We start from the raw sequence: 72,089 nt of genomic DNA on the forward strand, positions 1-72,089 counted from the left end.
AGAGCCACTTCCAGGCTAGGTCTTCTGCTAACCAGCTATATGACTGTGGAAAAGTGAAGGCTCATTATCATCTCAGCAAAGCTATTTAATCCTATAAGGTCACAAGAGTCCAATTAGTGGGCTTGTCCATAGCTTTACATCAAGCCCAACTTCAGGAGTTACCTGTACAGAGAAGAGTTTCTGGACCTAAAGTTCCACTGTGGCCCCTCATTAAATACTGTCATAGTGCTCACTTGGGTTGTGTGAGGTTTGATGCTACACCAATCCTGAGCCTCTCCTTTTGATCACTTTCTCTTGAGGACATCAGGCAAAACTTTCCTTTCATAAGAAAATTCCATTTCACTATTGCCCCAAATGCCTTTGACCTGTCTGTGTTCCCCATCAACTTGGTCACCTGATTATCTGGTAATGGACCACCAAGTCAGCATCACATATGCTCCATTTTTGCAGCCAGTTTTTCTCTATCTTTGACATCATTCATGTGTGATGGGCCTGAATTCCCCTGAATTCAGCACAGCTCCCCTCAGAGGGATGCATAGAAATAACAGTGATAACAGAGCACTTCTCATGTTTGTCCTTGCACAGGAAATTGCCCTCAGTCTGTGAATCAAAAAGAACATTTTAATGTTCCTTCTTCTCCTGCCCACCTTCTCACCTCCAGCCCACCCCTTTTGAAGCATTGACAGTCTTTCCATCTGGTCTTGTTAACCCATGGCTTAAAAAGCAAATTTTTCTACATGATTGATATTTTCAGTGTAAATCTAGAGCTTTGCCTTCAAAGCCTGACAGAAATAAATAAAAAGACAAATTATAGGTGCTCTGGTTTTCACTGCAGGGGCTCCTATCATGCCATCAGCTTTCTTGTCCACAAATGTGTGAACCGCTTGAAAGACTAAGGTAATTGAAAGGCAGGCATAAACTCCCTGGTTTCTCAGATATTAACGGAAATTGCCTCCTACCGAGGTTGCTTTCTGGTTTAGTATTCTGAAAGAGAAGCAGGCCATTCTGTTTCTAACACAAGTATTGAACACATTTTAGTCCATCAAGGAAGAAAAATCTCAGTGGACCAATGTGGCTGCTCAGTTCTGCTGATCCGGTACTATGATTAGTACAATTTCTCTCTCTCCCTCTCCCACCACTTCCTCTCCCTCTTCCCGTCTCTCTCTGGTTCTCTCCAACTTTCTTCTATTCTGTCCTTTGTCTACTCCCCCTCCGACTTCAGAGAGAGAAAGTAAAGTAGCACACATGCCTGAGCACTCACTTCATCTTATGCCCAAAATATGTGGTACATATGATCAGAGTGTGTGTGTGTGTGTGTGTGTTTATAAGAAATCTGGATAAGAAATGAAAAAAAATATAGGAAAAATGATAAACCATGGCACTATGGCTTAAATGTGTCTCCCAAAGCTCATGTGTTAGAAACTTAATCCTTAACACAACAGTGTTGGGAGGTGGGGCCTAATAAGAGGTGATTAGGCCATAAGGGCTCTGCCCTCAAGAATAGAGTATGCCGTTATTAAAGGAATGGGTTAGTTATAAGAGGGTGGGTTTGTTTATAAAAATTAGTTTGGTTCACGCTTGCTCTCTCACTCTTCTTTCTTACCCTCTCATCTTCCAGCTTCCATTACGGCCTGATGTAGCTCTAGGGCCCTTGCCAAATGCCAGTACCATGTTGTTGAACTTCCCAGTCTCCACAACCATGAGTCAAGTAAATTAGCAGCATGAAATGGACTAGAACGTGTTAGCTTCAAAAATATTGATTAATACACATAGTTATCTAAACCTAGAAAAAGTGATGAATTATGATTTATGTGTAGATAGATAATAAGCTATTTTAAATAATGGGTAAATAAGCTGCTCAGCAGCTCTGAGTGGCTATGCAACAACTGGATGGGTTCACAAGTCTCGTGTGAAGCTAAGATTAACCATGGTCTTCTCAGCTAAGCAAGAAGCCCTCATTCAAATCAGACAGCTACTTGGCTAGCTCGTAGGCAACCCAAAGTTTCAGGGGTTTTGTTAGATTTTCTGCTTACCACTCCACACCCTCACCATAGCCCACCTGACTGTCTAGAACTCTCCCTCCGTTTCAAGGCAATTACAAGTGTCCTAGACTGGTAAAGTGGGTGGCTACACATAGAACAATTTGGATGGGGCTCATTAAATGATAAGGCATTGATAAGTAGCACTTCTGTTAATAGATTATTAGGAAATGCGTGAGACATCATAGGAAGGCACTTCTCAATGCAATAGTAAGTTTTAAGGCAGCTTGTCTGCCAATGTCACTTGCAGTATTCATGTAAGTGGTCAGTGGTGGTCTGTAGGATATACCTCAGCTCCCATGTAGCTCCCTGAAGTTAGTGATGGTTAATGCACCTGCTGATTGCCTCCTCCCCCTCTATTCCCTCCAAGCTCCAGAGGACTTTAATTTTAGCACTTTCTGCCCTCTTCAAGGCTATATCCCACTCTAGCCCAGGTGACCTTCCCCTGATCTAAGGCAGAGGGAAGGGTAAGCAGGGGGCAATTCTTACACTCCACATTCCCTCTATCCTCTTTCAATTTATTTTCATAGTAGAAGTAGTTCCCTAGCTTTCTTCAAAGCCTCTCTATAGGTGTTCAAGAACTAGTTTCAAAATATTTTTAAAGATTCAATATTGAAAGTGACTTTCTCCTTGCAGACCTGCTGTAACGATACTAATCCTCTCTAGGCAACTGTGAATGCCTTTGTCTGACTAGAAGAAAGGTCAGCACATAACTGTTCAGAAAAGAAAGAGAGGCCAGTAATTTAGTATTTGAAGACAGCATCTCTCTAAAGCCACATTCCCTGCCCCCCTCCCTCTCCAACAATTCATTAATCCTTTGCTTCTCCTTCAATAACTCTGATGAAACTTCTTTCTCAAACCTTTGTTATATCTACTAGTTTATTTTGTTGAGACCACAATCTCTGATAGTATTTGATAATGCTGATCACACCTCTGTGTTAGGAAGGAGGAGTGGTGATACATAGGGAGTGTGTATCACCACTTTTGTGCTAGCTTAAGTTAAGAGGAGAAATTATTGGAAGGATACTGAGGTATTTCTTCCCAGATGAATTACCTGTTCAACCCTTTGTCTCAGGGTCTGTATTCAGGCCTGGCATTTTCAAATCTATCCCCCTACCCTGGACAGTCATTAACTGTAATAACCTCTAACAAGTGAGGTTGAAATGTCTAAATGTTACTGTTTTCAATAATTTGAAACCTACCTCCTTGTAATTTCCACATATTATTTCTGCCTCTTCCTTACAGTCAGACTTTGGCATAAAAAGCTAGATTTGGATGATAAAACTTCAGGCAAGAACTCATTAACCATTCCTCATGTAAATCTTCTCTAAATTTATACATAATACAGAAGAAGCAATTCTGAAAAATATCATCTTTAATGAGTATTCTAATCCTTGTCATCTTAACTAAAGTTTTGTTAAAATATATTTATCAGTATCAGAACAATACAGAGATAGTGTTTGTATATAAAGCACACTTTCGATTTCATTTAAGCCCACTCATTTTGCCTCCCACAACCATGTTTTTGTTTTGATGAAAGATGAATAAGGAATAAAGAGAAGCCCAGTGCTTCAAACCGATCCAGCATGTACTCCCTGAAGAATCTGGGAGTGGATCCACGTTAGCAGGAACTGTTCTCAAATATGCAATCACTCAATTCCTCAGACGTGAACTGATGCTTCTTTTGCAGAAAAAGAAAAGAGGGGAAAATTTCAGATCTCGTGTTTGTCACTTATCAGAGAAAAACACCAAAGAGAAGATTAAGTTATATTTGTTCTCAAACAAAAAAGCAGAAAGTACCCCTGTGACCACAGCATAAGCAATTCTGCTCTGACATTTTAGTGGTTCAATCTCCTTACAAGAATGGGGATGCCCACGTGTAGTGACCCAAGAGGGTGAAGCAGGAGTTTACTACTCAGGATGGAAATAATTTTATCTGTCTTTCATCATTCATTGAATTTAGTTTCATTGAGGGGAGCCAACCTCTTTGATCAGGAAATTGTGTTCTTTCTGTTCTTCTAATCAATTTTTAGAGTGTGTTCTGGCCCAAAGGATAGGTCAATCATACTTAATAGAATCACATTGCTAAAAAAAATCCATGTATCTCTAATTTTACGAATAAAAAAGTCAAGGTCTAGAAAATATAGCAATTTTTCCAAGAACACACAGCCAGCTTGTGCAAAGGCTCATGAACTGTCTTCATCCTGACTGACATTAAAAAAAGATAAAAGAGAGGTCTCAGGTTGGGAAAACAAAGGACCATGTTTATACAGATTTCTGGGAGTTGAGGGAGAAGTGAACACTGGAGAAGGAGGAAGAAAGTGTCTCCACACTGCAAGAGCTGTCCAAGTGCCCAGTTGTGCCTTGTTCTGACTCAGCCTCAGCTGCTTACTGGATTCTGAGTGAGCAGACCAGGGCCTCCAAGAAGCCTACTGGGTGTCCACAGAGCAGGGCCTTGTGCTGGTGATGGAGAAGCTCTGCCCTCTGCATCTCAGGACGCCCGCCTCACACTCGGACATCGTCTGCTCCTTGCCGTTCACTTCCACGCACACGCTGAACCCTTCTTCCTCACACTCTGATGCTTCCCGACAGACACACTTGCTGCTCTGGGCTGGAAAAATAATTGAGAAAGGCTTAATGGCACATGGCGGAGGTGGGGGAATCAAAGCACATTACCTCTAAAGTAATGATGTGTTGATTCAAGAGCTATCATAGCTGCTGCCTTGAATTCAGGGTGACCAGAAAATTGAGGCATTTTGCTCCACTCAGAATAAATAGGCTCTGAGCCTGCTTAGTTCTGGGAGGCGGCCACTTCGCTGTCAAGCCAAGTCTGAGTCTTTTGACATCCTCAGGCTTGCTATTTCTCGGGCCCACGTGGGGTGGTTCATCTAAGTCAAGAGCTGTCTGCCTCTCTCCTCCCCCGTGCTGCTGTCCATGTGAGACAGCAATGCTGTGCAATCCTTAATCCCCACCAGACAAAAAAATCCCCACCAGCAAAGAGCTAAGAGTCAACACTCAAACAGGGAGAGAGAAAGAAAAGAGCAATTCAACTGTTTGGGGGCAGGGCATGGCATATAAAAGGCTACATATTCCGAGAAACAAAGTAGAAATAAATTACAGAGGCAAGGAATCTGTGCAGGAAAGTATGTGGCTGGAATACACCAGCCAGGTGTCTCCAGAACAAGAGTAGCAAGGTTAGCCAGCACACAGTGATGACCACCAAAATAAAAATGACCCAGACATGGCTGCAACAGTGCATGTCACTGTCTGGGATGGGAACCGTGATGGAGTGAGGAGAAAGGTGCCAGTAGGTGTAGGGCAGGCCTGGCAGGGAGTGAAGAGCTCGCAGACACTTGGATCACTAAGTGTGGATTAGATGGATCACTAAGCCCAGCTTCCAAGTTTTCAGATAGAGAAACCCAGGGACTGACTCAGCTCTAGAGATTCAGACCTGTCCCTTTCATAAGCCATCCCAAACCACGGGAGATGTGCCCCATGCCCTTGGTGGTGTTCAAGATCATTACCTGCCCTGCTTGGACATAGCATTAGAAAATACTGAACCGCAACTCAAGATACAACTGTTTTTCCCATTCTCTTCCATCTGATTGTTTCTAAAAGAAAACGTCAGCTTGATGCTAGTATATTTTTAACACCCTCTAACACTTGCTTAACAAACAAAGAGCATTGTCAGTCTCAGAAGAGTATCTGGCTAGAATACACAAGTTTATTTTGTTTCTTTACATGTATTTCTATAGTTACCTAATAGTTATGACAAGTAATACTTTCTTTTAATGACATGATATAAAGCCTCTATTTTTAAAAAGTTATTTTTATGTCAGTCTTTTAAAAAATGAATACATAATATGGATATAGGCAATACCCAACTTACAAACAACTTGTACTTACAAATGGAGGCTATAACAGTTCCCAAGTTACAAACATCTGACTGATGTACCACTTACACTTACAAATGAAGTTATTGCAGGTAATAGGTAAATGTACCTGTTCCAACTTACATACAAATTCAACTGTCTCATTCACAACCTGGGGACTGCGTATAATGCCAATATTTGAGAGAACATTCCCACTATCAGGAATTAGTTCTCATCCTCTGAGTTCCCTTGTCTGTCCATCCTGGCAGGGAAAGGAGGAGGGAGGCGGCCAGTTCACTGTCAAGCCAGCCTGAGTCTTTGGACATCCTCAGGTATCTGCTTAGACCCACTGCTAAACTTCTAACCACATTTTTAAAACCTCACTATGATTACTTTAGTATTCTTATTTAAGTTATGAATATGAAAGGCCCCTTACCATCACATTTTCCCCATAGTGGACACGCATCACAAGCTTTCTCAGCTGAGGCGGGCAGAGTACAGCTGTCCCTACCAGTAAGGGTGTAATTTCTACCCTGACAGTGGAGAACATGCATCTTGCAAACTGTCAGAGGCAGAATCCTTTTGCTTCTCTCATCTCGAGCACATACAGCCAAGGAAGATCTGAAAAGTATTTTTTAATGACAATATTTATAAGATTTTTATTCTTAAAACTTGAGAAGAATCAAAAAGTGAGACTCTGAGCTTAGTGCCCCCAGATATTATCACCCAAGCAACAAAATGGGACAGAAACTCAAATCCTCTTCATTCCTAGGACCAACCCTTTAGATATTCAAAATGAGCATCTTTATATGTACCCTTTATTTGCTCACAATTTTTACAAGTATAGATATCTAGTATTTATCTAGTTTCATTTAGAAGAGATCAGATATAGGGCAGTGCCTGTGGCTCAGTGGGTAGGGTGCCGGCCCCATATACCAAGGGTGGTGCAACCCAGCCCTGGCCAAACTGCAACAAAAAAAAGAAGAAGAAGAGATCAGATATAGAAAGTCAAATAAGAGGGCAAAGTCTATCAGCAACATCTAGTAGATTAACAAAGGAGGAGACAGAAAAATCAACAAAGCATTCAAAGAGATCATCATCAAATGGGACTGTTGACTGCAAGAGAAATGGGTTCCTTCCAGCCTAGCAACCAAGGGTTTGTGTCCACAAAACAGCGTTGTCCAATAACTGATGAGTCTGACTCATTAAGGGAAGATGGCACTGTATTTTTCATGGTATTTTAAAAATATGTGTGTTTATAAAATAGTTTAGAAATATTTCCATAAGAATTGATGTGGTAGCTATGCCTACAATCTCAGCTACTTGGAAGGCTAAGGCAAGAGGATAGCTTGAGGGTGGGAGAATCCCTTGAGCCCAGAAATCTGACACTAGCCTGGAAAACACAGCAAAACTACATCTCTAAAAAAATGAAAAGTAATTGGCCAGGTAGGGTGTACAGTGCCTGTAGTTCCAACAACTTGAGAGGCTAAGTCATGAAGAGGACTTAAGTCCAGGAGTTTGAGGCTACGATAAGCTATGATTGTATGACAAAGTGAGAGCCTTATTTCAAAAAAAAAATAAGTATTTCCATAAAGCATGTTTCTTTTTTCACAAGCATTGATACTAAAACAATTAAGAAAAAAAGCCACTAGTAAAAAAAAAAACCCACAATTCTGAGTGCTGATGGATAAGGGCACCAATTGCTACATGTAAAATGTTAGAAAACGAAGCATTTTTGTATACCAGATAGAGTCAGAAAGAATCTATATTCACATATTTTATTTAGTTCTGATATTTTCCTCTTTGACCAAGAGCTAAACTTACTTAGAGTTATTTATATAATAGAAACAAATCTATCTGTTGATTTGTTTATTTAAACTTTAAACAGAATACTCAGAACAGCTGAAAGGGCAGAGACCTTACAATACTACCTTGTAATCAGTACCTGAAACCGTGAAATGACATGAAAGCTTATATCATGTCTACAAAAAAGAGACTGAAGATAAATAAACTGGGGAAGTTAGAAAGAGGATGAAAATGAATCACAGTAAATTGTGGTTATTTGAGAATAGCAGCAGAGTCAGGACATCAAAATCAGAAAGTGTCTGGGCTGACCATAATTTCCATACATACCATTTAGTTATGCTCTTCAGCATGTCAGAAGTTATTATATAAGATCCCTACCTCCTGTAGGTTCAAGAAGTTGAATAAGGATTTTGATGACCATAATAACTAAAAGCCAAGAAATTTATCAGTAAATTCATATTTGTGTTGGTTCTTGACCTTAAAATTAATCAGTAAATTTGGGGGCCAGTGATCGCCTGTTCCCTCTCCAGATCCACCCCCTAGCTCTCCTGCACCTGCCTGGGAGGCTGGTGTGTATAAACCACATCCTGGGCTTCCCCATCCTTCAGCTTTGGGAGACAGACAAATAACCAGCGACAGATGGACCAGATTAAAATGCACCCCTCAACCCTTGGTAAGCAAGATGTTCAATCTAACAGAGATATCTAATCTATCATCCCATTTATCTTGAATAAAATAAAACAGAGACGTGAGTGAAAGCAGTTCTTACCCACATTCATAGGGCATCTTACAAACACATCTTGAATTCTGAAGTTTCTCCCAGAGCTGACATTCAGGCACTGCTTGTGTTAAAGGAGCATCTAAAAGAAAAGGATAAGAGCGATGCGATTGTTAGAAGAGATTCTTCATAGTAAACAAGGTATTATCTAAATTACTGAAGCAGGGAAGCAAGGTCTGTATGTTCTCAAGTGCAATTAATTTACATAGTAACAAAATGATAGTAATAGTAAATCTGCAAAGCCTTTTCTAAGACAAGGTATTCCTAGGAACACTCTACCAACAATTGCATTGGTAATAATAGCTACTATTTTCTTGAGCATTTACAACTGGTCATGCATTTTTCATACATTTGAATATTTAAGCATCCCTAAAAAATGCCCATGTAAGAGATGAGAAAACTAAATATCAGAAAACTTAGAAAACTGGTGTTAATTCACACATTCAACACATTGGTGATGCCAGGGCTTAAGTCCACATTTATCTGAATCCAAAACCAGTAAAGGGACTCCCTTTCAAAACACCAGTGTCTATAAACAGTTTGGAGTTTGGACTCAAATTTACCCATTGTCCCTATAAGGGGACAGAAAGCAGCAACATAACTTGATCGATACACAAAAAAAGAGAATCCCCTGGTCCCGAGGAGATTTGCAACAACCTGTTATGTGCAAATGGTCTCCTTCAACAGTGAGCAAATGTCTGGAGGCACATACATTAATAAAATTCTTTCTCTATAGAAACTAATAAGAAGTCAACCATCATTCTAGTTTTGACAGGAAAGCACCCTGGCCTGGAAAGGCATAATTTGACTGCCATTGCCTCAGCTATCCCTGACTATAATGGGAATAATTTAAAACACTGTGGTTTTTTTCACCTCCTACCAGCTTCATTACAATGGAATTCATTGGGATATACTTTTGCATCATAAAAGTAGACACTCATTTTATATATGTCTCTGTATCTCTAAAGAGCCTGTTTTTGATATACAAGCTATGGAACCCTTCCTTACTTTAGAAAATTTAAGAGCTTTAGACATAACAATATAACCTCAAGAACAATCCATAAACTTGTAAAAGTGGCAGCAGTGTGAAGTAGGCCTGCTTGGGCCGGCAATTTCAATGGCAAGTCCTCATTCTTTACTTTCAACCCTTCATCTTAAAATGGCGTTATCCTGAACATCAGTGCTGTTACCCTGAATTGGATCTTAGAACAGAAAAAAGACATTAGTGGAAAAACTAGTCAATAGCATTGTACTAATATTAATTTCTTAGTTTTAACCAACCAACTTACGAGAAGTTATGTAAGATGTTAATATTATGGGAAGAATGAGTGAAAGGTAGGTAGAAACTATACCTGCGACTGTTCTGAAATCTAAAATTATCCCAGAATAAAATGCTTTTTAAAAGTGGTATTGTCTACATCAGTGATTTTCCAACCAGTGTGCGCACTGGTGTGTTGTGAGAGGAACTTAGGTGTGTCATGAGAATTGTTAAAGATCATTAATTAAATTATTTCAAAAGAAGTTCAAAGCAGAAGTTCAAAAAGTAAGAATATTCTTTTTACTCTTTTTTTGATCAACATAATTTTAGTGTCCCATGGAAGTTTAACCATAAGCTCAAGTGTACCATGAGACAAAAAAGGTTGAAAAACTCTGGTCTACTTCAATGCTTCTCAACCAGAAGCCACTTTGCCTCCCTGGGGACATTTTTGGTTTTCGCAACTGCTGGATGATACTGGCATCTGGTGGATAGATGCCATGGGTGCTCCTGAACATGCTATCATGCACAGAATAGGCTCTCATGCTCCAAGTTCTAATAACATTGAGGTTTAGAAGACTTAATCTATACGTACTTAAACTTAAATTTAATAATCAATTAACATAAATTAGTTCTGCACTATAACTGGAAATTTATTTTCAGATAAATTTTGAAATTTTAAAGTTCAAATGTTTGCTGAAAGTTGCTGTAATTTCCTTGTGAAAAATCACTGATAGCATGACCTAGATTAATCTTAAATGCAAATATTTTTTAATTTAAGAAGAATATAGCTTTGTTATCTCTATAGCTTGTTTAACCAAATAAACACATTCTTAAAGTCCACTGAGACTATATACCTTTGCTATTTTAAAACCAAATAGCTTTGTATCAAGATGAATATACAGGTTGGGCACAGTGGCTCATGCCTATAACCCTAGAACCCTGGAAGGCCAAGATGGGATAATTACTCTTTACTAAAAATTAAAAAAAAAATTAGTCTGGCACTATGGCAGGTGCCTATAGTCCTAGCTACTCAGGAGGCTGAGGCAGGAGGATCATTTGAGCCCAGGAGTTTGAGGCTGCTGAGAGTTAGGCTGAGGCCATGGTGCTCTCGCCTGGAGCAATAGAGTGAGCCTCTGTCTCTAAATAAATAAATAAATAAATAAATAAATAAATAAATAAAAGGGCTTGGCACCCGTAGCACAGTGGTTACAGCACCAGCCACATACACTGAAGTTAGCAGGTTCGAACCCGGCCCGGGCCAGCTAACCAACAACGACAACTGCAACAAAACATAGCAGGGCATTGTGGCGGGCACCTGTAGTCCCAGCCACTTGGGAGGCTGAGGCAAGAGAATCGCTCAAGCCCAGAAGTATTTTTTTTGTTCGTTTTTGTTTTGAGACGGAGTCTCACTTTGTCACCCTCAGTAGAGTGCGGTAGCATTATAGCTCACAGCAACCTCAAACTCTTGGGCTTAAGAGATTCTCTTGCCTCAGCCCCGCAAGTAGCTGGGACTACCAGCACCAGTCACAATGCCCGGCTATTTTCTTTTTGGTTGTAGTTGTCGTTGTTTGGCAGGGTGGGCAGGATTTGAACTCACTAGCTCTAGTGTATATGGCTGGCACCCTAGCCACTGAGCTACAGGCATTGAGCCTAAGCCCAAGAGTTTGAGGTTGCTGTGAGCTCTGATGCCTACCCAGGGCGACATAGTGAGACTCTGTCTCCAAAAAAAAAAAGGAAGAGAAGAGAAGAGAAGACTAAAATATAATGAACGTATGGGAGAATGAGGGGTTAGCATTTAATGAGTACTGGATCTCAGTTTGGAAAAATGAAAAAATTCTGGAGGTGGATGATGATGACGGTTGAACAACAATGGAAATGTAACTAATGCCACTGAACTTTGCATTTAAAAAATGATTAAAATGGTAAGTTTTATGTTATGTACATTTTACCATAATAAAAAAAAGGCTAAATACTGAAATAGCCAGTATTTTAAAGTATCAGTTTTAGAGTCTGATAAACCTCAGATGTTTTTGTTTATTATAGGTTTATTTTAAGGGTAGTTATTATTGTCATACACATCTTCAGAAAAACACACAGATCTGAAAAATATCCTTGATTAAAACCAACTTTGATAGAATTTTTTACTAAGTGGGAGAAAATTCTTATGAAATTATGTAAAATAACTGAAGCATTTTAGAAAGACTAGCCTACCATCTCATGTGGAACAGAAGTGTCATCTCATCAACTGTATATTATTCTCTTTCATTTTGGAATTAGAAGTACAGATCTGTTACTTTAAATATCACAAGTAACTCCTATTTATGTTCCAGTGTATGTAGAAAGCAAAGCAGTGGTCTTCTGATATGGGTTCTTGACAGCAAAAGGACATATCAGTACTGGCCCAGTACTGGACAATCCACTGGACATGCTGGGTGCCCATCCACCATGCTTTGTCACATGGAGTGTTTCATTGTAAACACGTAATTCACCTAACAGTATCGTTCATAGAATCTAGTACTCCATCCACACTATAAAAGACAATTCTAACATTGGATCAAAAGTCATAGATTAGAGAAATAGTACCATATAAAATAACACACAGGTGAGTTTTTCTTCATTCTTGTTTTTGTTGTAAATATATTCCCATTTATTAAACAAATGTAAACAAAGAAGAAATAGGAAATTATTTTAAAATAAATCCACCTCATCTCAAATCATCTCCAAAAGAAGTAGTTTCACTTTCTGAATCCCTTCCTACTTTAGGTCCTTAAAAGCCATTTTGATTTCTTGGGTATTCAAAATACTGGATTTTTGGATTTCAACTATTAAGAACTACTTCACAAACCACCACACTTCTCTTTCAGTAATGTCTGCTTTGCAATATTAAGTGAAAATGGCTTTTAAATTTTCAATTTAAAAAAATACCAATAAATTCTCTAAGAGTCCAAAAATGAAAAATGCAGAATTTCAAATAAATCATGACCTCAATTCTATACTTAGTGAAAGTACAGGAAAAAAAAAATCAGGACAAAACCAAAAATTTATTTTTAAATTCTTTATTACAGTCTGCTTTCCCTTCAGATCATATAAGCTATTTGACTTTTACTAAAAATCCTTTATTTTCTCAGTACCATAACATATATAAAGCGAATCTTTCACATGGAGGATTTAAGTTAAATGTTTCAGGCTCACTAGAGCTATCCCTGCCTTTCCTGGCATTCCATGAGTCTTTTTGTACTGTTTGATAAAAAGAAAAAATGTTACCCAATCTATAAACTGACTTCCTCACAGGGGGCAGGGATGAAGGGAATGACTCACAGTTATGATAATGCAGTACCATGAAGGTCACCACAAGTGTCCTCAGATAGGCGCAGAAGCAGCTCACCTTTCTGCACACAGCGGGCATTTTTCATCTCAGGATTCCACTTAAGGCTGGAGCCACAGAGAAAAGCTGAAGGACCTTCTAAAGACATGCCACCTGAACAGGAAAAGGTCACCTTCTCGCCAACGCTGTAGAAAGGTTTGTGTGGGTGACTCTGAATGCCATCCATCAATACAGGCAGAACACAGGCAATTTCTAAAGGTAAAAGGGAGCAGAAGATAAGGGCCATTGCTTTCTTAAACCACCTTTTTATTAAATGAGTGTTGATACACTTGTTCTGCTTTTTCACATCAGAGGACGAGGAAAAAGTGACTTCACTGTGATGGTGGCCTGAAAGATATGTCCCACAGATCAAGAAGTAGTTTTAGGGTGGTACAACAGGCAAATGCTCTCATTCAGATGCCTCTATCTGAACAAAATAAGATGCAAAGCCTTGGGCGGCGCCTGTGGCTCAGTGAGTAGGGCGCCTGTGGCTCAGTGAGTAGGGCGCCGGACCCATATGCCGGAGGTGGCGGGTTCAAACCCAGCCCCGGCCAAAAAAAAAAAAAAAAAAGATGCAAAGCCTTTATGGAAATAAATTGATTGTGGTGCACCCCTAGAGTTTAACTGCCACAGAATATCCTAATGAGTTTACCTAACAGAGTCCCCTAGCCTATTTTAATTTGCACCAGAAACTTTACAATCGTAATAAAATTGATTTGACTGAATGGGAACATTACCAACTAGAGAAGGCTGAAAGCTTATTCCAGTCACTCCTGGGACGTGGACGGCATCATATCAGCCTTTCAGAAAAAGGAAGGCAAGACATGGAGCATTTGGTGAGTGGCTACTTCTTGACACATTCCCTTCCATGTAATTTTCTCATCTTAAACTACACTCTACGACTGAGACCACTTACTTTGACAGTGCATTTCCCCAGCAAGCCACTGTAAGTCTTCTCCACATCTGGCCACAGGGTCTCCAATAAGAGAGTATCCTTCATTGCATGTGTACATTATATTTTTCCCAACAGGAAACATGGTACCTTCATCCTAAACAAAACAGATAATGTAAGGAGGAAGAATTTATTTATTTTTGCATACATTTGGACTATAAATCATACCTTCTTTTAATCATCAAGCAATGTACATGTAAATAACTGATTCAATAAAGTGTCTATAAAACATTTTTCCCTGTATAGTAAATAACACTGGTACCATCACCAATCAAAATAAAGTCATTAATGCCACTGTACCATAACATATTGATTGTTCCTGAAATACCAAGCAGTGTACTGATCATTTTACTAAAATTACTTTCATGAACACTGTCCAAATAAGTTCTTCCTTTTTTACTTATATGAAAAAGCAGGGTTTTATCAGATTTGGGGAATAGCTTTGTCAATCAACTTTGCATATTAAGGTAACATGGGCTGTTTTTTGGGAATACTGCCATAAAAACACCAGCAGGATTATTCAGATCCTGTCAGCATGTTAACTAAAGGTTCTCACTGATGATTTTTAAGGGAAACGTATATTGATCTCCCATTCTACCTTCCAGCCCCACTCTATCAGTATGGAAAGTTGCTGGGGCCAGGTCAGATTAAAAGACATTTCATTAACCTAATATGACAGGAGGTGAGTGTTCATAGTGAAGCAAGAAGCAGTTTAAAGTCTGAACCCATGAGGAGGTAGCCATGCTCATTTGGGGTATTTCTTGGTTCTTTTCCTCACCCTTCTGATACACAAGGGAATGGTGAAGAAACTAAGAGCGGGGAGAGGGGTTGGAGCTGGTACCTAGACCAGACCTGCTTGAGGAATCAGAACAAAATTCCCCACTACTTCCTTCTTCTCATCGTCAATCTTGCTCCTCCTGGCCCAGGCTGGCTCCACCATGGAAGATGGTAGAACATAGAGACACAGGTTGATGCTGAGGTTTGAGGAGAACAGGGAAGGGCACATGTTCTGCTTTGAGTCAAGCCCTATGCCTTTCCCTACCTTGCAAAATGTACTTGTATATATGGAAGTCTAATCGAATAGCGTCCAAACTTGGCTCTATATCAGAACCTCTCATAGTAATATAAAAAAATACTCTCAGGCTTTACCCCAAACCTATAGAATCAGAAAGTGTGGAGGACAAGTGGCAACCAGAAATCTCTTGTTTGAAATTCCCTGGGTGACTCTGATGTAGCCAGTCCATAGAGCAGTGCTTGGGACCCCTGGCTTCCAAAAGGACACCACGTGCAATGGAATTTAGGGCAATAGCTTCATGGTTTGCTAAAGTATATGGGTTTGGTCGGCCTTATTTATGTTTCATCCAGGACCTCCATGGATTGTGGTGACCATGGGGACACAGTATGGGTATAGACATGTTAGGTTCACACACACACACATTCTCTCTCTCTCTCTGTCACCCCCTCCCAACACACACACACACACACACACACATATACACACTATTTTTGTCTCTCAACAGTGCCTACATTTGGGCAAAATCTCAGTGAATGTGTGCTCAAGAGCCTGGAATTTGAGAGGCAAATTTCCTTGTGAGGAAAGCAAGGGTGGGGCAACAGTAAGAGAATCCCCATGAACAGTATCTCCAAGTGTGAGCCATGAGGAGCCTTCACTGGGGGTTGGGGCAAAGACCTCACCGTAACAAGGACTGAGAACAGCACTAAATAAAATGTCCCCAAAGTCAAGAAAAGTCCCTAGAAGGGCAGTATTCTTCCTAAGCAAGAAATTGCTCAAAGTTCAATGACACCTCCACCCCCTATCTCACCAGACACTTGCTAAATATCTTACTGACTCCTGGAATAAACTTACTAATTCAGGGATGTTCAACGTTTTGTGTTTTTTTTTTTTCTCTTACACAAATTGGAAAGATAAGAGTTATCTCTGGCCACATGTTAAATACATAAACATTAAGGAAAGCTGATTAGCAGCAAAAAAAAAAAAAAAAAGGCCCTGCATACTTTTCATGATATCCAATAACACAAATAAGCAAAAAAAGTCTTCACAAAATCAGCATGCGACCTGCAGGCTGCTGGTTGAACACCCATGTATACTTTATCTTAAGTCAAGAATGATGAGGGCAAGAAAAGTCTTCTTTCAGTGGCAAAAATAAGAAAAGTTCTCTAAGCTGCAGAACTTGCTTATAGATTGGTATTTGGTGTTCAGAGTGGCAATGTGTAGAAGCCCTCTGGCATGGCCATATTTCTGATTCACTGGATGGCTGTATCGGTTTCCCATGCCACACAAGATATACTGCCTCCTGCAGAATATTAACCACCTTAGGTCACAGAAGAAAAATTACAAACTAAAACCCTCACCACTGAAACTAAAACGCACATATGAAATATTTTAGTGCTATTTCACACAAAAGAAGAAAATACATTACGGTCTCAGTAGACAGATAGAATTTAGAGTATTATAAAGAAAAAAATATCTTTCATAACAAACCTGTACAAATCCATCTTTCAAGACTGGAGGTGATGGACAAAATTCTTTTGGAACCAAAGACAAAGGAAAACAATGGGGTTCAAGCAATCTGAAAGAAAAAAGAAATGAAAATAATGAATGTGATTGATTTCCACAGTTTAATAAACATTTGTATCACATTTTATTTTTCGTTTGCATCTAAAGGGACTCTGTTCATTTAAGTACATTAGTGTGATAATTTCATCATTTTCAGAATCCCACATCTGGTCATATTCTATGGTGCAAATGCAAACATAAGCTCACGTTTCCAAAAATAGTGAGTCAAATAGCTCCTAACTTAGTAGTGTGAAAACAAACAAAAAGGACAAAAAGAAAAAATAAATAAATTCTTTGGGCAACATAACTAATTTATGATTCCTAGAGGTTACCTGTCTCAGTACCCACTTTTGCCTGCTCTTTGGTTCTGAAATTCATTTAGCATAGAATTAATTCTATATTGAAAATAAGATAATTAGTTAGGTAATCTCAAGAAGGAAGTAACACAAAATTATAACTACCTTTTATTGAGCATTTACTATCCACCAGGCACCCTGGCAGTTGTTCTGCATTACCTCAATTCATACTCCCAACAAACTTATGAGACAATTGGAGAATAACAAAGGCACAGACACTTTGGATAACTCATCCAAGTTATAAGTAAATAAATACCAGAGCTGGATGTACACCCAGTCAGTTAGGTTCCTATAATCACGCTTTTTCTACCTTAGTGTCTACCTGTTTTCTGAAATATATACAACTGATAGCATATTCTTTGGTGAAAGCAAGTTTTGACGAGGTTTGGGGCAGGAATCCTAGCCTAAAAGAAAAACGGGGAAACAGAAGCTCTAATACTATCTCACTAATTCCAGTCAAAGAAACACAGAAACGTGAAGTATTTATCATAATTGTCCTATTTGTACTGAAGAGGAAGATAATTCTCCTCCTCTGAGCACCAAAAAGAGTGGAAATTCCTTCAATGCCTCCTGGATTCTGATTCTCCCAGAGACAAGGACACTGAAACCAGCTTTGTCTCCCCACCAGGATCCATTCATTTGTCAGCCTCTTCGTTCAAGAACTGATGGATGTTGTCAAGCACCAAAGACTTAGGAATGAGGCACCCCACCTCCCTACACTTCCACCATGTACACATGTGCCTTGTTTCCTTCTTCAATTCACATGACCTTCAAATTACCTTACCAGATCTTTCTCATCAAGTCTGATTAGAAAAGTTTAATGAGGACAGTGTAGAACAGCCAGGTGAGGCATAAAGAATTATGACCCAGGAAAATGATTCATGATCTATGCAGTTTTGAGATAGCCTTTGTAAGGTCCTGGCAAACAGGAACTTTGCCAGGAAGTTGTACCAAGATAAAAAATAAAGAGGCAGTGACTTATCTGCAAAGTAACACAACACTTACAGAATGCTCAGTATGTGTCAGGCATTGTACTGATAACTTTACCTGCTTAACCTCAGTTAATTCTGACAACATTCTTTTATCAGTTTACCTACCATTATTATTCTAATTTTAGAGGGGTGTCAAGCAACTTGCCTGCAATCACATAGCATCTGCTTGATGCCAAAGTGGCCACTTGTGTCCACTCCACAGGACTGCTCCCAGTTACCCTGCCTGTCCTAACACCAGCATCAGGAAAACCGAGGGCTCACAGGGCAAGTTGGCCACAATGTGCCTTCCTCCTTCAACTGGTCCCAGTGCTAAAGGGCAAAGCAGTCATGATAACAATTGCCATTTAACTTCTAAAACTTTCAAAGCGGTCATGCCTTCCACGCTACAGAGGGTGCTGTGTTCTACTGGGCTCCCAGGAGGTTGGGTCTCCATTACCGCAAGTGCTCCAGCTCTTGGTCTGTGCACGGCCCATATTCTGTTGTCTCTCCAGGGCAGGATTTCCCACCCCCACTGGGAGGTGGGTTGTTGCATTCTCGGCTCCTTGTTTTCTTTCCTTGAACACAGGGGCCCCAAGAAGACCAGCAGCTCCAACCTCCATCAACCCCTCCTGTAAAATGGAAAGGTTGTTCAGCAAGTCCTGGGAGAGGAGGACTTTGGGGCTTAGCACTGTGCTTCCCACTGATCCGTTTGTTTAGGGAGGATTCTGGGGATTGATTACTTTCCCTCTGTTCACTGAGGTTTTCTACAATGGCCAGAATGGCTCCCCACACCAGCTAGCCATGTCCATATGAAGGCTGCACTAGCAAACCTCTAACAATAATATCTTAAATGTGTTGATTATTTTACAGCTGTTACAAAGCACTTCATGTACTTTGGTATCATTTATTTACTTCCCACAGCAATGAATGGAAGTGGCAGGAGGTTTGTTACCATTTTCTTTAATAGAAAGAAATGGAATCTAAGGCAAGGTGGTTAAATACTATGCCCAATGTTGTAATGGCTGTCAAAACCACAACAAAACAGTAGCCTCATCTTCTGGCTGAGGCTAGGTTCTTTCTATCACCCCATAGTCTCTCAATATGACAAGGAGGCTCCTTTATTCAAAGCACTGACTTGGCATAAAGAAAATGTAACCTAGTGGGTACCCCCAGTCTACACTCCAGGGCTGATGCTACAAAATGAGGACATGCTTAAGTAGGAGAAATGTTCTGAAATCACCAGTTTTACCTCTTCTCATCTTCTCTCTCCAATCTACAGGCAGGTCCTCAACCCACCCTGACCAGCTTCTACCTCACAACCTATTTAAGAGTCACAGTTCTTCTAGTGTTTCCCCCGATCATATCCCTGGGGGAGTCAAGAGAGAACTTGTCCCACAGTCTAAGAGCTTTTCTTTCCTGTTAGACAATAGGTGTGTGCACCTGCTGTTCCCTGGCTCCTTCTACCCTAGATGACTTGTCTTCTCCCTCACACACCCCCAAACTAAACCAATTTGCATTATTTCTCACGATCTCCTTATACTGTTATAATTAGAAATTTGTTTCATAAAATATTTTAATTTATTTAATAAATTATATCAACAGTGAGTGATAATAGCTAAAAACATTGTGATCCAAGTCATAACAGAACAAATCACAGTGGTAAAATTTTAATTTACCAAGACAGGTTACTTGGAGAGACCTTTAGGGACAAGGATGCCTTCCTGCTCTATAAGCAACCATACTTTAGTCATGTATTTATTCATTTATCAAACATTTATGTAGTGATTTCCATGGATCAAGCCCCATGTCAGGCACTGGGAATAAATAAAGAAATCAAATAGCCTTGACCTTAAGGAATGAGCTTTCCAGGAGAGAGAGACATATAAATAAAGATAAAAATAAATGTCTGGGCCAGGTGTGACGGCTCATGCCTGTAATTCAAATACTCTGGGAGGCTGAGGCAGGTGGATCTTATAAGTTCAAGATCAGACTGAGCAAGAATGAGAACCTATTTCTACTAAAAATTGAAAATCTGGCCAGGCATTGTAGTGGGTACCTATAGTCCCTGCTGCTCAGGAGGATCGCTTGAGCCCTGGAGTTTGAGATTCCTCTGAGCTATGGTGCCACGGCACTCTACCCAGGGCTACAGAGTGAGACTCTATCACAAAAAATAAAAATAATGTATATAAATGGTACTTGTACTTTACTCATAAAGTCGACTTCACATAGCCTTATACTAAGCACCTGAAGCACCATGCACACTAATGAGCACATAGCAGATGTTCAACAAATATTTGTAAATGACTGATTGGCAGCCCGTGATATCGAATAGAAACAGCGACATGTCAAAGAGCTCAGCATCCAAAAGGTTAGGACATGCAAACACAAGCTCTATAGACTTTTGTTATAGCAAAACCTTACTGAGGTAACTGTGGAAGGAAGGAAGTGTTCTCACCACAATTCTACTATACCAGAGAATGGGGAGGGAGGGCACAGAGGTCTTGACCATGGTAGCTTTCATCTGGAGGGGATGAAGGGAGGAGAGTCTAAATTCATATCAGACTTCTTCAATCACTCCACACACAAAGAAGCACATCAGAGGGGTCAGAGAGGGTAACTTCCTTTTGATGTGTACAGCAGAACTGGAGAAAAGTCAGTCCACTGACCTGCTTGATCCCCTATGAGGACTCCTTTCTCACACGCCATACCAAAGGTGTATGGTTTGCAATGGCATTGACACTGGGTCCCCACGACAATGGCCATGCCACCATTTTGACAAGGCCGGCAATGACAGGGGTCAAATTCATCCAGATACTCTTCCAGAGCCCGTTTCAGGTACAGTCTTTTCACGGAGGCACAAGGTACTTCCTTTACCAGCTCATATAAAGGTGTCAGCTAGGCAGATACAAACATAAGAGTCAATAATCAAGACTTTAGGCAAAAATCGTTTTCTTTTCACATTAAGGCACAATCCCCATTATAAACAAAACCAAAAGTCACTCTTACGTTCTTTACAATTTTTTTTTGTCCAAATAAAAAGAAAGCAATTCACTCTGTAACAAAAATCAAGACAAACTTAGAAAAACTTAGGATCATATAAGAGAGGAGTATTTTTTATATCTTATGTGCATTCATAAAATTAAAAATTAAAAAGGACATTCATTTTCTAGTTAATGGAAGATTATTTTGAAGATAACACATTACCATCCCTGTAATGGACAGAAGAAAAGGAAATGCACTTAAATTACAGCAAAGAGGCAAGTGCAATTAAATATAGAATTGAATTTTCTGACTCTGGGAGATTTAAGTCTCTTTAGTAGAGACTATAGACCCTCTCCTGCTGGAGAAACTTAAAACGGGTAGACAGTATTACTCCATGTTGAATGTTTCAGAAGAAAAGGAACTTTGAAATCAAAGACATACTGGCTAAACGTTAACAGTCTGCTCTCCCAGGAACAAAAAGTTCTGCTCTGTAATATTTGTTGGTTTCTGCAGTGCAACTCCTCTCAACATGGCCAATTTCAGGCTACCACGATGTCACTAAGAGAGAACTGGGAAGATATGTATGCCACCAGCTCCTGAGAGCCCGAACTCTTCTGAATAGGACGGCTTTGCATGGGCATAGACCTGTCTAGACTCCTTTCTTTCTCTGTTCCTTTCCTGCCCAGGCAGTAAGTTAGCACCACTCCGATAATTTACAGTCCTGCATGGAATAGTCCATAGTCGAGACTATGAAAAAGTATCTATTTTTCTCTGATCCACAATTTAGGCTTTGTAAAGATTTGTATGGAATACTGACAATTAATGCAGACCATTTTGAATACTGACAGATAGCACTTTAAAATGGGACTGTCGGGAAAAAGGAGGGGACTTGAAGAGCTCTCGTAATTTTTTTGAACTTATAAAATGCATACAAGTGTCTGAAAAGTAGGCTTTGCCTGGGACATTGCTTGGTTCTTATGGCAGGGAATAAATCACAGAATCAGTTCTGCTGTAACATTTGTTTTGAAAATGTGAATTTGTTCTATTGAAGGTAATATATTGGAAAAAAATTGAGCATGACGCAAATTTTGTGGGGTTTTTTATGTACAGTTTTATCAATATGAAACACAATGTGAACTCAGAAAACTGCAGGCAGCTGTACACAGGAATACACAAAACGCCATGCACACACATTTACACACACACCCCCACAAACATTTGCATCAGCTCACTGGCTATGTTATAAACCACATACACCCCTGCACAACTGGTGTCACGACTGTCTGTCAGATTCCTGACTGCTCTCCCTCTACCACGTCAGGATAGCTCACAAACTGCAACCCCTCCAGCACATTTTTGTAAGTAATATGCCACATTTATTGTGGCATAGATAACATTTTTTAGTATTGTAACATATATAAAATCATGCTACTGCTTTTATAAGCTCTTATCTTTTTTACTGAGATGGTATCACAGATGATATTTTTGAGTGCTACATCCACACCCCCATTTTCCCCACAAAAGTCTCTGCTCTTTATTGTGCAATTTTGCATAGCTCAGTGATTTTTGGAGACACATACTTTGCATTATAAAAGAACTAACTGTATTGATAAAACGTCCTAAAATTCCGCCAGCCAATATGGTGCTATCTTAATTTGCATGACTTCAGGAGTCCATAAGGCAAGACCACAGGAAGAAAGGTGATCAGAATATAATAGCATGCAAGCCTTAATGCCTTCCTTTTGCAATAATCTATAATTCCTCTGAAATTGGGACCAAGGAAAACATAATCAAATTTAGGTCAAAAGTTAAATAGGCAAATTTAGTCATTAATTTCCCTTGGAATTTGCAAGACCTCTACAACTAAAATATGAACATACCACATAACACACCTTCTGTTTCTTAAGATTGTGTATGCATGCATTTTACTAGACAAAACATAATTGGGATACAGAAATGCTAATTACAGCCTGTCTGTTTAACTAATCTCATTTTCCCAGTGCAAATAAACATGACTGCTTCCCACTGCTCCCCACTGCTCTAGACAAAGCACCACATACCTTTTGCTTTATGACCTGGGGAAGATTAGTCACAGATTCTGCCCAGGCAGAATAGCGCCTTTTGTTTCCAGCAGGATTGTCCAGCTCTAGGAAACTGAGGCCAGATATGAAGCCCGCACCTCCCCCTCTGACAAACGGTTCCCCTCTTAGTGTATTGCTCTGGGTTCCTGCACAAGAGAAATCAAATGAAATAAATCAGGATGCACAAACAAAATGAAAATGAGAACGCAAAAGTGAAATCTGTCAGTACTAAAAAATGGTCCATCAAACCATATGACATTCTGGAAAAGCCAAACTATGAAGACAGCAGAAAGATGAGTGGTGACAGGGGAAAGGGGAGTGTGTAGAAGAAGCATAGAGGGTTTTTAGTGCAGTGAAACTATTCCATATAATACTATCATGGTACATGGTACATGTCATTGTACATTTGTCAAAACCCATAAGCAGCCATTCTCAACCTGTGGGTCGCGACTGCTTTATAACAATGAAAATACATCACTGCATTAGGAAGGTTGAGAACCACTGCCATAACGTGTATAACACCAAGAATGAACGCTAATGCACACCATCGACTTTGGGTGATAACAGCATGTCAACTCAGATTCATCAGTGGAACAGGTTCATCACCTGTTGGATTCTGGTGGAGAATACTGGTAGTGGGAGAGGCTGTGCACGTGTGAGGGCCAGGAATGTATGGAAATTCTCTGTACTTTCCACTTATCTATGCCATGACCTGCAACTACTCTAAGAAATAGGTCTATTTAAAAAAAAAAAAAAAAACTGTTGCCTGACAGTCAATAACATTAGGAAATTTTGTTCATATTATGTTAATGTCCTTAGTGCAATAGGAGCATCATGTTATGCTGGAGAGTGTCCTTCTTAGAAGATACCGTCTATGTTTTGAAAGAAAGTATGTTCATGTCTGATATTTTGAAATTGTTCAGCAAATATAATAAATATTTTAAATATATAATGTTTATATATTGCTAAATAATAAGTAAATATTATTAGTAAATATTATTAGTAAATAATATTAGTAAATATTATTATATCTATATTATATGTAGATATATGTGACAAAATAGAAATGTAATAATTCTTGCATATAGGTGGATATATGGGTATTTATTCCCATGTTCTTTCAACTTTTCTGTATGTTTGAAAATTTTCATAATAAAATATTAGAGGGAAAATAGCTTATTGCATCTGTTATGCTAACAATAAACAAATAAAACGCTGTTAATTAACATGAATACATTAACTGACATATGAAAAGTGTGACGAAAAATTTAAATGCTAATTGAATCCCTTTTTCCATTTTTGTGCCTCATAATTTTAGAAATATTATCTCCCCTTGTAACTGATTTTCACACAGGCTATAACAAGAATTTCCTAATCTTACAGATAAGATGTTGAGTGATTTTCACTTTTGTGTGACTGTCCAAATATTGCAATTTCATAAAATAAGTATATCATACTTTTATCAGAAATCATTTAAGTCTGATAGTTTTAATAAATTGCCTGAGTGCTTCCTCATCTTCAGTGTTAGTTATCTTAATACTCAGTGTATCATGAAGTCCCAATGAACTACTGAATCACAATCATCTGGAGTGACTTGCAGATTTTGGAGCCCCAACCAAGACCTATGGGATAATACCTGGGAGAATAAATGAGTCTTAGAACCAGTATTTTAACAAACTTCCCCAAGTAATTCTCATGCATACTAAATCTTAAGAATCACTTTCTTAACCAGGACACCTGTTTAAGAACTACAGATTTGAAAATATCTGTTTTTATATTATTTGTAAGCCTGCAGCCTCCCTTTCCATACCTCAGGGAGCTCTCTGTTCAACCTAACTTTTGTCCCCTCCATGGAAAAGGCCACCCAGTGCAATAGTGAAGAGCCCAGACCGTGGAGCCACATTTCAAGTATTTGCATCTCGTGTCTCACATATATTTAACTGTGATCTTGAGCAACCTTTCTGTTCCTCAGCTTTTCTATCTGTTACATAGGAATGTGAATAATAACTAACGCTTGTATGGGAAGAGTATATTGGTCATTTTCTATAAATCACTTAAAATCATGCTGGACACAAAGTAAGTGCTCTGTGTTTGTTAAATACAAAATAAATAAAATTGATGAGCAGTTTCCAATCTCCAGTCCAGCTGCTGACTGATGTCAACATTCATTTCTATGTCCAGATCATTATTTCCCCACCTCATTCAGAAGCTTGTCTTCCTCTAATGTGTCAACTTTGAGGACAAGAACTTTCTCTGATATAGTCACTGCAGTACCTCTAGTGCCGAGAACTATTCCTGGAACATTCCTCAAACTCCACAGGTAGCTGATGAATGAAGCAAGTGAAAGAGTACACACACCTGGTTTTACTACTCTGACTCTCTACTGCTTGCAGTCATCTATCAATAGCCAAGGAATCTGCTTCTTCACTGAGAGCCTCGGCGCCTTGGTCAGTCTTCGCTTTTGCCCTGATTTCTGCCATCGCCCTAGGAGGATTTGAGCCCTAATTCTGCTCAGTCTGTGGCCTTACACAATGCCCTGCAGTTCCACCTCCATCCCGACCTACTACACCACAGAGTTTCTTCTTTTTACAGCAACCAAGTTCTTAACCACAAAAATCCAACGCATATTTTTCAGTCCTTGTCTTAGTTGACCTTTCTAGCATTTTACTCCGTTGACCTCTTCTTCTTTACTTTCCACTTACTCTATTTCTTATCCTATCAGATTATTCCTTCCCCATCCCTCTGTTTTCTCTACAACTTTACCTATATAATCTTTTACTTAATTTCTCCCTGTATTAAATTTCTTAATGGCACCCTGGAGTCATCAGAATGAAATACAAATTCTTCAATGTGGTAACTTCACAGTCTAGATCAATTTATTCTTCCAATTTCTTCTTCAACCACGCAAAGACTAGCACCTTCCTCACCGCCTCACTACCACTGGCATGCACCAACAACCTTGCTTGCACTGAGTATTCATGTCACAAAGTGGAATTGAACCTTCCCTTGGCTTGTTTGCCACCTGCCATAAGGGAAGAAGGTAATGCACACTGAGAACATATTTACAACACAGGGGAGGCACCCAGCAACAGCCCACCCAACACGCTGTCTCACTGCTGAGACATACGACAGAGAGATCAGATGGAAAGCACAAAGTAGAGCACCGGCTAAAGCGTCAAAAGCCCTGGGAGACCAAAAATAGACCACCAGAGAGTGGAGTAGATGTTAAGCTCACAACGCAGATCACTCTCTTTACATTTACCTGAAGCTGATTTTAAAGCCTCTTCCAATTCCTTGCAGTCGTGCTTTGATGATTTAAAAACAAAATGGAAATCTGAGGAAACACATTTCTTCTTCTCTCCTGAACTAAAACCTGGGGGGAAACGGTAAAAGAGACATGCTTAATTTCCGCATTCACTAAAGACCTTCTTTTTTTTTATTTATTTCAAATTAAGATGAGGGTACAAATTTTTTGATTACATTGTTCTCACTTCCAGAGTAAAGTCCCAGTTGTAAAAGAGCCCCCTCACTCAGGAGGCATGCTATACACGCTCGCATTGTGCACAATAGGTGAGATTCCCTCCCTCCTTCTGCCAATCAACCTCCTCCCACCTGCTTTCTCCCTTCCTCCCCTTACCCCCATACTAGACTATATTTGTGTTTTATTGTTCATGTGAACATGTAATTGTTTATTAGTTTCATATTAGTATTGAGTACATTGAATATTTATTTTTCCATTCTTGCAATACTTTACTAAGAAGAATGTGTTTCAGCTCCATCCATCCAACTGTAAAAGATGCAAAGTCTCCATCTTTTTTAATAGTATTCCATGGTATATGTATACCACCAGTGGTTGATCCATTCATGGGTTGATGGGCACTTATGTTGCTTCCACGACTTGGCTATTAGGAATTGAGCCACAATAAACATTCTGGTGCAAATGTCTTTGTGGTAAAATGATTTTTGTTCTTCTAGGTAGATATCTAGTAATGGGATTACAGAATCAAATGGAAGGTCTACTTTTAGATCTTTGAGGATTCTTCATACTTCTCTCCAAAAAGACTGTATTAGTTTGCAATCCCACCAGCAGTGGAGAAGTGTTCCCTTCTCTCCATATCCACACCAGCATCTGGTGTTTTGTGACTTTGTGATGTGGGCTTATCTTGCTGGAGTTAGGTGATATCTTAGTGTGGTTTGATTTACATTTCTCTGATGATTAAAGACAATGAGCATTTTTTCATGTGTTCATTGGCTATTTGTCTGTCATCCTGAGAGAATTTTATGTTCATATCTCTTGCCCACTTATGGAGACTATTGTTTGCACTTTTCTTATTGTTTAATTTGAGTTCTCTGTAGATTCTAGTTATGAGGCCTTTGTCAGACTCATAATATGTAAAAATCTTCTCCCATTCTGAAGGCTGTTTGCTTTGTTTGTGGTACCTTTAGCCGTGCAAAAGCTTTTTAGCTTGATCAAATCCCGGTTATTTATTTTTGGTGTTGCTGCAATTGCCAGGGGTGTCTTCCTCATAAAGTTTTTTCCCAGGCCAATATACTGAAGACTTTCCTTGAGATGTAGCCAGGTAGGAGAGTGTTTTTTTCTTGCTACTATTGCAATCTAATCAAGAATAACCCGATATGAGTATTTTCAAGTGCTCTAGGAAGGTCAAAGTTCAGAAAAGGGGATATTTGACCCTTGTTATCTTCTTTCTGTTAGCTTAGGCAATAGAGGGGAGGAGGCGAGAGTAATTTCTACATGAAATAGTGGAAGGAGCAGAAATTGAATACCCCAACACTGATATCTTTCACCCATTCACAGTCATCTTCTTAGGAATGAAACAAATAGGCAAAAGTGGGGGGATGATAGCTTCTCCCAACTGACCTACTTGAGATTCCAAAAGGTGGGTTCTGATTCTACAAGAATTCATTCCTAAAACCCTGGCTCTACTGACTTAGTCTTTCCACCTTTAATATTAATCTGTGGCTCACAACATCATCTTATGACCCATAATCTTAGAACATAACAATTTCTGCTCACTATCAAATAGAGTTTTTCCAATGGATTTTTCAAAGTAGCACATAAAATAATAAAGTGTAGAAATATATTTTTCTCGTATAATTTTAGTAACTATATTAGAATAGCCTCAATTTTTTTAATTTATCTTGAAGGCAATCTCCTTCTGTTCCTTGGGTATGAGGCAAGTGGCATCATCAGAGTTTTGACAACCTCAAAATCTTGGGTTTGTGTCATCCTCCTGCATTAGCCTCCTAAGTAAGTTGTGCCATGGGAGCATGCAAAAATGCCTGACTGACATATATATATTTATTTATTTATTTGTTTATTTATTTATTTATCTTGTACAGATGGAGTCTTACTATGTTGTTCAGGCTGGTCTTAAACTCCCAAAGTGAAGAGATTCTGCCACATCAGCCTCCCAAAGTAGTCAGATTACTAGCATGAGTCACCACACCCAGCTTCAATAGAAGCTTTGATTATATTTAAATCAATTTTTTAAGAAAAACATAAAATGCTTGATTAAAAATTTTACTGAAAAGAATAATTTTACAAACTTAAAAAGTTTTTTAAACTCCTATCCACTTCCTTTAAATGCCATAAAAGAAGTGAAATTGGGTTAAGATCAAGCCACTTGCTGGATTGGTTGTCCAAAGTATCTGTCTTTACAACAAAAATCTGTGCTTGTGCAGTCATATCTAATCTGTGAGATTAGAAAAATTCAAATTCTAGTTAAATTTTATCTGGTAGAGACCTGTAAAAAATAGTCCATAGAAAAAATGCAATAGTTTACCCATTAAAAAAGCTATAGGACTTCTTCTGAATCTCATATAAGAAGTCTTAATCTTGGCTGTGATGGGGGTGATCACACCTGTAATTTGCTGGACTGACTTTAAGAGACTAAGGCAAGAGGATTGCTTGAACCAGGAGTTGGAGACCAGCCAACACAACATAGCAAGACCCCCATCTCTTAAAAGCAAAAGAAAGGAAAAAGAAAAGAAAAAAAAAGAAGCCTTATTTTTTTCCAAGGTTGTAACAAAATCTTTCCTGAAGAGAAAGACCTTGAGAGGGAATTTGCAATGAAGGAGGAAGTGTGGGCATTACAAAGTGGGACAAAGTGTGGGACAAAGTGTGGGACAAAGTGTGGGACAAAGTTAGGAGGAAAATGTTTAACTTGAAACATTAGTATAGTCAGGGCCAAGTGCTCTCTGGAGAGCAGGAATGATGCTAAGATGCTTCTTCCTCCTGCCCACATCTGGACAAGATGATGAGTCTCTTGTTCTCAATGAGAAGTCAACAAAGCAAGAACTCAATGGCACATCCTAAGTCTATCAAAAATCAGGCAATTTTAGCAGTGACATATGTAAAGAATAATTAAGCTGACTTTGAAGCAACTTAGATCTGGGTTTACAATCCATGTGACCTTGGATATATGTCATAATAGCACTGAGTCTCTATTTCTCAATCTGTGAGACAGGGATTATAGTACCCAGCTCCCTCGGGGGTAGTGAGGATTATTGCTAACATATGTAATTTGTGTCAATAAATTTAAGCTGTTGTTACAAAAATTAAGTAGTAAGCAAGCTTGTGATAATCAGAGCATATTTGAAAGGAATGTAAGTAATTAAAAATGGCTAATAAAATACTTCTTTAAAACATTTAATTTCTGAAATACAGTAAATTCCTCATTTAGTTTTTCTTGAGAAGCATTGTTTAATCTAAGAAATGTGAAAGGTTAAAAATTATTCTAAAAGTCCAACTAATACCCTCTAGAGATAGCCAATAATGATAATAATTTCATTCAGGGCACCAGCTAAAAGAATAGACAGGCTTTTGTTAAAGCATATAAGATTTTAAGTAGAGTATAATGGATTCTTACAATTTTGAATTCCTTTGCAATTTAAATCTCTATCAAATTTTAAAGCTCAAAAGTTAACTGCATGCTATTTCCCCATTAAAATCCCTGCAATGGTTTTAGATAACAATTTTTTTTTAATACCGTACCACTTTGTTGAATTTTTTCTGAGTCCAAATAAAATAAAACTCTATATTCTCCTCCTAAGGACCCAGACTGCAAATAATGCGTCCCATACTGGTCGATTAATCTTCGATAGGCACCGTAGTCATACAGAGAGGGAAGGTTGGAGAGTTCCTTCCAGAATGGCTCAGCAAGTTGTAAAAATTCTGGATTATTATTAATAAACTGAGCCACTTCAACGTTGTTCTGAATGACCAACAATTGATAACTCTATGGGAAGAAGAGAGAGTAAAAGGAATTTTAGGTGGGAGATAAAAAGGAAATGGAAATAGTTCCCTGTTCAGTGTCTCCATCAACTGCCACTTCCAATCAATACAGACTTTATGAATTTTTATTTGTGATTCATGATGAGGTCTCTTCTGGGCCTACTCTCTTGAAGCGATCTGAGGAAATTTTGGAATCCCAAACAAGAATAATATTGAAGTGATGTCTCTATAATTTCTTACTTGACCTCTAAAACCCCAAAGCCAAGTTGTTATGCTTTCGTCAAATAAAAAAAAAGAATTCAATTCATCAACTACTAATAATCTCACAAGTAAGTATATACAATAATGTGTCCCTAGTGTCTACATCTTTACAATAACTCATAGGTAGGGTGACCATATAATTTATCACCCATACTTTTATATTTACTGGTTAAGCTGCTTTGTAATGAGATCTTTTAAACATCTCCTAACCATGTTTTAATGATATTCAAGACAGACTACAGATCTACCTTCTATCAAATCCCCAATGTATGAATAATATAATATGGAGATGATAAATATTTTTACAGCTCATATTCCCACAGTAAGCTTCCTAGTCATAAAATAAATAAAATCAATATTCCTTATGCCTTCCTTTGTGACACATTAATCAAGTTACTGACTTTAAGAATGAAAGAAATGTTCAGGTTGTGAATAATGATCAGCCTGAAAAATTTTTGAGCAGTAAGTAGGTATCAGTTAATACAATTCATCTCAATTGTTCAGCTTTCTTGAGATCAAAGTTTTTGTATCTCAAAACAATAAAGTATTTAAAAATAAGTCTTTTAACTTCCTTCAGATGAAAATTTTGGTTTTTCAAAAGTAATAAGGTGTTTTTAAAATCTTTAGCTTCATGAACCTTCTAAAAAAAAAAAAACTCTAACATTTGCATTTGGGAAACATAAATAGGCATTAACTGGATTTTTAAAAATTTTATCTGTAACCTAACACTTAAAATAGTAGCATCAGTTATTATGAAGGAAAAATTTAGAGTAATTTAAAACAGAAGATTTCAAAGTAATAATATTTTCAAGATTTTCAAATTAGAACAAGTACTTAGATGAGAAAATAAAAAGTATAAATGTATTATCAAAAAGAATTAATTAAGTGATATTTTACCTTTTAAAGAAATGTATTGTGTCTTAAAGGAGGTACTCTTGCCCTAATTTAAAAATGAAACCTGATCTTTTTGATAAATACACATTAGTCAATGTAAGCAACACTTAAACCCAGTAAAATACGTAAAAATTAGCTGATAATTTATACTAACCTTTTTCTCGTGGATTTCATTGGTATTTGAAGTATAACCGCGTGAAGAAGATGATGAAGAACTAAAAATGAAACGCTTCTTAGTAGATGATGTATGTTCTGCCGACGTGTGTTTTACATAAGACCAACTACTGTTGTAAAACTCATAATTAAAATCATTGTTTACTTTTACCTACAAAGAAAATGAACGCTATGACCAAATTCGGGCTATGTATACACCCACTATATTTTTGTCATAGATCCTTTAACATGGTTACTTTCTTTATATGATCTTCCACAAAAGACAAAGCTCTTCATTAACACAAAACAAATGTGACTGCCATTGAGACCAGGCCTATGTAAACATAAGGAAAGAATTCCTTCCACAGTTACTCTTTGTTAAATAGGAGATCTGGTATCAAAATAATGGTAGTCCCAAGTGATTCACTAAACACATTTTTATATAAACAACTTCTACATTCCTTTAATGTCAACATTTAGCCCAGAAGTGAGCAAATTAACAAAACTTCATTAACGGACAACTATAAACCATTTCTCTCTTGATATTTTTTGTAATAAAGGGGGATAGAGTTGCAAATAGGTGATAGAAAGCCATTAGATCTTTTGGACTTTCTTTCAGAATTCTCTATGTGATCCGGTAGTAAATTTAACTTTCTAATTTTGTTTGACTTGAACAAATGTTAAAATAGGATTTTTTTCCTGTGCTAGGTGGTAAAAGAAAAGCCATCCCAAAATATTTTTTTTTTTGAATCATAGTCTCACTTTGCCATCCTTGGTAGAGTGCCATGGTGTCACAGCTCACAGCAACCTCAAACCCTGGGCTTAAGCAATTCTCTTGCCTCAGCCTCCTGAGTAGCTGAGACTACAAGCGCCCGCCACAATGCCTGGCTATTTTTAGAGACAGAGTCTTGCTGTTGCTTAGGCTGATCTCAAACTTCTGAGCTCAGGCAATCTGCCAGCCTTGGCCTTCCAGAGTGCTAGGATTACAAGTGTGAGCCACCACGCCTGGCCCCAAAGAATTTTAAAGTAGACAACAGGTTAGTCACATATGGCTAACTGAGAAGTAACAGTTCCAGCTTTCATTAAAGAGAAAAACATTGATTTATCCTTCAATTTTAACTCTAGATCAAGTGTCAAAAAGAAAGGCCCACAGGGGGCTGGCAAGTCATACAAATGTCGCAGACACCCGCTGGAAGGCATGACGCGGTGAAAAGGTGAGCACATGCCTTCTTTAAAAGAGACCATTCTCAATCCCATCAGACAGTCTCCATACGTCACTACAGGTTTTAGTGTCGACAAATTGTCTAGGTTTTTGTTTTTCAAGAGATAAAGCTAAATCTTTATGTAAAAATCTCTCAAAATTATAGGTAACTAATTTTCTAAAAATGTCAGTCCCTGTGGGAATAAAACAAAATGTACAAGAAGACTCTCTCACAGTGCCTGTTCTATATAAATATTCAAATTGGGAACACTCCTTCCACAAGCATTTGTGTTTTTATTGTATGTACATACACATCTGTGTTTGAGATCAAAGCATAAATGAGCCCAGAGAAAACTGAAATGATGAAAATGATACACTTTTTAAAAGAACTAAAATGAAAGAAAATGACAATATTATGCAGTCGTCCTAAATGATACTTGTGAAGACAAAATACTCGTGTTGTCGTACTAAATGAGAAAGAGGATAAAAATGGAATTCTTGTTAACTACAATCATCCAAGTACACAAGTTGCCCAGTCAAAAAAGACTAGAAAGAAATACATCCAAATGCCAGAAAATATTATATGAGTTTTATTACTACCCCATGTTGAATATTAGGCATGCATGCTAAAAAAGATAAGAAGATAAGAAAAGATGGATTTAATCAGACCCTTTATTAGAGCATGATTCTCATTACATTATGATGTTAGTTTGTTGGATAAGAAGGCATTCTTCCAAGTGCTATTAGAGATTTCTACTGTCACGAGTGTCTCAATACTGTTTGTTTTTAAACACAAAATTTAGCATTTTACCTTTTTTAAGAAAGAAAAGTTATCTTTCTTTCAATGTGAAAAAAAGAAAAGAAACAAACCCTAGCCTATTTTTCCAGATCTTTAGAACCACAATTCAAATACTTGATTCCTGATTTATGCAAATAAGCCTCTTAGCTACTTTAGCTCAGCCTCTGCTCTCACCTATCTACCCTAATCATAGTTGCAGGAATCATCTTTTCCAAGGTAGTGTGATTTTATTAAATTTTCTTTAATTAATACTCTCCTCCCTCCAGCTTAGATCATAGATTCTCCCAAACTGATCCTTCCTCTGAAAGCACAAATTCAAACATCTTACCCGCTTACAGCTCTTATCCTGCTGACTCCCATGTTATTATTGCCCCGTCTACTATGCAACTTCATAGAAACATGTTCTTCAACTTACTCTCCCTCTTTCTCCTATGGTACTTTCATTTTCCCTTCCTTCCTGCTGTAGCTCAGGCTCATGGTTCATAATTTCAACCATTCTCTTGCCCAGTAACTTCCTTGCTTAAATGTCCTGCTTTCGTATTTGCCTGCAAAGAACTTAAATCTAGTCAATGCTTGTGGCCAAGCTGTTTAGCTCTACTACAGCAAAATCTCACAACTGTGCAGATTGGTGCCACTATAAATCCAGCTGTGATTTTCAACCGCAGTGAAATCCTCAGTACTACCCCATCCAGCAGGCCTAGTCTCTGCCTAATTCTCTTGCTCTCTCCCACTCTGTGCAATAATGACTTTAAAATTCTGCAACAGTTCACAAGAATGGAGAAGCATGAATCCTATATACTCAATTTTGATATGAGGACAATTAATGACAATTATGGTTACGGGGGGGAACAGAAAGAGGGAAGGAGGGAGGTGGGTGGGGCCTTGGTGTGTGTCACACTTTATGGGGGCAAGACATGATTGCAAGAGGGACTTTACCTAACAATTGCAATCAGTGTAACCTGGCTTATTGTACCCTCAATGAATCCCCAACAATAAAAAAAAAAAAAAAAAAATTCTGCAACAGTTTGAAAACTTTTCAAAACTCTATTCCCCAATCCTATAGCCACTTCCTTCACTTTCAGAAAATGGTCTTACCTTTTCTTTATAAACATTCCCTCCTTCAGACAGAGACCTCTCAAACTGCTGGCTAGCAAATCTACAAACTCACTAATATTTCTTTCCTTCTTTTCCTCCATCAGTAACCCCCCTTCTGTCTTAGACTAACTTCCCTCTCTTCTCTGCACAGGCAATCCCCAAGTTATGAATGAAATGGATTCTGTAGGTTTGTTCTGAAGTTGAATTTGTATGCAAGCTGGAACAGGTATATTTATTTACCTATTACCTATAATAGCCTCTGTTCGTAAGTGTAAGTTGTACATCAGTCAGATGCTTGTAACTCAGGAACTGCCAGTGTTACATTCCCTCCAATCTCTTCAAAGGATGGATTAAATTGGTTGATCATTCCTTCTCCTACAGCTTCAAATTTTCTTTCCCAACTCCCTCCTTTCTATCAATACTTTTACATGTTCTCCAGGGGTCCTCAAACTGCGGCTCGTGGGCCACATGCGGCGGTGTGATTGTATTTGTTCCCATTTTGTTTTTTTACTTCAAAATAAGATATGTCCAGTGTGCATAGGAATTTGTTCATAGTTGTTGTTTTTTTTTTTTTTTTTGTAGAGACAGAGTCTCACTTTATGGCCCTCGGTAGAGTGCCGTGGCCTCACACAGCTCACAGCAACCTCCAACTCCTGGGCTTAAGCGATTCTCTTGCCTCAGCCTCCCGGATAGTTTTTTTTAAACTATAGTCCGGCCCTCCAATGGTCTGAGGGACCGTGAACTGGCCCCCTGTTTAAAAAGTTTGAGGACCCCTGTAACCAACCAACCAACTAAAGAAAGAAAGGCTTTTCCTATTAATACACACTCCCTCTATAGCAAATGTCCTGCTCTCTCCTCTCACCACCTTAATTTTCTTAAATTCCTCACTTCCCATTCACTCTTCCACCTGACTTCCAATAAGGTTGCCAGCATCTCCCTCATCTCACCAGATGGTGACACTTCTGCCCACATTATTCAATACTGTTACTGCTCTCTCTTTCTGGAAACACTCCTCATTTCTGTTGGCTTCCTGGATTTCCTCTTTTCTCTCTAGAAATTCCTTCTTAGCCTAAGGCATCTCTCTCTATCACTCTCTCTAGTCACCAGTTATATGCTAATAACCACCAAATGCATATCTCTGGCCCAGCTTCCTCCTGAGCATTTGGATAGGTACTAAACTGAACTTGCCTTCTTCCTGCAAACTAGCCCTTACCCAGCTCAGTGAATTGTATTTTCACCTGGTCCAAGTCAGGAAGCTATTCATGTCCCTGATTGCTCACTCTCCATCATCCCCCATAATCAGTCATTTACCAAGTTTCTGAAAGTCATTATCACGTCCCCTGGGGTTTATCACAACAATTTTCTAACCAAATTTCTTTCCTTAGGTCTTCCATCCTCCAATTGATCCTCTAATTCAGCGGTTCACAACTTGTGGGTCGTGACCCCTTTGGGGGTCAAACGACCCTTTCACAGGGGTCGCCTAAGACTATCCTGCATATCAGATACTTACATTATGATTCATATCAATAGCAAAATTACAGTTATGATGTAGCAACGAAAACAATTTTATGGTTGGGGGGAGGTCACCACAACATGAGGAACTATATTAAAGGGTCACAACATTAGGAAGGTTAAGAACCACTGCTCTAATTCATTCTCTACTGCTCACAGTGTAGGATCATAGAATTTTTTTTTTTTTTTTTTTTTTGAGATAGAGTCTCACTCTATAGCCCATCACAGCTCACTGAAGCCTCAAACTCCTGGACTCAAGCAATATTCCTTCCTCAGTCTCCCGAGTGGCTGGGACTATAGGCACATGCCACTCCACTCCACTAATTTTCCTATATTTTGTAGAGACAAGGTCTCACTATATATGCTCAGGCTGGTCTCAAACTCCTGGCTTCAAATAACCCTCCCTCCTAAGTACTAGGATTACAGAAATGAACCACTGCACCCAGCCAGAATTCTCTTCTTAAACTCCCCAATGGCTCTTTTTTTTTTTTCCAGAACCAAATCAGAACATAACAATTAGTACAGTATATCTATCCTCCCCCCAATGGCTCTTTTAAATCCAAACTACTTAACCAACCAAAAAAAAAAAAAAAAGTCTTTCTTAAAACCTTTTCTGATCACTCATAAACTTACTATATATTTTTGTTTGTTTTTGAGACAGTCTCACTTTGTCACCCTCAGTAAAGTGCCTTGGCATCATAGCTCACAGCAACCTCAAACTTGGGCTCAAGCAATTCTCTTGCCTCAGCCTACCAATTAGCTGGGACCACAGGTGCCCGCCACAATGCCCAGCCAGTTTCAGAGACAGGGTCTTGCTCTTGCTCAGGCTGGTCTCGAGGCAATCTACCCACCTTGGCCTTCCAAAGTGCTAAGATTACAGGCACAAGCTACCACTCCCGGCCCTATAAACTTATTTCTTACAACTCTTCACACTTTACTCTGTAATCCAGCCAGTTTGGACTTCATTCTGTTATTCAGAAGTGCCCCTCTAGTCCTCTTGTTTTTTCATTTTCCTCTCTCTCCCTGTCTCTCACCCCTCTCTATATAAAGGCTGATGATAAAGATAGCTATAGAAGTAAGGGTAGTGAAGGATCTTTACTGTATATACACACACATATTATATTACACACATAGCATACATATATGTGTATAATATTGCTCCCATCAGAGTAGAGTGCTGTTAAGAGGGGGCTTTGGAGCCAGACTTGTAGGATTCCAACCCTCTGTTTGTCATCTATCACTTCTAGGACTATGACTAAGCTATTTACCATTTTTGTTCTTCCATTTCAGCATCTGCCAAACAAGATGACAGTACCTACGTCTGTGAGTTATTATAAGGAAAAAGAGTCATGTAACGCTCTTAGAACAATGCTTAGTATGTTAAAGTGAGTATATTTAGTATTATAAATATACTTGCTAGTATATTTAGCAAGAAATAAGTTTATAGGGCTGGGTATGGTGGTTTGTGCCTGTAATCTTAGCACTTTGGAAGGCCAAGGTGGGTAGATTGCCTCAAGACCAGCCTGAGCAAGAGCAAGACCCTGTCTCTGAAATTGGCTAGGCATTGTGGCGGGTGCCTGTAGTCCCAGCTAGAGACAAGAGAATTGCTTATTTGTATGCCATTTGTATCTCATTCAAATTATTTCTAATTAATAAGATAGCTTTAGAAATCTCAGGTATCTAGTCCTCACACCAACAGAGGAAACGAAGGCTCCAATAATTTAGCATAGTTAAAACTGCCTTTAGAATATCTTTTGATATCTATCTAGGATTTCTCTTCAAAAAATATAAAGAAGTAAGACCAAATACAGCAGAATCCATGAAATTACTCCAACTTGATCTTTAATTCATTCCCTTCTGAAGCTTATCACATGCTGATAACAAACACGACAGTCTTTCAGCTATCTCTAAAGCTAAGCTAAACTGGCACCTCCCCAAGCAACCACAGAGCATAAAATGTACTTAGGTTTCAAAGGCCTTCCTTAGTATGAGTGAACACAACTGGTGCTGTGGCTCACTCACGCTGTAATCCTAGCACTCTGAGGCGGAAGCCAGAGGATCACTTGAGGTCAGGAGTTCAAGATGAGCCTGAGCAAGAGCGAGACCCCATCTCTCCTAAAAATAGAAAACTTAGCCAAGCATCATGGTGGGCTCAGCTACTCAGGAGGCTAAGGCAAGAGGATCGCTTAAACCCAGGAGTTTGAGGTTGCTGTGAGCTAGGTTGAAAACGGCACTCTAGCCTGGGGCAACAGAAAGAGATTCTGTCTCAAAAACAACAACAACAACAACAAAGTATAAGTAAACAGACACCAAAGTAGGTGGCTTTACTCAATAAGAAACCAAGTTTGCCTAGATAAACCATAATGCTGAAAACCAAAACAGAGGTTACAAGAGAAATGGACTGATTTCATTTTGTGTAATTGTTTCCTAATATTTATGTTCCAATAAGCCTAAAATCATCTTCCACCTCGTAGAGAGCCAAATACCCACTGGGCCCTCCGTCAGCATATCTAAACTTTGGCGGACACGCCGGGCTCCTTAGTCACCTCCGGGCGTAGCACTTAGATGCCTGACTCACTACCTATTTCTTCCGTCTCACTTTTCTCAGACTGGGTTCTCAAAACATCTCAGTTCTTCACTCAGTAACAGGCTATGATTTTTGTCTACTCTGACAAATACCTTCACATTCAGTGACTAAGAAGGTATTTCAGATGTCAGTCCAAAAAGCAAGCCTTGGTGAGGAAAACGAATGTGCGGATCGTGCTGTTATTAAATTGTTCCTGTTCTTAGAAGGGCAGATTTCCTGCATTCACACCTTCCAGCGAAGTCAGAAACCCTCCTCTTTTTTGTTTTTCTTCTCTGAAACTTTTCAAATTTTACCCTTCAAAAATATATATTCAATGCTCCCCATTATAATTATGAAAGAATTAGCAACACCTCATTCTCGTAATGGGACGGGGAATTCTCTAGATAGGTCTACCTTGCAGTCTCCCTTCTGGCCAAAAGTTAAAGTGCAATACTTATTATTCATTGTGTTAAATTTAGAGCTGAAAAAGAAATTAAATGCAATACATGGGGAAGAGTAAAAATGTAATAGAAAAATAAAGGGCTGTGATATCGGACAGTCTGAATCCAAATTCTACTACTTATTAATATAGTGACTTGTAGAGTAAGTCAGATGAAGTCCATTGAATCTTGCTTTCTACACATATAAAACAGTAAGATATTACTTACCTTCCAAGGCTGTTGTGAGGATTAAACCTATGCTAACTACCTAAAGGGATCCACATATCACAGTAGATATTAAAAAATAGGTAGCTATTTTTGTGATTATTTTTCAAATCTGCTTTACTCCTGTATTTATGATTCAATAACTTTTAAATATAACTAATTTATTCTATTGTAAGTTGGAGGATGGTGAGTTTGCTATTTATAATCCAAACTGCTTTCTGGAGAAGAAAAATTTGGATAAATAAAAGGCCCTTTTGTCTGAACATCTTAGTAGTTTGGTTTAAAAATTCGAGAATAGGGTGGCGCCTGTGGCTCAGTCGGTAAGGCGCCGGCCCCATATACCCGAGGGTGGCGGGTTCAAACCCGGCCCCAGCCAAACTGCAACCAAAAAATAGCCGGGCGCTGTGGCGGGCACCTGTAGTCCCAGCTACTCGGGAGGCTGAGGCAAGAGAATCGCTTAAGCCCAGGAGTTGGAGGTTGCTGTGAGCTGTGTGAGGCCACGGCACTCTACTGAGGGCCATAAAGTGAGACTCTGTCTCTACAAAAAAAAAAAATTAAAAAAAAAATAAAAATTCGAGAATAATATAATAGATAAGGAAAGCTGGATTAGATATTTTGGGGGTTCTAGGATAAAAGAAAAAGGAGTAAGAGAGGAGATCATAGAAGAGGAGCTCAAGAAAGAAGCTAAAACAGTTGAGGCCAGAAATCTCATTTTGTTGAGGCTGTGGAAGGGTATTTTAAGATAGAGGATGCCAACTGTTGTTGTTTGAATGTGTGTGTACTAAGGCAACAGAAATCTCTATCTTCTCCTCAAATCTTGAGGACGATTAAACCTATGCTAAACACCTAAAATGATCCACATACCACAGTAGACATTAAAAAATAGGTAGCTGTGATTATTTTTCAAATCTGCTTTACTCCTTATATTTATGATTCAGTAACTTTTAAATGTAACTAATTTATTCTGTTGTAAGTTGGAGGATAACTATTATGTGTCTGTAGACTCTGTGTTGAAATTGGGGGACAAGATAAGGTTAGGTGGGTGTGACGGGAAATAACATTCAAGAAGCACAAGCCTGGAACCAGAGGAGAGACCAAAATCATAAGCAGAATTTAAAAGTCAGGAAATATGAACATTGGCAAGAATGTGGAGGAGAAGCCGCTTTTCCACACTGCTAGTGGGGGTATAAACGCATCCAGCCATTTTGGAAACTTAACCCAGTAAAGTTTAGTATATGCTTATCTACAAGGCAGTGATTTGAGTTCCAGGTGTATGCCCTAGAGAAACTCTAGCTCATTTGTATGGGACTCATGCACAAGGATGTTCAAAGCATTTTTGTAAGAAGAAATTAGGAACAGCAATAAACATGCCACCTGCGTCAGCATGAATAAGTCTCAAAACCATAATTTTGAATGAAAAAATAAGTGATAGAAGAATATATACTACTTATATAAATGGCAAAAGGCGAGACTAAATCACAAATTTCTATTTAGAGACAAAACTATATAGAAAATAAACATTAACATAAAAGCAAGGAAATGATTAATACAAAATAAGATAGTGCTTGACTACTTGGGGGTGGGGGGACTTGGCCAGAGAGGAACACAGCGGAGCCTTTAAGTCACTAAGCAATATGCTATTTTTAAAGTGGATAGTGGACACCTAAGGGCATTCGTTTTATTAGTTTTTTCCAGACTACATATATACATTATCCACGTTCTTCTACACAGATGAAATATTTCATGACTTTAAAATAAAAGCATTTTCAAATGAATTGACACTGTAGCAATACAAGGAGATTACTGTTACCAGTCACGGCCAGGGCCTTGAGTTTTAACCCCTGTACAGGGACAGAGAGTAACATCTTGGGGCCACGTATAAAATGGAATTGAAAATGAGGCATAAGAATATGTCATCTTGAATGACACAGGATGAAAGTATTATTGAATGACCCAAGTTCAACTTGTCTTTGCCCTTTACCCAAGAGCTAAAGAATATCTGTGTTTTTAAGTCCACATAAAACATTTGTAAAAATTGACCACATATTAGGTCATATGTAAGTTCTTAACAAACATCAAAAAGTCAGCATGACCTGTGATAATTCACAAATCAGAAATTAGTAACTAATGTAATTAAGCACCTGGAATGTGTAGGAGAGAACATTTCCACTCAGTCTGTAGAAGTCCTTTCCATCCCCACTAAACACCTTTCGGCACTGACCACCAAAACTTTTGGTATTGATGACTCTGTTCCTAAACTGGTCCGTGAGGGCATTGTACCTGTTAGAAGAAGGAAGAAAAGGGGGAGGAAAGCAAAGGCAGTCAAAACCCAGAAATAACATTTGCTGGGGGGTGGGGGGAGGATCATTATTACAGGACTCTAGAAATTCTCAAAATGCATTAAGTTAAGCAATTCTTTGAGAGAGTTCAAATACAGAGACTAGCATCTTAATGCACACCAGACATTATTCAGCTTCCCCCTGCTTGGTGTAATAGCTAAAGCTAATAGCTGGGAAAATCCAACATCTTTTCACCCTAGAACGTATTTGGGAAACACACAGCTTTGTTCTATGTGTGGCAACAGCTAGCTTCGAATTGAAACTATAGATAAAACCCATACAACTAAGGTTACTCTTTAGGAGAGAGAGTGCTCAACAATGAATTTCAACTAATTGCCTCTCAGCATGCTGGATGGTATACTCTATAAAGTAATTTTACCCTATGTATCTGTTAGTAAATTTTAAAATATTAAAGAAAAATCACATGTATCAGTCTAAAATAGATTATTTTAAAGCCTTGAAACCTTAAGTTAGGTGACTGCTAAAAGTTCTTCAGAATTCTCTTTTGTTGTCGTTGTTGTTTTTTGTTTTTTGAGACAGAGTTTCACTTTGATAACTCACTACAACCTCAAACTCTTGGGCTCAAGTGATTCTCTTGCCTCAGCCTCCCCAGTAACTGGAACTACAGGCTCACGCCACAACACCCAGCTATGTTTTAGAAAGGGGTCTTGCTTTTTCTCAGGCTGGTGTAAATTCCTGAGCTCAGACAATCTACCCACCTTGGCCTCCCAGAGTGCTAAGATTACAGGCATGAGCCACAGCGCTCAGCCTCAGAATTCTTTTTAAAAGGGCAAACGGAATTTTCCCAACTTCACTTGAAAATAAACATTCTAGCAAGTTTAGGCAATTACTTTTCAGCCTGAGTAAGACAACATACTGTCTATTTCCAACCTATTGTGTCTTCATTCTCTTGAATAGCCCCACATTATTAAATTAACTTTCTCTCTCTCTCTCTTTCTCTCTCTCTTTCTCTCTCTCTCCCATTTACCCACACATTGACACCCCCAATATGGTGAACTACTGTCCAGATTTCCCTGGGACTGAGGGAATTTTAGTGCTAAAACTAGGACCATCCCAGTGACAATGAATCACTCTACATCTTACCACATGTATCTATATGTATACAGGTATAAATAAAACAAAATCGTTTCAGGATGTAGAAAAGAGCTCTGAGCCAATAAGATTTTGCTATTAGATGATTTGTTATTAGACTCACTGAGCCAACAAAATTATACATGGATGGAGCTGGAACATATTCTTCTTAGTAAAGTATCTCAAGAATGGAAGAAAAAGTATCCAATGTACTCAGCCCTACTATGAAAGTAATTTATGGCTTTCATGTGAAAGCTATAACCCAGTTATAACCTAAGAATATGGAGAAGAGGGAGAGGGAGGGGAGGGAGGGGGGAGAATGGGTAGAGAGAGGGGGATTGGTGGGATTACACCTGCGATGCATCTTACACAGGTACATGTGAAACCTAGTAAATGTAGAATATAATTGTCTTAATACAATAACTAAGAAAATGCCAGGAAGGCTATGTTAATCAATGTGATGAAAATGTGTCAAACTGTTTATAAAACCAGTGTATGGTGCCCCATGATCACATTAATGTACATAGCTATGATTTAATATTAATAAAAAAAATTAAAAACTATAATCCATTAAAGTACTCAAGGAGACTGCCCAGTACCTTACCCATTTCCAGTAAGTTCTATATTGGGAGGGGGTTTTTCTACATCACAGGGAGGTTTCCTGTCTGAGTCCTCACATCTGTCTTCATCAGCACTGTCCTCCTCACAGTCAGAATCCCCGTTGCAGACCAATGATCTGCTAATGCATTGGCCTGAGCACAGAGAAAATCCACATGCAAATATGAAAAAGGGAAGAAAGGAAACACCATCAAGGATCAGAAACATTTTGCCTGCCATGCCCAACGCTGCCCTCTTACTCTAATGTAAATTCGAGATAAATCTCAAGAGTATCTAGGAAAGAACAAGCGATGATTTTGGTCTCTGCTTTGCAGCACACTGCAATGATTCTTAGTTCTGACAGACACAAAATTGAAAATAAGACCTGAATCTAAAATTTTAGGCTCTCACTCATAATCATGAAACAGTTTATCTAAACCATAAAATGCTAACTACTGGGAAGACAGATTGACCTCTTGCTCTTCAATTTTCGATTTATTTTTCTGTAATCAGAAAATAAATCAATTTCGATTTATTTTTCTGTATCACTCATTAAGGTGATAAAGTTGAGCTTTTCTTGGTGATTGAGATTTGTAGGCCTTAAGAGCTCAGAAACTCATTCCAAAGGTTGAAATTCAACATTTCTTCAGCACCTATTCTCTCCAAGACAGTCTTATAGTGTTGGGGTACAAATATGAATAAAAATGGCTTTTGCTAGAGTTTTCATGTACTTTACAATCTAATGGGAACTACTGTGAAGACATAGATCATTGTAACTCAGCGACATAATTGTTAAGATAGACGTAAACCCAAAATGTCAAGAAGGCACTGGAGAGTACCAGATGATGTAGCCCCTTCCTACTTCTCCAGCGTCATCTCCAGCCATTCTGTTAGCTTTGTACGGTCTCGTCATACTGGACTACTTACATCAACAAAACGCTGGACTTTCTGTCATCTCCAGCCATCTTGACTTACAATTCTCTCTGCCTAGAACAATTTTCCCTACCTATGTCCTACTTAGCCTTCAAAATTTAAATTAAACATTATCTCCTATTAAGAACCATCCCTAGCCCGCAGGCTATGATGTGTATTATTTCTCTGTGTCCTTAAGCTTTGTGCACAACTCTCCCCATACTATAGCATATGCCCCATTTTACTGACGCTCAATTGAATGCAGCAAACATATCTGAAGAGTTTATTATGTACGGAGCACTACAGATGGCAAATGAGGGAAATATAGTCCACACCATCAGAGTTCTACCAAGAGAGAAACATCCAGGCCAACAAATAATCCAGATTGCAAATGAGGCAATATACACAGGAAACACAAAGAAATGATTTGTTAATTATTAATAGTTCTACAAGTTGGGCATTTAAGGGAAGTCTTCCCAAAGGAAATATTATCTGATTTAGATTTTGAAAATAAAATAAGTAGGAGTTAGACAGGTATTGTTGAGGAGCAATTCTAACACAAGAATTATCTATGTACTATTCTGCCCCTAAAACATTAGTACTTTTTTTCTTTTTTTCTTCGAGACAGTCTTACTGTGTCACCCTGGCTAGAGTGCAGTGGCATCATCATAGCTCACTACAATCCAAACTTGCCAGGCTCAAGAGATTCTCCTGTTTCAGCCTCCTTAGAAGCTGGGACTACGAGGACATACCACTACACCTGGCTAATTATGTTCTATTTTTTGTAGAGAAGGGATCTCACTCTTGCTCAGGCTGGTCTTAAACTTCTGACCTCTAGCAATCCTCTGTCTCTGCTTCCCAGAGTGCTAGGATTATAGGCCTGAGTCACTAAGCCTGAACAAACTTTAGTATTTTGGAGGGGAAGACTATGTGTTTCACTTTTATATCCACAACTATCATCACTATATTTGGAATACAATAAGAAAAATAAATATTTATTGTTGAATTAATCTGGCTACATAAATGCAATGTAGACAATAGCTCAGTAGTATTTAATGCCAAATTTTTCAATATGTCAGTCACCCAATACATAAATGCAATGTAGACAATAGCTCAGTAGTATTCAATGCCAAATTTTTCAATATGTCAGTCACCCAATACATAACCAAGATATACATAACCAAGGTATATATATATATTTTTGTTTGTTTGTTTGTTTTTGCAGTTTTTGGCCAGGGCCGGGTTTGAATGCCAAATTTTTCAATATGTCAGTCACCCAACATATAACCAAGATATACATAACCAAGATATATATATATAAATATATCTATATAAATATATATATATATATATATACACTTTTTTTTTTTTTTTTTTTTGCAGTTTTTGCAGTTTTGGGCCAGGGCCTGGTTTGAACCTGCCACCTTCGGTATATGGGGCCAGCACCTTACTCCTTTTGAGCCACAGGCATTGCCCACCAATATTGCTCTGTGATTAGCTAATTAGAGTTACATTTCTTGTAAACATAATAATTAGGGCAGCAACGTTGTTTTTGCCTAATCTCAACATATACACCAGACTCACTCTGCATCTTCACCAAAAATGCACTATTAAGAACTGTTGGCTCGGGCGGCGCCTGTGGCTCAAAGGGGTAGGGCGCTGGCCCCATATGCCAGAGGTGGTGGGTTCAAACCCAGCCCAGGCCAAAAACTGCAAAAAAAAAAAAAAGGAACTGTTGGCTCGGTGCCCATAGCTCAGTGAGTAAGGCGCTGGCCACATACACTGAGGCTGGCAGGTTCAAGCCCAGCCCAGGCCTGCTAAACAACAATGACAGCTGCAACCAAAAAGTAGCTGGGCATTGTGGCGGTGGACACCTGTTGTCCCAGCTACTTGGGAGACTGAGGCAAGAGAATCGCTTAAGCCCAAGAGTTAGAGGTTGCTGTGAGCTGTGACACCACAGCACTCTTCCGAAGGCAACATAATGAGACTCTGTCTCAAAAAAATAAATAAATAAATAACTGTTAGGGTCTGTCAATAGCCAGAGTTCTACTATTCAAAGAACTAAAGAGTATTCTCAACTTTCTTACCAGAGGTCTCCCCTTGCATTTGAAAGAATGATAGGTGAATGTGTCATTAATATACCAACAAAAATCCTGCTGATATTTGGGTAAAATTAATTTATAGGCCAATATAAAATTAGCAAAATTCAAGACATACATGTTGAGCATGTTAAACAAATAGAATCCGAATTTACAGTCTGCATGCTGGACTATAAAAAACAAATTATTATACCTGAGAAACACCTGAAACGCTCTCCACACCCCTCCTCTGTTGGACATCCTCTCGAAGGTTCACAGGATTGTGTTTCAAAAGCACTTCCAGGGCAAGGCTGGCCTCCGTACTGCCCATACACAGAGACTGACCGCCTGCGAGTCTAAACACAAGGCAGGTGGTGATTTTTTTAAACATATCTCCAGTTTTCTTTACCTGACTGATAAAATTAATACAATTATATTAATTAATTAATTAATTAATTGAGAAATTAATACAATTCTAGAAACCGTGTCTGGGAAATCGTTTTGGCATTCTACTGAAGTAAAACCTCAAAATCACCGCTCACAGACCCACTTGCCTTTGAGTTCAGTGACACTTAGATTATTAAGTATAAGGAGCTTTCAGTTAAATATTTATTTTCAGGGTTCAATGAAAAAAATAATTTTTCTTTTTTTTAGTGAATCTATAAGAAAGTAACCAGAAAGAGGCACGCTTAGCTGGGTAGACACATGAGCAAATAGAGTACAACGTAGAATCATTGTTTTTGCCAAAGCTGTGTACCAAGAGCTAATTAGAAAAGGTGAAATGAATTGGGCAGGAGAGAGGGTGTGTGTACTGGAAAGGGGTGTTAAGATGAAGCAGAGTTAGAGTAACCTTTAGAAAAGTGGTGGCAATTGAGGTGAGCTGAACCTTCATTCTTTTTCAGGAAGAAAGGCAAAGAAAAACAGTTGAGAGAGAAATACATAATATGGAGGTCAAATTTATAAAACAGTAGCCAAAGTAGTCTAAAGGCAAAGTTACAGTGGAATTTTAATAGACAATCAAAAACATTGACCTCTGAAGTGAAAAATACGCAAAAAGCAAGTGTCTTTGGGGGAAAAGAGCAGTACAGAAAAATTGTGGAAATCATCACACTAAATGAGAAACTTATAAGTAATTTATCTTAACATTTAGTCTTCATTCAGTATGAGGCCACATATATAATGTTTAAACAAAAAGAAATACCTACAAAATCATTTTTCTCTCCACTGGCAATCAAAGCAGCATCTTCTAGGTGCATGAAGACAGGATAGGAACTTTTTTTTTTTTGAAACAGAGTTTCAAGCTGTCACCCTTGGTAGAGCACAGTGGTGTCATAGGTCATAGCTCATAGCAACCTCAAATTCTTGGGCTTAAGCGATTCTCTTGCTCAGCCTCCCAAGTAGCTTGGACTACAGGCACCCACTACAACGCCCGGCTATTTTTTGGTTGTAGTTGTCTTTGTTGTTTGGCTGGCCCAAGCAGGATTCGAACCTGCCAACTCTGATGTATGTGGCTGGCACCCTTGCCAACTGAGCTCCAGGTGCGGAGCTGGGACAACATTTTTTATGCAAACAACATGATCTGAGCTTTGGAACTTCAGAAAAGAACACATTGATAAGCTATAGACAAGAGCTACCTTCGTCAACTAAAAACGTATTAAGAAACTTTACTGGGTTCCGTTCACTCTCATTCGTCTGTAGCTCCTCTGCTAAGACACAATCAAAGGCACTGGAGCCCATCTCCAGCTGATTCCAAACTACCACTGTGACCTCTGGTCCCAAGGAACCTACAAAATCGTTTTCCTCCCCACTAGCAATCAAAGGGCGTGTACTAGGTTCTTTCTGTTCTCATCTCTTCTCCATTTTAATTAAAACAAACTTGGTCTGAGTTTCCTAATGATTTAAACCTTGAACAAAAATCAACAGGGAAGAGTCAGTGTATGCATCAATGTTAAATTTATTCATCCATCCTAAATTGGGTTAGAATTGGTGATTCCTTGGGAGAAGGGGTCACAGTGATGTAATATGAACAATGAGCAGCCTTGGCATCAGCTGGAGCCTGGCTTTGGTGCCTTTGATTGTGGCTAAGCAGAGGAACCTCAGAGAAATGTGAGTGGGGAAAAAGAACCCAGTAAAGTTTCTTAATATGTTTTCCATTTCAGTTTTTACTTAATGAAGTGTGTGTAGCTTGTCAATGTGTTTTTTTCTGAAGTTCCAAAGCATAGATCATGTTGTTTGGGTAAGGAATGTCCTCCCCAGCCGGGCGTACTAACTCACACCTGTAATCCTAGCACTTTGGGAGGCTGAGGCAGGTGTATTGAGCTTGAGCTCAGGAGTTCAAAAATAGCCTGAGCAAGAGCAAGACCTTGTCTCCACTAAAAATAAAAAAAGTAGCCAGGCATTATGGCATGGGTATTTGGGGAGCTGATGCAAGAGGATCACTTGAGCCCAACAGTTTGAAGTTGCTGTGAGTTACGATGATGCTACAGCACTCTACACAGGGCAACAGAGCAAGACTCTGTCTCAAAAAAAAACAAAAAAGAAAGAAAGAAAGAAAAGAAAAAGGAATGTCCTCCCTCTTCACATCACCAGGGCGCCCTTCATGGCTGCCCACTCTCAGCAGTCTCATTCTCCCCAGCCAAATTTCGATCTTATGACACTTTTTCATTTTCACTTGTCTCTTTCTAAATGAAAATTTTGTTTTAAAACCTAGGGGTATAGCCTTTGCATAATGGCCTCCACTCAAAGAAGAAAATTACTTATATGAAAAATATCCTCTATTCATCTACTTCTATTTAGTGTTCTTTCTTGTTTCTAAATTATAAAAATTTTTTCTATATTTGGTGTTTCTTTGATTTTTCCTTTGTTATTCACATACCTCTTTGTCTGTAATCAGAGTTGTCATCTATTAAATTTGCTAGAAGACAAATTCTTTGTGTGACTTGTTTCAAAATACCTTTCATGTAAGTACTAAATAAACACTTGATGAAAATGACAATAATAATGATGCTTAATGCTTCAAAACAGAAATTATCTTCATATTTTAATGCTTCTTATTTTTATATTTCAATAATTAAAAATGACTTTTAAGTACTTGTACATATTTTTATCAAAACTGAACTGCTTTAAAAATATTTAACTATTCAACTGTGTAGAACCTTTAAAACAAACAAACACTTCAAATTATCCTCAGAAAACTATGGGAAAAGAGGACAGATATCTATGTACAAAATGTACATTAAAATTTTATTTATACTAACAAAAAATGGAAACAACTTAATATCAAACAGTAAAACAGTGGGTAAATAAGATAGGTATATGCATATAATGGAATGTAATAGGCTGTTATAGGTTATTATGCTAATAGTACAATGTTTTGTTAAAATAGTAAAATATAAAACTGTGATCAAATAATCTTATTTTTAAAAATTATAAGCACATAGAAAATAAGCTGAAAAATATATGTATTTGTTTCTCCTAAATGATAAAGTATTTTCATCAATGAACATATTATAATGAAGAAAAAAACATGTTTAGAAGTACTCTATAATATCCCGGTCAAGTCTAGCATTTATTTGTATTACTTAAGAATTAAACTTGAAGGCTCGGCCCTCATAGCTCAGTGAGTAGGACTCCAGCCATATACACCAAGGCTGGTGGGTTCGAGCCCGGCCCAGGCCTGTTAAAACATCAATGACAACTCCAAAAAAATATAGCTAGACTTTGTGGCGGGTGCCTGTAGTCCCAGCTACTGGGGAGGCTGAGGCAAGAGAATCACCTAAGCCCATGATTTTGAGGTTGCTATGAGCTGTGACACCACATCACTCTACTGAGGGCAACATGGTGAGACTCTGTCTCAAAAAAAAAAAGAAAGAATTATACTTCAAAATATTGTAAAAATAAAATTATTTTTCAAACAACCATTTCGTGAAGAAAAACCGAGTAATCATTCTGCTATTTTGTTAGTATTTATTTGAAATGAGAAGAAAAGTGGAACTTAGTGAATATGAAACAAATTTTAAATTATCTACAAATCTCATTTCATGTTATTTCTGTTTTTCTAATAGTTAAAGAGTTAGTGAATTGCCTTTAACTTGTAGCCTATGTATACATAGTTCTAGCTCCAAAGCAAGATCTAGAAAAGTCTTTCAAGAAAATGAATGTGGAAATTACTTTATTACAATATTAATTATTAAGTAAATATATTTTTCTCCCAAATTTACTAACACATTCATTTCAAGAAACATTAACTAGTGAACATTAAAAAATTAATACTATTTTAGCCATACCTATGCTATTTCTGCAAATACATGATCAAATACAAAGTTTTGTGGGTCCTACCTGAGTCTTGGTACAGCCATTGCATTCTGACCAAGGGGCATAGGAGTCCCACTGGCAATTGACTGGAGAGGTGGCACTGTTATAGTATCAAATTGTCCAGCATAAATCAGGTAGAAATACAGTGGGGGGAAAAAAGAATGGTGAAAATAGTCAAAGATTGTAAAAAACTACTTGAAATTTTTTTTCTCAAGAGATACTAAAAGTATTCCAAAATATATAAAAATTATAGGTAGACAGCCACCTTCTTAGAAATTAACATTATTTTTTAAAAAAAGAAATTAACATTATTGGGGCACCTGTGGCTCAAGGAGTAGGGTGCCAGTCCCATATGCCAGAGGTGGCGGGTTCAAACCTAGCCCCGGCCAAAAACCAAAAAAAAAGAAATTAACATTATTAAACATGCATCATGTACCAGGTACTATTAAAACACTAAAGTTGTAGAAATAATGAGAGAGAGAGATATCAAGGGCAGAGAAGGGCATTTTCTTTAAAAACTCTCAATCTTTAAAATCTAGAGAATGGGCTCAGTGTCCAAAGCACAGTGCTTACAGCACCAGCCACATACCCCCAGGCTGGTGGGTTCAAATCCGGCCCAGGCCAGCTAAAAAACAATAACAACTGCAAAAAACAATAACCGGGTGTTGTGGTGGGCACCTATAATTCCAGCTACTTGCGAGGCAGAGGCAAGAGAATCGCTTTAGCCTAGGAGCTTGAGGTTGCTGTGAGCTATGACGCCACAGCACTCTACAGAGGGAGACAAAGTGAGACTCTGTCTCAAAAAAAAAAAAAATCTAGAGAATGTTTTACAAGGATTACATTTAAAGTTCAAATAGTGCTCTAAGATGTAAAAGTCTGTCATGATTCTCTGAGTTACAGGCAAAACCATGGTACTGGGACAAAATCCTTGAGATATTTTTAATCTTCAAGTTTCTTCCTTACAAGGAAAAAATGAAGTCAAATAATAATAATAAAGCACACTTTTGTTGTCATTGCCTTTTCTAAAAATAAGAAGAGAGAAAATATGTTGGAGGGATAAACTCACTCAAGCTGCAATGTAAAAATTTGACCACACTAAAAGATTTTTTAAAATGAAAAAAGGAATTATAACCATTTCCACACACAATCGAAAAAATTCTCACCTTGAAAACATTTGAAAATCTCCCATAAATCCCACCAAAATGAATAATGTTATTGCCTAGAAAAGATAAACAATAAAGATCATTATTTTATTCATTTATTTATTTTTTTGAGAGAGAGACAGAGCCTTGCTTTATTGCCCAGACTGGAGTGTAGTGGCACTGAAGGAAAGTACTACCAAATCCAAAAGGGGGGGGGGGCAGCCATGTAGCAGCACTTCTCGCCCCCTACCACAAGAATGTGACCTTTTGTAACTGTTCTAGGAAATAGCCCTGAGCTGAATCAGATAACCGGTAACCGGTTCTGAGAAAAAAGCTAAGCAAATGTTTAACTGATCTTGTCTTAAGACAGATGAGTAATGAACCAGAGTTCTTCTTATCTGGAAAAGCCCCTGCTATGTCTGCTACCCCTCCCTACTTTGTGGTTTTTGCCTTTATAAGCTTGTAAAACCTGCTGTTCAGGGCTTGACTCCTCTGCTCCTGAAAGAGTTACGAGTTAAGCCCCAGCATGCTGGAATACAATCCTCTTGCTGATTGCATCAAGTGCCGTCTCTTGCGGTTGATTGGGGTCGCCGTCGTCCAGGACAGAGTGGGGGGTCCTGTCCCCAGTCTTTCAGCACAATCATAGCTCACTGCTGCTTGAACTCCTAGGCTCAAGTGATCCTCTTGCCTCAGCTTCCTGAGTAGATGGGACTAAAGGTACATGCCACTATGCCTGGCTAACTATTTTTTGCAGAGACAGGGCCTCCCTTTGTTGCTAAGGCTGGTCTTGAACTTCTGGCCTCAAGTGATTCTTCTGCCTCAGCTTCTCAAAGTACTGAAACTACAGGCATTGATCCACCATGCCTGGCCTTGCATTTCTTTATTATAATTATAAAATGGCAATTTATAATTGCATAAATTTATGTTGTTCTAAGTGATATTATGATTTATGAATACAATGTGAATAATTAAATTAAGCTAGTTAACATATCCCTTACCTCAATTACTTATACTTTTTGTGGTGAGGAAATTTGAAATTTAGTGTTTTAGCAATTATGAGGTGTACAATACTCCATTATTAACTACATTCAACAGTTAGAATGTAGTTAATTCTACATTCTACCAATAGAACTCAAAAACAAAACAAAACTTATTTCTTCTAATGGAAATTTTGAACCCTTCCCCTCACTCCCCAGCCTCTATAATAACCATTCTAATCTGTGCTTCTATAAGCCTGATGGTTTTAAATTCTACATACAGGTGAGAACTTGCAGTATTTGTCTTTTTGTGTCTGGTTTAATTCATTTACCGTAGTATCCTCCAACCCCATCCATGTTGTCATAAATGACAGAATTTCCTCCTTTTGGAAGGCTGAACAGTATTCTGCTGTGTATAAATACCACATTTTCTTTATTCATGTGCTGATGGACGTACAGGTTGATTCAGTAACTCAGTGACCTAGAACAGTGCTGCAATAAACATGGGAGTGTAGGCATCTGTTCAACAAACTGATTGCAAATCTTTTAAGTAAATACCCCAAAATGGGATTGCTAGGTCACATGGTAATCCTATTTTTAGTTTTTTAAGGAAACTCTGCACAGTTTTCTATAATAGTTATCATAGTTTACATTCCCACTATAATAGTTATAGTAGTTTATGTTCCATTTCTCCACATCCACATCAACATGTGTTACCTTTTCTCTTTTTGATGCCAGCCATTCCGTCAAGTATGAGATAATTTTAACTTGTATTTCCCTAATGATTAGTGACACTGAGCATTTTTAATATATCAGTTAGTCATTTGTATATCTTCTCTTGAAAAATGTCTATGTAGGTCCCTTGCCCATTGTTTAATTGGGTTTTTTGTTTTCTTGTCATTGAATTCTTTGAACTCCTCAGTTATTTTGGATGTTAACCCCTTAACAAATATATGGCTTACAAATATTTTCTCCCAATCTGTAGTCTCTGCAGAGTTTCTTGTTCCTTTTGCTGTGCAGAAGCTTTTTAGTTTGTTGTAAACTATCTAACCAGGCCAATGTCATGTAATTTTTCCCTTATTTGCTTCAAGTAGTTTTACTATTTCTATTCTGGTCTTGTGTTTATGTCTGTAATTCATTTTGAATTGCATTTTTTAGATTTTGTGAGAAAGGGGTCCAATTTCATGCTTCCGTATATGAATAACCAGTTGTCCCAACACCATTTATTAAAAGGATTATCCTTTTCCCATTGTGTATTCTTGGTACCTTTGCCAAAAATCAACTGACCACCATGTATGGGCTCATTTCTGGGCCTGCTATTCTGTTGCATTGGTCAATGTGACTTTTTTTTTTTTTTTTTTGCTAATATCATATTGTTTTAAGTACTGGTTTAGTACTTTCTTTCTTTCTTTCTTTTTTTTTTTTTTTAATTGAGACAGAGTTTCATTTTGTCACACTGGGTAGAGTGCCGTAGCATCATAGCTCACAGCAACTTCAAACTCCTGGGCTCAAGCGATTCTCTTGCCTCAGCCTCCCTAGTAGCTGAGACTACAGGCGCCGGCCACAATGCTGGGCTATTTTTTGTTTGTTTGTTTAGCAGGCCCTGGTGCGTTGGAACCAGCCCCAGAGCATGGGGCTGGCACCCTAACCACTGAGCTATGGGCACCCAGGCTTTTTTTTCTTTTTGAGACAAAGTCTCACTTATAGCCCTGGGGTTGAGCGCTGTGGTGTCATAGCTCACAGCAACCTCAAACTCTTGGGGTCAAGCAATCCTCTTGTCTTAGCTTCCTGAGTAGCTGGGATTACAGGATCCTGACACAGTGCCTGGCTAGTTTTTCTATTTTTAGTAGAAACAGGGTCTTGCTTAGCTCAGTCTTGTCTCAAACCCCTGAGCTCAGGTAATCCACCCACCTGGGCCTCCCAGAGTACTAGGATTATGGGAGTGAGCCACTGTGCCTGGCTTAATTACTATATTTTTTTTTTAAAGTAAAGTTTGATATAATTCTATTGACCCCTATCTCCTCCTATTCATTTCTATAAAGACAAGGAGAAGTTAGGCAATGTCATGGTCAAACAACTTGAAAATACTCATTACAGTTAAATGACCTCAAGCATTTCCTTAGGGTCCTAGCACCTTTAATCCCTTTCTCCACTCCCCTTCTCTCTAACATCACCACCCAGAAGGACATCCCCTGGAGAGAAAGCCAGGAAGACAAAGTAGCAGTAGTGCTAATGGCTGAGGAGTTGAAAGAGAAAATGAGCTTTGTAAATGAGCAATCAAAGGTGGAGCCACAGCCATGGGCAGGGGGCGGTGACTCTCATTACAATCCTTAGGCCTGTGGGTGGTTTCGTCAGTGTTTGAAACCCTCCTGGGGTCTTTTATAATCATCTTTAAGTGATAGCACAAGCCTCAATATTGAGGATCTGAGGTCACCAAATTGCAGGTAAAATGTGATTATATTTTGTTTGAAGAAATCAAACAAGTATTGAAAAACACATCTAGAAAGAAATATAACAAAGGAGAGTAGCTTATTTCTGATTGTGAAATTATAGGTGGTTTCTGTTATTTTTACTTACACGTTATTTCTGCTTTGACAACTGAAGGAGGGGATACAGTTCAAATCTTTACTGATGTTTCTCTCAGATTATCAAGTATATGTAGTTTATAACTAGTATAAAAGACCTTAAAATTAACTTATCCCAATTTTAATGGGCCGATATTTTCTCTGTTCCCTGAGCTCCCCAAACCTTTCCCTTAATGTACCTATGTGTCTTCTCAACATTTCCTTCCAGATCCTTTTGCTAACCTTCTTAGATCACCCTTCTCTTTTAGGTATTTTCATTTTAGGGGTAAAATTCTAATTGCCTAATTCTGGTTTTTGTAGTTCTACAAATCTTCAAACCTATTATCCTAATTAGCATATGCAAAAGGATGGAAAGGTATCAAGAAGCTGGAAAAGAATGAACAATAGTAAGGGAAAGCTATGAATGAATACTTTACTGACTGATTTTAACAAATATGTGAGGTACATAATTTTTAGGATTTTCTTTTTTTTTTTTTTTTTTTTTTTTTGTGGTTTTTGGCCAGGGCTGGGTTTGAACCCACCACCTCCGGCATATGGGACCAGCGCCCTACTCCTTGAGCCACAGGCACCGCCCAATTTTTAGGATTTTCTTATTTGAAATTATAATCTAAGTCGGGGGATTTTGTTTGGTTTGTTTTGTTTTTTACTTTTTCAATAATGTGCCTCTCCTCCATGCTTTGTCAATTCATTTTTTTTTTTTTTTGACCCTTGGAAAACCTACCTCATAGCTTTATTAGTTACTCTTCAGCATTAACAAATAGTCACGTTTTCAGAAAACAACAATTCTAGAACAATCTAACATTCAAACATCAACATGCCATTCAATTTTAAATTTTTCTCCTACTCACAGTTTCTGGTGCTTATAATGGGAAGAGATGGGGTGCATTTCAAAACTCCCCCAACTTAGTCTGAGAATGCACAGTGGTTTACACATGTAATCCTCGCACTCTGGGAGGCTGAAGTGGGAGGATCCCTTGAGACCAGCCTGTGCAAGAGTGAGACACCATCTCTACTAAAAATAGAAAAACTAGCTGGGTGTTGTGGTGGGTGCCTGTAGTCCCAGCTACCCAGGAGGCTGAGGCAGGAGGATTGCTTGGACCCAGGAGTTTGAGTTGCTGTGAGCTAGGCTGATGCCACTGTACTTTAGCCTGGGCAACAGAGTGAGACGCTGTCACAAAAACAGTGAGATTCCCCCAACTTAACTCCTCTTCTCTCATCAAGCTGCTTCTTTCAAAGTCAGAGCAGGAAGCAAGACAGGGCAAGAGTGAAAAAGAAGTTTGCTTAACTGATCCAGTTGGAGTCTGGCAATGGTAGATCAGGGTGATAGCACAAGCCTCACAAGATGTTTGAATGCTGATTATTTATGTCTCAAGAATCTTCATGGTTCTTTTGATGTCTCTCCACTGGGGATCAACAGCTAATGTTCTCTGGAGCAAATGATTCACCCCTTTGTTCCTCACTTTCGATCCCACCAGTACCTGCTTTCTGTGAGTGTTTTATAAACTGATGCTACTTGTTGGGGTTGCTTTATACTGCAGGCAGGCAGAGTTTCCTGACAACTCAGGTCTGGCTTCCTTCCAAAGACCCACACCTGGTCCTTGGGATGCCTTCACTCATCCTCAACCTGGCCAACTCTGATTGTCCAGGCTGTAACTGACACTGCTCAGTTGATTTATTCTGCTAAAGGCAAGCCTGTGCCTTTAAATTTTCTCAAACATGCAAGAGCTATCATTCTCTAAATTCCCGATACTTCAAGGGACACAATCTCACATCCTCTTGAGAATGCGGATGGCCTAAAATTTAGGAGTGTTGCATACTTAACTGTTCTTGGCCTTTTGACTCTCACCCAAAATGGGCAGCAGAAAAAAAGAAATTATTTCTAACATCCTGTCACATGTATTTTTAAAGAATTTTAACCAAATTTTGAGGGACATAGAATTTATCATGAGCATCTCAGACACCACCTTTCCCATATGCATACTATTTATTATAAGCATAAGTTCTGCTTATTATAAGACCAGTTCTGCCCATGAGTTAAATAAGCTAAATATACTAATCAAAAGCATATTTTGAAACTTTGCTATCTGGGCCCCTAAAAAAAAAAAGCATGTCTTTGAGAATGGACAATTCTCTCTGTCCATCTTATCAAATGGACAAGAGTGAACAATCACAAATAAGCAGTCACATGAATGACAGATATAGACACATCTGAACTGACTGTGAAAGAATTGCTTAGTTGAGAAGATACGGTGTGTTTGTACCGTGTCAAAGTGGCTAAGCTGGAATTACATTTTCCTGAATTCTCTTCTCTTTCTTCTCCTCAGTGAATGAGCATGAGCTCTACTTCCTTCTTCTACTATGTTCCAGCTACAAACGGGATTTGAGACATCACCGTGCCTGATCATATCACAGCCCCCTCTGTGAATCACTCCCTAGGGTCACAGATCCAAAGCTCAGCTCAGTCTCAGAAAGGGGAGCAAAGACCTGGCCCATAGCAAGCTAAGAGGGAAGCCCTTTGGTTCTGAAGTCCTTCTCAAACACCTCAGACCCAAGTTATCTCTTGTCCAAGGGACACAGAGAGAACCACACAGAATTCTAGAACCACCTCTCTAAATATAGTTCACATGGGTGATAGGGTTGATGGGGACAAAAATGTTCTCCCCTTTAAAATGTTGCACATGGAAATTATTTCTACTATCTTCACAGCCCAGAGCTTTCCCAAATTCTCCTTCTTTGAAATGTATCAGAAAAGTATGTCCTTCAGAATTACTGTCAAATTATGAATATCTACTTTCAAATACATGTAGGAGCTCTGCATGCTACTTGGAGTAAAAGTGTTGCTCTATTTGTTATTATTCTGTCAACCAATTAAAGAATAAAAGTATATTTATCATCACAGCAGTAGGATGCTGTAATAATCAATGATTAAACACATTCTTAAACACAAAACAATTATTAAGATGTCTCATAATAAAATAAGTAAGGAAATTGATTGGCAGTTAATATGAATATTAGGAGAAAACATGTTAGCTAAATGACTTCAGGAAGAAATTGTGTTCTTTTTCAGCTAACAAAGGTTCTAAATTTTTAAACAAAAATACAAGCTAGAGTAATAAAGATAAGATTATAATAATTCTGACTCTGTGAGGTTACCTGTGTTCCAGCATAATATTACACAAATCAACTTTGTGATTTGTGCTTAATCTTTAATTACTTAATTCCACATAAGGCATGGGGTAATCAAGACCCATATCTCACTTCTCCTCCATTCCCATTGGTAAGTGACCACGAATTAGTACTGCAAATAGTTAGAACCGTGAGCACAGAAGCAATCCAGCAGCTGGCAGGACTACAAAATTACTGTAATGTGGCATTTTTAAAGTTGAAATACCAAAACTTACGATAATAAAATTGTAATAGCTATTTCAACTTATTTTTGCATCTTGGAAATTCAGTCTCTGGTAGTGATTTCTGTCTTGGGTTGAAGAGTACTTTTTGTATTTTAGCATCTGGCCATTTTGCACTGGGCTAACACGTCTATTTGGTAAACCTTCAGTTTCATTCGAGCTACTTGTATCTTCTACTCTCGCAATCCTGACCCTTTCCTTAAGGATTCCAAACTGTAAATTCTCAAGTCTGCAAATTCACTTTCCTGTAAACTGTTAAATAAGTCAAATTACAAGGCCTCATTGTACGACTCCAAATCAAAGCAAACAAAAACACGCTGGAGGAGATGTTTCCCAAAGGAAAGACAATAGTACTATTGTGTATTTTTATGCCTTTCCGAGAACTTTCATAAACACTGTCTCTAACTCCTGATTCTCCATCTGCTGAACCTATAATTTAACTGAAAATAAGAAAAAGGAATTCACTTTAGTTGAACTATTAAATATATTTAGATAAGGATCTTTTTAAGTTATTCTCAAATCTTTTACAGTTTTTGTTTTCTTAGAGACTTTTCCTCATTTGATTTCTTTTGGTTAAGCATCACCCCTTTTTGAGATAGCATTATTCATAAAAGTAATAAAATCATTATCTTACCTTCATGTTTGGGAAAACATTCAGGGAAAAAAGAGGGGAAAAATATCCTCTGGAAGAGCTGGGTAAGTTCTCAACAGCAGGAAGAATCCTGCAGGCTGCCTCCCTCTCTCCCTTTCCCTGCTCAGGATTATTTTGGTACTCATATATAGAGCTCTTAGTCCCAAGACTTAGCTCCGACACCCACTGAATTCTCCAGAGATGCAAAGAGCTTGACCCCTGTACTTAATCTGTGCCTTGAAGCCAGATGCATCTTATCAATTACACAGGCCTAAACTACAGCCAGCTGGGACAGCTTGGAAGCCACAGCAATGTTTCTCAATAACATCTGTAAATCAGGAAAGACAGGAAATATCTCACTTCAATGTTTAAGTGATTTTCAACCAAAAAAGACTCCACATAAGGCAAGGGATAAGCCTCCTTCCTATTTCAATCTACTAAAGTAAGCCAATGTTTTATTTTCTTAAAGGGTGTTATACACCAGACTTTGAGATTAAACATTGGCGGAAGAAGAGAACTAAATACAGGTCTTTCACTCAAAATGTAAATGGAAAAAAAATGTAAATGGAATCTTCTGGAGTAGAATTTTCTTCTTCAAACAAAGTACAGCATAACACAACCCAATATCTAACCCCCGTGCTTACCTTTCACAGAATAATCACAAAGAGAATCACTTTTTGCAGACATGTTGGATTACTAATTTTCTCAAGAACCTCCCTGAATCCTTTGATTTTCAGATCACTCTGATGGGAAAGTTTTTAGTGATTCATTTAGTATTCATTTTCTCTTCTTCACATGTTGCCTCTTCTTACCCTGCCAGACCTTCATTTGTCCATCACTTTGCATTGGTTCTAGCAATTCTCCAACATCACCTTCTTACATTTCATGAATGCTTACATTTTTACAAGACTTCAGATTTCTTATTGGTATCATACTACAGTTTTATTTGCATTGTTTGGCCAAATGTACTGACACTAGCGTCCAGCACATTATGATAAACTAAGTGAGAAAGGAAATTTGCAAGTAATCTTATAAGTAAACATCTCCAAATCACTTGAAACGCGGGGACAACTTCTGCTCTGCTCTTGACTTTAATGATGGTTTTCAGACATAAAGCTTCCACATCTTTTATTCAAACAATTTTGGCATGGAAAAAATGACCCCTGACTCTTGAAAGAAATATTTTTTATTCAACTCCAATTGCATGAATCCCACCTGGCATAGAGTCTTCTTAAGTACTCCATATGCAATTCCACACTCGACAGCGGCTTAGTTTGGGCTCCCCCTTCCCCAAGAAGATTCAAGGACAAGAATTTAATCTCAAGTAGTTTTTTTTTATTTTTGTCTTTTTCAGATTAAAATGAGGGTGCAATTAGGTTACATTATTTGTCTTTGTAAGACAAAGTCCAAGTTGTAGTTGTGATCTTCACCCAGGAAGTGTGTTATATATCCCTACATTGTACCCCTTAGGTGGGAAATTACTGAACCACCCCCCCAACTGCTTTCCTAAATTAATTAATTAATTTATTTATTTATTTATTTTTCTGATACCGCCACCCTCGGTAGAGTGCCGTGGCTTCACACCTCACAGCAACCTCAAACTCTTGGGTGTAAGTGATTCTCTTGCCTCAGCCTCCAAAGTAGCTGGGACTACAGGCACCTTGTCACAATGCCTGGCTATTTTGGGGGGGTCATAGTTGTCATTGATGTTTGGCAGGCCTGGGCTGGATTCTAACCTACCACCTTCAGTGTATGTGGCTGGCACCCTAGCTGCTGAGCTGCAGGTGCCGAGCCTATTTATATATTTACTTATTTATTTTTCGAGTCAGAGTCTCATGTCTCCTTCAGTAGAGTGCCATGGCATCACAGCTCACAGCAACCACAAACTCTTGGGCTTAAGCAATTCTCTTGCCTTAGCCTCCTGAGTAACTGGGACTACAGGTACCTGCCACAATGCCTGGCTATTTTTTGTTGTTTTTTGTTATTGTTGTCATTGTTGTTTAGCAGGCCCTGGCTAGGTTTGAATCCACCAGCCCCAGTGTATGTGGCCAGCACTCTAAACACTGAGCTACCAATGCAGAGCCCCTTTCCCTAATTTAATTGTGGGGGTTTTTTCCACATGTGTATGCAGTCGTTAATCTACCTGTTTCAACTTAACATGAGTATATGGGATGCTTGCTTTTCCATTCTTGCTTTTCCATTCTTGAACGTTCTTCAAATACTTCCTGGTAAATACAAAAGATCCAAAGTCTCACTTCTCCATCCCAGCAGGGCTTTCTAGGATCACCACTCAAAACAGCATATGTACAAGGATGGAGAAGTGAGTCTGGGAAGGGAAGGAAGGCAACAAAGGGTACTTTATAAAGCAGAAGAGGACTGTGAACAATGGGAGCTCAGTCCCAGGGAGGAGCTCTGGGAAAGGAATGCCAAAAAGAAAAGAGTGAGGTTACACAAGGAGGAAGAAAACCAAATAATAATGTATGGCTATTTATCCACAAACACACTGTCCATTGTTGGTGATGGCAGCTTTTGGACTCATGGTTCTCTGGCACTTCCAACCTGCCCTGGAAAGCTGAGTATTTGTTGACATTTACCACGTAGAAGTGAGTGCTGAGGTGATATGTGTAGGGCACCAAAAGTGTCTGCTACAGTTGCTTTTCATTTATATGTACATATGCCTGTTCATTCTGAACTCAATGTTTGCTAAGCGTGTATAATGTGATAGGCTATAGGTTTTAACAGATAGAAGTTTTAAGCTATATCCTTTATTTTCATTTCTTACATACTATAAAGGGCCATATTAGCACATTATAAAGTATCCTTAATCTATATCCCACAGATTATTCAACTCGAAAAGGTTTACAGAAACTTCCTTTCCACAAAGGCCTTCCACATTTCCATCTCTTCATCTTTGATCTCACACGAGTGTTTCTTCTGTTTGGGATTTTAATAGAGGAGCCATAGAATAAAGATGCTAAACCTAGATGGGAGCTGTAGTGTGGGAATTTTGACTGACAGCATGAACTGTGTGGACTTCATTGAAGATCACTGGGAACTCATCCACTGGAAGTTTTTAAGAAAGAATCAAAACAATGTATTAGGATGAGTGAAGCAATGGTACTGTGCAGACTACATGGAAGAGGTAAGAGGCAAAGAGAGATGTGTGGTTTGGAATTTACTTTAGTAGTTCAGACTGGACCAATCGAGGCATCACTTAAGAAAGCATAGACATATAGATAATATGGTAAAAGTAACACTAGGTACTTCCATTGGCATGAGCTCCTTACTACACTTCTTTTGCCATAAAATGTGTATCCCTTGGTCAGAAGCATATTGTATATCATAAAAAGGGGGTGGGGGAGGGCGGCGCCTGTGGCTCAGTCGGTAAGGCGCCAGCCCCATATACCAAGGGTGGCGGGTTCAAACCCGGCCCCGGCCAAACTGCAACAAAAAAATAGCCGGGCGTTGTGGCGGGCGCCTGTAGTCCCAGCTGCTCGGGAGGCTGAGGCAAGAGAATCGCTTAAGCCCAGGAATTGGAGGTTGCTGTGAGCTGTGTGAGGCCACAGCACTCTACCGAGGGCCATAAAGTGAGACTCTGTCTCTACAAAAAAAAAAAAAAAAAAAAGGGGGTGGGGTGCAGACAAATTCACAAAGCTTAGTGACTTAAAAGTGGTTTTAAGTCTGATTGACAAAGAGAATTGAAAGAATTTAAGAGCAATTTAAGAGAGGAGAAAAACAGAAAGAAAGAAGAAAGAGAAAGAGATCATTTTGGTGAGGGACATTTCTACTTTGGGGAAAGCATACAAAATATAACTGAAAATGCAGATCACTTTGGGCAGAGAGAGGCTTCACCTGTATCCCTTGGAGTGGGACGTAGGAGAAGCCCCTGCCATGAAGCCCCTAACTCAAATCATGGAAGTAGATGTACATTTGCTCCTAGAAATTGATCACAATGAAACATAAAGCCACAAGAAGTGCCCCTAGAAGTGCCACAAGAAGCAAGAAGGAGAAACACCAAAAAGGAAAAAGGGAGGTTCAGAAGGAGGAAGAAAACTAAAATAATGCAGCATCAAGATAATGCAGGAGAACTTCAAGGAGAGACCATCAAACCAGGACAGATGCCCTGTACAGGTCAACGGGAATGATTATTAAGGGAAGACCATGTTGCTTGGCAATTAGGACATTGTTGACCCCCTTGGGGAAGTTTTCTAAATTATTTTCGTTAAACAAGTTTAACATGTTTACATGATATAAAAGTATTTTTCTACCTCTAAACTAATGAGAAACTGAGAATTTTGGCCTGATAATTCTTTGGGTTTTTTTGGGGGGGTGGGGAGGAATGCCATCCTGTGCACTGGAGTGTGTCCAGCACCATTCTTGGACTCTACCACTAGACAGATTTCAGCAGCACCTCAGTCATGACAGCCAACAGTGTCTCCAGAGACTGCCAAATGTCTTTTGTCTTTCCCTCCATTGAAAACCACTGTTACAGGGTCTACCCCGCAGCAAATGCCCGGCCTTAGATCTACAAAGCATAGTGCACAGCACATTGTAAATCAAATGTTCTAAAAGTTCCACACCAAGTAAAACTTTTAAAACATTTTCAACCCAGAATTTTCCCAAGTTAGTATGACTCAAGAACTTGTATTTTTTGAAAGGTTACAGGGCCAAAGATGAAAGATTATTCCAAGATGCAAGATGAAAGGAAAACAGAGTCACAGTTTGTGCAATTAAAATGGCTTTATTCCACCTGGATACAGGTGGGGTGAGATCTCCAACCGGGAAGAAATCCACACGTAGGCGATGACAGATGGTGGTTTTAAAGGTCAGAAAGATGGGGGTCGGGACATTGCTTTTCTTGGGTTGGACATCTGTTGGAAGGGTGGGGGTTGGCACGTTTACCTTTCCTAGGTGGGACATCCGGTTGGAAAGGGTAGGGGGGGTGATTCTTTTAGGCGGGTCCACCCTAGTTGGGCGAGGTTTGACTCTATCATTTTTAATAACCCTCAAAACTAGTAAAGGGGCATAATTTGCCTGGCAAATGGTTTCTGAGTCAATGGTAAATTAGTAGAGGGGAAAAGCAAATTTCTGTCAGCTTGGGGAAGAGTGACAAGGGCACAGCCATCTCCTCATATCCTACAACATACCAGCTCTTCCCTATTTGCCCTCACCTCCCTTGACAGCTTCTCAAAAACTGATAGCATCCCTAGACCCGAATGAATCAATTAGGCTACCAAAGATGTCAGGAAGCAGTTCTGGTCCACCACAGGGAGATATTTGAAAACATTTTAACAAAGCTATTTCGTTTACTAGCCATTTCATTTTATTCTGAATTGTTCCAACAGATTCAGCTGACTCTGGGGGTTTAAGAGGAATCAACTCACTGGGGAACAGTAAAAGCCTCTTTTCCTCTCTTAAATTTAGACTGCTAAGGTCAGAATGAACCAGCCCGCAGTTGGAGAGAAGCAACAGCATCCCCTAGTGGCCGGATACTCCAGGCTCTTGAGCAAAAGAACAGCATTAGGATCTGGAGTTAAACCGCTCAGGAGGGAGGGAGACACTGTGTTATCTTCTTAGACTTCCAGGCAAGTGCTTGTTAAGCTAATAAGTACTCCTGGTGGCATCTCTTTTGCCACTAAAGTATCACAGCGTGAACAGTTTAAGAATGGAAAATGGCTGCCAGGCAAAACCTTATTCAAAGGAAGTTTTCGGCAAAATGGCAATTGTTAAATGCTTTATCATTATGTCTATCAGGATGCTGCCCGTCTTTGCTGGTAGCACCGCATTAAATACTGTGATTTGTGCATTAACTTAAAGTGAGATCACTCGATTAATACTCTCTGTTGACATCAGTTCTTCATAAGAATATTGTTTAAGGTTTGAATAGATTAAGACATATTTATCTTTTATGTGAATGATGTTTTTAAAACAAGAAGAAGAAAAGAAATATTTACAAGGCTTCCACTTCCCTTCTGGACAGATGTCATTGCACTTTACAACACTGGATAAGCCTTTGCCTTGCTAGCCCTGCTGGCCCTGCTGGCTACAAATGCCAAGAATCGAATTATAATCAGGATGCAATAAAATGTTCTGTCATTCTGGTTTTTGATATGCTAAAACGTGCTAAATTGAAGGGAAGGCTCAGATTTGTTTGGGTTTCGAAATGACATCTGGGTTTTTCAGTTATCTGTAATGCACGTTCTGGCAGTAGCCTGCAAGTACAAGATACATTTAATTTGGTTTAAATTTGAATTAAGTCAAATAACTCTGAAAAGGAAGACACAAAATGCAATGATTTCAGTGGTTCTGTAAGTACATTATGTAAAGTTCTATAGAAGAAGGATATAAAAAGACAAGGTCATTCATTTGTTCTGCCCTGCAAACTTGTGGTGCTAAAACAGAAAGTTTTATTTCCAGACCAAGAGTTCAGCATGCAAAAGCCTGCCGCGGACCGCCAGTCGAATGAGTCTCAGTCCGAGGGCTTTCAGGGCGAGAACGGCTCAGGTTGATTGAAAGGGCGACGCAGGAAAATGACAAACTGCCACACACCAAGGATGATGAAGAAAGCAGTTGTGTTTTACTGAATTTTAGGCATGGTATTTATACATTTTTGACAATGTGTTACAGACCACAAAAGATATTTTTATGACTTGCTGATGCTTACAAAGTTCTTATCGAGTTTTGTAGATGGGAGTAGTCAACTGTCTTTTCTTAGACAATGTTTCTGCCCGTAAGGGGGAACAAAGGACTGCTGCTTATCAGCAGTTACTCTTTTACTTCTCTTTATCTATGTTTAAACCTTCTTTCTTTGTAAAACTGCTTTGTTCACATTTTGTATTTTTATATTTTTATATTTGATTATGATTTTTATGTTGTTAGTGAATTGATAGTGAATTATGTATATGTTTTAAGTGTATAGTGACAAAATTATAGAGAAAGCAATTTCATAGAAAACTTATTTCAAAGAAACAGTTTCAAAGGGACATAAGGTAGAGATAAGAGACCGGAGGGAGCGGGTATCTGGTAGGAACATCTTAACTTATCATCCCTGCATTCTCTTGATACATTGTTTCAATTAACTGACCTTTATGGTGGGAACGTGTTCCCTTGGAGACATTTAGTCTCCATTGTATAGATGAAGTCATGGATTAGTAAGTCATTATGTTTATTCTTAGTTTCTGAGGACATTCAAGCAACAATTAACCATTCAACTCAACAAACAAGTTTCAAACAGGTTTCAGGGTAAAGGTTATTCAGGCCTTTATGCCGCACCTCATGAATTCTTACGTTCACTAAAAGGCATGCTAGGCAACTTATGCGCTGCTGTTGCAGGCCAGGGGGACCGGGGGCAACGCTCCGGGGAGCACTCACCGCCTTACCACAGTTTTTACAACGCGGACAGAGCCATCCCGCCACGGCTTGATGCCGGGGGTGCGGCATTTCCCCCTTTTTTGTTAATGAAACGTAGCTCAAAGAGGTCTTGGCGAACAGCCTTTAAGGAGGAAAAGACACAACGAAGGAGACAAGGTAACAGTAAAACAACACAGAATATCAAGCATCCAATAATGACAATAAACACAATGTACTGAATCCAGGACACAGGATTTAAAGATTTAAGATTGTCAGAGAGGGATTGAGCCAGTGAATCAAGAGAAGTGCTAGGTAAATGAGCTTCACTGATGGCAGTGATATCTTTTTGAAGAGTATGTAAATCATGTGTAATATCATTGTCCTTCCAGACACCCTGTAGATGAGCTTTAGTTTTGTCCCAGGAAGTGGACATATTATAAGGTAAAGGAGTTACACAAATAGCAGGAAAGGCAGAATGACATCTGGTTTGAAGTTTATGTTGTATAAACTTTATATCTTGTCCTAAGGCTAAAACTACTTCTTCTAGGATGTTAAGTTTTGCTTCAAGTTTATTATCTATGCTGGCTTGAGTCATTAAAGCTAGAGTTATGTTGCTGCTGAGAGAATTAACAAAGTGAGCTGTGTGAACTTCTTGAACCAAAGCAGTAGTGGCTACCGCAAATGTTGTGACTATAGAAATTAAAGCTAAAATACCGAGAATTAAAGCAGCTACAAACCTCTTAGGTCGAATTAACTGATTAACAGTATGTAAAACTTGTAAAGCAGAATTATCATACCAAGGATCATCTTGTAAATCAACAGGTAATAGTACATAAGAGGGTCTTTTAACAATTAAAACAGAATTAAACAAGCGTTCATTGAATAAATCAGTAGAAGTAAGACAATTTGTAACTTTACAAGCGGTACAAGAAATATGATAAGAGTTTTTAGATTGTGTAATAGTTAAATACTTATTTGGAGCTAAAAGTAGAGCATATGGATATCCAACACAAGTTCTTACTGACATTGCATTTGGTTTTGGCATATTAGGTTTCTTTTCTAAAATTAAGTTGGATGCAGCAACAAGTCTAAATAAATCATAGTGTATTTGAGTTTTATTTTTGTCTTGAGCTACCCATATGGGCTCAACTAGACCAGGTGTGAACCATCGTCGTATTGGTTGGGGAGTACCAGACCACTGATACTGATGAAATTTATCTAATTGGTTCGAGAAATATTTATTATGATCAAAACAAGAAGTAGGAGAATAATCCCAGATGACTGTGTTTGAATTTATAGGAGAATGCTTGTTGGCAGCATTTGGGAATCCACAGGAAAGCCAAGTAGGTGTTTTAGTTAATGATGATTCCCAGAATTGATTTTTATTTCTATATTTTTTTTTACAGTTAGGGAGAGGTAATGAGTTAACAGATAAACAGGTTTCATTATAATTAGGACTTCCAATAGTTTGTAACTCATATTCCCAAACATAACGTCTATTTGCATCATGAGGATCTGGAGCATCAGTTAAAAATACCCTGTAGCTAGTAGGTAAACAAAAAGGAGGTGTGTTGCCTCTTAAAGTAAAGCAAATAGGCAAGGAGTCGGCTTTGCCAGTGAAATTAATTAAAGCCGCAGCATGATGTCTGGATTCTGAGTCAGTTAAACCTCCTAAGCGGATAGAATTATTAGAAAGAATTTTTATGGGGTCTGGATCTAGCCAGCCCACAGGGTGTAGCAGAGGAGGATTAGGCACATAAGACCAATAAGCTGCAGTTTCTACCTTAGGAGTAGAGATTAGTGATAGAAACGCAAGAAAGTACATTGTAGGAGTTAGAGGGTTTCCTTGAGATATGAGAAGTTGTTTAGCTTGTTTCACCAGGGCACGGATCTGTGTCCACGTGGTCTTGGAGGGTTTCGGTGAAATTTCCACAGTCGTCCTCATTTGTGCAGATAGGATCTTCATCCGCCGCAGGCGTTGTCTTCTGCGCCGGGGTCTCCGGAGGAGCCGGTTTGATGAGCCGGTCTGGAATCCAGACGGGAGAGTCGGCATCCTGTGGAAATATGCAAGCATAGCCTCGTCCGGAGGTTAACAATACATCAGGGCCTTTCCATTGGCCCGATAATAAATCTTTCCAAAGAACTTTAGGAAGGGTGGCAGCCGATTGTGGCTGCCAATGGGAGAGAGCAGGGGTTAAATTGTTGGAGTTTACATTAAGGTGATTTAGGACGAATAAAGCATGGGTTAAAATATGATGAGGAGAGAAATATTTATGAGCTTTTTGTAGGCGTTCAATTTGTAATTTTAATATTTGATTAGTTCTTTCAACAATCGCTTGACCCTGAGGATTATAAGGGATCCCCGTAGAATGAGCAATTTTCCACTGTATACAAAATTGTTCAAATGCTCGAGAGGTATAAGCTGGAGCATTGTCTGTTTTTAATTGATGAGGAACACCTAGCTGCTGAAAGCAGTAAAATAGGTGTTGTACAACATCTTTGTAGGCCTCGCCAGGTCTTGTAGAGGCACAGATAAAATGAGAAAAAGTATCAACAGTAACATGTACATATTGTAATTTTCCAAAACTAGACACATGTGTTACATCCATTTGCCATAATACATTGGGGCGTAAACCCCGAGGATTAACACCAAATTTTAAAGGATGATGAGTAACAGGACAGGATTTACACTTTAAGACTATTTGTCTTGCCTGTTCTCTAGTAATTTGAAACATTTTTCTTAATGCGTTAGCATTTTGGTGATGTAAGGCGTGGCTTTCTTCAGCGTCGGCCACTGATGCCACTATAGTACGTGTTAATAAATCCGCAGTGGCATTTCCTTGGGCCAAAGGGCCAGGTAAGTTAGTATGTCCTCTTATGTGACCAATATAAAATTGATTATTCCTTTGCTGAATTAAAGTTTGTAGTTTCTTTAATAAAGGTAGAATAGTTGAGGTTCCTGTTAAAAGAGCAGTTTCAAGAGCTGGAAAAAGAGAAGCAATATATTTTGAATCTGTGTACAAGTTAAACCTTTGTTTGAAAATTATTAAAGGCCGAGATTAGAGCCCATAATTCTGTTTGTTGGGCAGAGGCTTGTGTGACCTCTTTAATAAGAGGAGACAGGCCTGGGCTAAAAACTACAGCTCGACCTGTAGAGGAGCCATCTGTGAACAAGGTTATTGCGTCAGACAGAGGCTGTTTGGAACACATAAGAGGAAATATAAGTGAAACTGTTTTTGTAAATTCAATTAAAGGATGTTTAGGATAATGGTATAAGATTTGACCTGCATAGCCTTGTAAGGCCAATACCCAATCATCATTATTTTGAAATAGTTGTTCCACTTGAGTTTTATTATAAGCAGTTACAATTACATGAGGATCTTTACCAAATAATTCCCGTGATCTTTTTCTTCCTTTATCAATTAATAAAGACACCAGGTATGGATAATCAGCAACAATCTTTGTCTGAACATGTGGTAAATGAATCCATTCTAAAATACCTTCCTGCCATAGGCAAGCTGTAGGAGTATACTCAGTAGAAAAGATGAGTAAAGACCATGGGTTTTGATAATCAATTTGTTTAACCCTAGCTTGAGTTAAAGCCTGTTCAACAACTTGTAAAGCCTGCAAGGCTTCTGGAGTTAAATGTCTAGGGGAACGGGGATTAGAGTCTCCCTGTAAGATAGTAAACAAAGGACTAAGGGTTCCCGTAGTAATCTTCAGAAAAGGTCGAATCCAATTTATTTCTCCCAGTAATTTTTGATAATCATTAAGAGTTTGTAATTTATCTCTCCTTATTTGCACCTTTTGAGGTGCAATATAGTCAGAGTGAATCCATTGTCCCAGATAACTTAATGGTTTATCTCTCTGAATTTTCTCTGGGGCAATGACTAAGCCAAATTTAGTTAATTGTTCTATAGCCTTTTCTAGCATTAGCTGTACTTTTGGCAGCTCAGGATGAGCTAGCAAGATATCATCCATATAATGAATTATGTAAGCACTAGGAAATTGTTTTCTCAGTGCTGCTAATGCAGCCGCCACAAATTTTTGGCATAAGGTAGGGCTGTTTTTCATGCCCTGTGGTAAAGTTTTCCACTGATATCTTTTAAACGGTTCCTGTAAGTTTAGAGAAGGAACACTGAAAGCAAAACGAGGACAGTCCTCAGGATGTAAATTAATAGTAAAAAAGCAGTCTTGCAGATCTATAATTATAAGTGACCATTGTTCTGGTACTGCTACAGGAGACGGAAGCCCAGGTTGAAGGGAGCCCATGTCTTCCATAATGGCATTTACTGCTCTTAAATCTTGTAAAAGTCTCCATTTACCAGATTTTTTCTTAATAACAAACACAGGAGTATTCCACGGACTAGTGGATTCTTCCAAGTGACCTTTATCTAATTGTTTTTGTACTAAAATTTGTAATGCCTGTAACTTTTCTGTTGTTAGGGGCCACTGACTAACCCACACAGGAACATCTGTTAACCATTTTATCTTACAGGCATAGTTTTCTGCAGTGGCCCCTATGAAAAACACTGATCGTTCAGTTGATCCCCTGTGACTAGTTTCATGTCTAGGACATGTAAAAGATCTCGTCCCCATAAAGTATAGGGTAGAGAGGGTAACACATAAGGTTGAAAGTAAATTTTCTTGTCCTTATATTCACATAACAAATGAGATGTACTACGCATGACACCAGAAACAGAACCGAGACCAACTAAAGAAGACCCAGTTCGATGAACCGGCCAGGATCTCGGCCAGTCGGAGGCAGCAATGCAGGTTACATCAGCGCCTGTGTCCATCAGGCCCTTAATGGGCCTGCCTTCTATTTTCATTTTTAACATCGGTCTATCATATAAATCATGTATAAGAGCCACACAATCTTTATCAGTAAATCCAAACTGTCCCTCTCCCCTGGCATCATGTAAGTGATAAGTGGGGAGTGGTATATATGGCAACAATAGTAATTGAGCAATTCTTTGTCCCTTATGAATTTGTGTAGTTTCTACTAGAGACTTTACCATGACTTTAATTGTATTTTCAGTATCAGAATCGATTACTCCTGGAACAACTTCAAAATGTTTGGTGTAATTGGAACTTCGTCCCAATATAACACCAACAGTACCTGGTAATAACTTTCCTTTTATTCCTGTGGGAACTAACACAACACCATCATGTTTGGATATGATTATATCTTTAGAACTGGCAAGGTCTAAGCCTGCACTGCCAG

The 72,089-nt window shown here is 38.7% G+C and overlaps 1 protein-coding gene across 3 annotated transcripts; it reads right to left on the reverse strand.

Moving 5' to 3' along the window:
• Nucleotides 1-3,377: 3,377 nt before the first annotated feature.
• C7 (complement C7) lies at nt 3,378-59,792 on the reverse strand. 3 transcript variants are annotated; one of them, XM_053591663.1, is made up of 19 exons: nt 59,516-59,741; nt 51,934-51,989; nt 50,795-50,870; nt 46,671-46,812; nt 43,474-43,621; nt 41,580-41,718; nt 31,602-31,772; nt 30,053-30,296; nt 26,300-26,410; nt 23,017-23,183; nt 20,641-20,869; nt 18,432-18,603; nt 16,573-16,660; nt 14,034-14,166; nt 13,139-13,330; nt 8,487-8,577; nt 6,348-6,532; nt 4,432-4,650; nt 3,378-3,720 (listed from the first exon to the last, which is right to left on the reverse strand). In XM_053591663.1, the coding sequence occupies exons 1-18, from the start codon at nt 59,519-59,521 to the stop codon at nt 4,469-4,471; spliced, it is 2,532 nt and encodes an 843-aa protein (XP_053447638.1). In that variant the 5' UTR covers nt 59,522-59,741; the 3' UTR covers nt 3,378-3,720; nt 4,432-4,468. The 3 variants fall into 3 exon arrangements, with proteins under 3 accessions (XP_053447638.1, XP_053447627.1, XP_053447646.1); XM_053591652.1 differs by lacking the exon at nt 3,378-3,720 and having other exon boundaries at nt 4,283-4,650; nt 59,516-59,792; XM_053591671.1 differs by lacking the exon at nt 3,378-3,720 and having other exon boundaries at nt 4,283-4,650; nt 8,487-8,556.
• Between the last annotated feature and the right edge of the window lie 12,297 nt (nt 59,793-72,089).

Source organism: Nycticebus coucang, chromosome 1 (assembly GCF_027406575.1).
Source record: "Nycticebus coucang isolate mNycCou1 chromosome 1, mNycCou1.pri, whole genome shotgun sequence".
Taxonomy (NCBI): domain Eukaryota; kingdom Metazoa; phylum Chordata; class Mammalia; order Primates; family Lorisidae; genus Nycticebus; species Nycticebus coucang.

Bases quoted from the DNA above. Each gene is read 5' to 3' on its own strand.
- C7 (XM_053591663.1), bottom strand. The intron at 43,622-46,670 runs GTATAATAATTT...CTCTGTGCTCAG, and splicing joins GCGTTTCAGGTGTTTCTCAG to GCCAATGCATTAGCAGATCA. The intron at 41,719-43,473 runs GTAAGGTACTGG...TTCTTCTAACAG, and splicing joins ATAGAACTTACTGGAAATGG to GTACAATGCCCTCACGGACC.